Source organism: Pagrus pagrus, assembly GCF_965226575.1.
Source record: "Pagrus pagrus genome assembly, chromosome: 18".
Classification (NCBI taxonomy): domain Eukaryota; kingdom Metazoa; phylum Chordata; class Actinopteri; order Spariformes; family Sparidae; genus Pagrus; species Pagrus pagrus.
Genome location: NC_140202.1, coordinates 18,903,720 through 18,975,808, shown reverse-complemented (window position 1 = coordinate 18,975,808; position 72,089 = coordinate 18,903,720). Strand labels below are relative to the sequence as shown.

The 72,089-nt window shown below is 42.5% G+C and overlaps 2 protein-coding genes across 5 annotated transcripts; both read left to right on the top strand.

The window, feature by feature from the left end:
• Positions 1-453: 453 nt before the first annotated feature.
• Positions 454-21,741, top strand: ddhd1a (DDHD domain containing 1a). The gene is made up of 13 exons (XM_084380863.1): positions 454-1,731; positions 3,702-3,878; positions 13,256-13,384; positions 14,902-15,049; positions 17,856-17,965; positions 18,284-18,390; positions 18,477-18,739; positions 19,664-19,739; positions 19,897-20,046; positions 20,312-20,376; positions 20,478-20,650; positions 21,132-21,329; positions 21,415-21,741. The coding sequence occupies exons 1-13, from the start codon at positions 936-938 to the stop codon at positions 21,600-21,602; spliced, it is 2,580 nt and encodes an 859-aa protein (XP_084236989.1). The 5' UTR covers positions 454-935; the 3' UTR covers positions 21,603-21,741.
• A 7,557-nt stretch (positions 21,742-29,298) lies between these two features.
• On the top strand, positions 29,299-71,665 carry fermt2 (FERM domain containing kindlin 2). Of its 4 annotated transcripts, XM_084382246.1 has the most exons (17): positions 29,299-29,494; positions 31,487-31,644; positions 45,694-45,927; positions 53,242-53,370; positions 55,919-55,951; positions 57,609-57,834; positions 58,000-58,102; positions 58,796-58,903; positions 61,582-61,716; positions 62,307-62,356; positions 62,963-63,087; positions 63,230-63,336; positions 63,429-63,647; positions 66,358-66,378; positions 67,950-68,074; positions 68,341-68,482; positions 69,042-71,665. In XM_084382246.1, the coding sequence occupies exons 2-17, from the start codon at positions 31,488-31,490 to the stop codon at positions 69,213-69,215; spliced, it is 2,088 nt and encodes a 695-aa protein (XP_084238372.1). In that variant the 5' UTR covers positions 29,299-29,494; position 31,487; the 3' UTR covers positions 69,216-71,665. The 4 variants fall into 4 exon arrangements, with proteins under 4 accessions (XP_084238372.1, XP_084238374.1, XP_084238373.1 ...); XM_084382248.1 differs by lacking the exon at positions 55,919-55,951; XM_084382247.1 differs by lacking the exon at positions 66,358-66,378.
• Positions 71,666-72,089: the final 424 nt, after the last annotated feature.

Below are 72,089 nucleotides of genomic sequence, written 5' to 3'. Positions count from 1 at the left end.
CACTGCAGAGTTAGACATAAATCAACAATATTTCTACTGGAAATAGTCTATATAGGAGTTTGCAGTTTGTGTTTGTTTGCCTTTTGTGGCTCAGAAAGTTTGCAGTGATGCTTGCATTGGGATGTTCCTGTCATGTGGTCCTCTCCTGTGACTAGAAAGTTTGCAGCACTTAAGGTAAAATCACTGTAATACCTCTAAAAGAAGCAGGCCAGCTGGGATGTTGGACTACAATGAGTAGGCCTTTGCTGCCCTCTAGTGTCAGATCAGGTCATTGCACGCTGTGAGGGGCAGGTGACCATTAATCGGAGTCTGTCTCCATCTAGCGCGCAACCAGAAGCTCGCATTATTCGAGCGAGGGGGGGATAGAAAAACAAAACATGTCGTCATGCACCTTCTACGTGCGCGTTCGTGACTGAATCCCGTGATCTGTGCGTCAGCTGTCAAGCCGCACAACACGCATGCACGCCGCGGCGCTTGTCTGTCGCTGTTGCAAGGTTTGTTTGGACAACGAATGAATCGGAAAATGCCACAGAGACCCGGAACACGCGAAGTGCTGCGGCTGTAGCGTTTCTCCCACCGAGCTGGACCGAAGCGACTCGCTGACAGGAAAGTTTGCTCTGACTGGGGTTTATATCAGTCAGAGGTGGAGGAGGAAGGTGAACAGGTTTTCCGGTTGCAACGTTGCAGGCTTGCTAATAAGCTAGCAGCGGACCTATGCAACCAACCGGCATCGTTAGCTTAGCTCGCTAGCAAAGCTGATGTAGCGACAGATGCCTAGCACCGTACGGAAGGAAATGCGGCGCGAGCTCGGCTTTAATTTACTTTAATTTGTCATTTTTTTTAAGCACTCGTTAGTGTTTAAAATATGTTGAGACAGTCCCTCGGGTGAGGTGACAGGCGAAGGAGGTGGCGAGGTTTGGGTCGCTCGGATAGTTATGAGCAGTTTCCATTTTACGACCAAGACCTCCACACTGAGCTCGTCGTTGGACGGTAAAGGTTCGCCGGTCAGCGTCGACGCGGCCAACAACAACAAGGAGTGGGCGCTGGGAAGCGATGTTTTCCCGTGCTGTCACGAGATGAGCCCCATGGACGAGACGATGGAGGCTGGGATGTCCTCGGTCCAGCCGGGACTGGACGGACACCTGCCGCTTCTCCACGCCGCCAGACACCACGGCGCACAGGGCGGGCTGCTGTTCGACCTGAGCTCCCCGCCAGCCTACCTCGACAGCGGCTCCCTGGAGTACAGCGACACCGACGGGAACAACGCGGGTCCGTTGTTCGAGAGGAGGAAGAGGTCGCGGTCCAACAGCTCCAGGCACCGCTTCAGCGAGGTGGTCACGGAGCTCGGTCCGGAGGAGGTGCGGTGGTTTTACAAAGAGGACAAGAAGACCTGGAAGCCCTTTCTCGGGCATGACTCGCTTAAAATCGAGCGTATGTTTCGGAAGTACTGTGAGCTGAACCCCGGGGCGGCAGGCTCCCAGGGCAGCGGTGAGGAGGAGGAGGGCGGCGGCAATAACGGCGTGGAGAGCAGAGGGCTGAACGGCGCGGTGCCGGTGGAGACGAGGACCAGCAGTGTGCACGGAGGCCGGGGCTCCCTGGACACATCCACCGTGTCCTCTGATGAGAGGGACCCTGACAGCATTGAAATCAACGTCGAGCCTGTTTGTGTGCGGGGAGGGCTCTATGAAGTGGATGTTAAAGAAAGGGAATGCAATCCTGTTTACTGGAAGCGTGAGTATCACAACACATCAGGTGATCAATGTCTGTAAAGCCATATTATTGCTTTGCATCAGTCACAAGTGATGTTGCTCCACTCACTGGCTGCAGCACTGAGTGCATGTCCATATGCAATAAGTCCCTCTACCTCATATATACTTTATATTTCTGCAGCATAAATGGCTGACAGCATGCAGATTAATGACCCACAGCCACTCACAAGGCAAACAAAACTAGCAGCTCATTAATCATTCACTCATCTTTTCTTGCTGACTCCTGCATTGTTTTTGCAGTTTTTCCTCACGTGCTAAGTAATTACTTACTCTTCTCTGGACATCTCAACAACCCCAGGAAGTCAGTCAGTCAGTCAGTATTGGCCTGAGCTGATGCGTGCTAACTAATTCATGGATACTTCCAGGAAAGGGCAGTGGACAAATGAAGGCGGTCACTATAGACGCCTCAGAAAACCTGACCTCGATGAAAGGGTTCATGGGTAGCTGGTTCTTTTTGAAGGTTAACGCCAAGTGACATTTCGAGAAACAGTTCTTATCCCGAACGTTCATGCTGTGGATGAAAAAGTCCTTTGTAGTCAGCTCAGGCCCTCGCTGTGCCTTCACAGCTCGGCCTATACGTAGTGTTATGTTAACACTGAAGACCCTGATGCACTACATGGGAGATGGAAACTAATACAAGAAGAGATTGTTTGCAAAAGTGTAGAGAGAGAGAGGCCAGTACATGTAATGGGAGATGTGGAGAGGAGAGATGTTTATATACTGTAATCCAGGGAGTAAAACATCTGTTGAAATACAAAAAAAGGAAGGATTTGTTCGGTGTGTTGGCATGTATTTGTAGTAGTTGTAGGTTTAAACATGTGCACACAGCAAACAAAGTGAAAAGGTCACTTTTCTCCCATGACAAGACTTATCTTCTCCGAACAGACCTTAACAAATGAGTGAATAGTACCTACTGTGAGCCTCTATCATGTGTCTGTCCTGCGTGTCTATCTTAGCGTTGTGGTGGGCCTCTATGGCTGTAGATAAGAAAATGCTCATGTGTCAGACAGTATTCCTACACTGCCAGTACAATCTTACTCACCACCAGAGATTCAGTTAATAATTTCACTCAAGACTGTAATCAAAACTGGCCTCGCTCCATAAGCCTCTGAGACTCGGCCCTCCTGGATTTGCCAGACTTGTTGAGTGAAATGGAAATCAGTGTTAAGTAGGCCAAAACTCATTCTGAAAAGCTAAGTGATGCACTACTAGAAAGTGACTATTGTTTCACTCATGTGGGGGATACAATGTGCAACCCATGCCTTCAGCCATGCTGACAGGCTCAGGCAATTAAAAATAAAACAGGAAACAAATACAGGACTGTACATCAGCGAGATAGACATCTTTTACAAGTCCACGGACGTGAGGATATTCACGATCATCTCAATTCACTGTTATCCCTATGATAAAAATTCACCACGCTGAACTCATTGAGAGTATTTTTTTTAAATCATGATCCACAACAACAACCTTTTATCATCCCATCCTTAATAGTGCGTATCCTCAAGCCCTACTTAATATGAGAACATTCGCAAAACTGATGTTTAAAAGTGTATTAATCCACATTTCTTATATCCATGTTTACTAGCTTGCAGTCGTGCTCTTCCCTGCTGCTGCTGTTGGCACTTTGCTTCATAGCTTGGCATCTTACTACCATCTTTAGATTAGTGGAATAGTGTGAAACCATTGGCAGGAGTATGCACCATTTCATCCAGACACTTGTGTATGTGCGTCATAAACAAGCGCACACTTATAGAATAAACAGCTGCGTAACAATTTTAGGGGTCAAAAACTCCACAGGGATCCTTTAACAGGCAAAGAGCAAATCAAAGTGTAAAATGAGTGGAAGAAGCCTTGCTCCAAAATGTCTGTCCCCACACCGAAGTCACTCTTTTTGTATGTACATCCATGTTATCTTTCACTGTGTCACAGAACAAGACCACATTCCAGTCATGAGAGGCCAGTGGTTTATCGACGGTACCTGGCTCCCGTTGGAGGAAGAGGAGAGCGACCTCATCGAGCAGGAGCACCTGAGCCATTTCCGCGGGCAACAAATGCAGGACACCTTCGAGACGGATTTGGTGGTCAAGACCGTCGATAGCAAAGATGGTGAGAGAACGGGAGTAAGGGTAATGTTTTAGTATTACTTTAGGGATTACTCGGCATCTAGAAAAAGCTTCAAACTGTATCACCACTGAAGTATTTGTTCTGGTAACTAAAATCTGAAAAAATAAACATGGTTACTAACTTATTATAACTAGATTTGAAGGTGAATATTTTCATAGAGTGTGGGAGTTTAAATAGAGGGCTAAAACATTATTGCTCACTCCACGAAAACAATTGAAGACTTCTTTACTGCTGCATTCTCCAACCCTGCAGCATTTTTTTTTTTATCCGAGGCAGGCAGCATCTTGTAAAAGAACACCTTTTATAGTGCTGTGTGAGGGAAGTGAGGAACTGAAATGCTCCCATAGGTGTTATTAGCAATAAATTCCATTTAAAAGTAAAGTCGTTGCCTTCAGGATAAAGCTAGACGAAAAGCATTGTGCAGTCATAAACGGTGAATGATGTGACAGCTGTGCCCCGCTGTAGTATCGGTGCACGGTCAAGAGAAATGAATGACGCAGGTGCTTCCATTCACGTGAGCGCAGGTTTTGTCGTGTCACGCTCCCAATGTAAAGCAGGTGCAGCTCGTACATTCTGGCACGTCTCTGTCTGGCAGGGGGCTGGCACAGATGAAATGTAGTACACTTTAGCTGTGAAAGGCAATAAGAAAGAGGTCCTTTGATTCAGCAGTCTCCTTAAGGGAGCCAGATCCACAGGACCTTCACTGGTGATGAATGTGTGGGTGTGTGAATGTGGCAGATAAATAGAAAGGAGCGCAGAGGGAAAAGATGCAGTTAAAAGAGAAACTGTTTAGTCTGTGTTATACACACACAGACACAGAAACATGCATCAAAACATCACCGAGCCAATCTGGAACATTATGCAAAAATGTAAATCTTCCACATAAATCAATGAAGCACAGTGATTTATCGAATAATTTTAATTCCTCTAACCCTGACTAGTTGTATTTGAATAATGCCCGCATAATGACTGTTAGTCACTGTTAACTTGCTATTAACAGCAGTCTTGAAAGTCTTAAAAATGCTTGATTCTCATTGTTTTCAAGGTTTGGAATATACTTGAGTACTAATCCTTGATCCTTTGCGTCGTCCCGTTTATTATACGCTCATTGCTACTGGAACACTACCTGAACTGACTCACAGAAGTTTTGAGACAAAACTGTAGGCGAGCAATAGTGTACATGTACACACCGGCACTAAATGGCCTGTACATGGAAGAGGGTATATAAACAGCCACAGAGGACAGAGGGATCATGGTTAGATTATCTGCAAGCCAGGTGTGTGAATTATAGCACAAGGGCAAATTGGTTGGAGGTCCCTCCGTTGCACGACATATATATCATATGACCTTAACTTCTCCTGTGCGTGAGCTGCAACGTTGAATAGCGCCTTAGAATTCTATTATATAGTGCAAAATATGTGAATGGACTGCATTTGTAGAGCGCTTTTCCAGTCTTATCGACCACTCCAAGCGCTTTATAACACAAGACAGCATTCTCACATTCAGACAAACATTCATACACTGCTAGCAAAAGCTACCAATGCGCACTCACATACTGATAGAAAGCCCAAGGACACTCAGACATGTAGTCTGCAGAAGCCAGGCACTGAACCACTGACCTTCTGCTTAGTGACCACTCTACCTACTGAGCCACAGCCTCCCCATACAGATATGTACATACGCTTACAACATATGTGATTAAAATCCAATGCTGGTGATATTTGTACATGTTCCTTTAATGCATGGAACTTAGAAATATAATCGAGCATCTGCTTGATACCCTCCTGCTGTCTTTGCTGGCAGATTGTTTTCCACTCCTATATTTAGCAGAGCGTTAAAGCAAAGCGAGTGATAGATCACGTTAATTCCCGCTGTTTCAGTCTTTATTACAGGGAGCCTTTACAGTAGAGTGTTTCATCTTGGAAGCAATAATCCTAAGCACTAGGAGCTGTAAGTCGGCTACCTTGAACTGCATTACAATAGATAAATGGATCATGAAGCCAGTGAGCTGCGTGCGCTGTGACATTACTGCAGTACACACATTTCTCCTGCTATCTCCCCCTCCCTTTCTCTTCTTTCTCCTTGGGCCTGAGTAGCTCGCTGAAACTAAAGGTTAGGAAAGCACGAGACATATGGTAGAGACATACTATCGTGCTATCTATGCAGGCAGAGCATCCAGTGATAGCATCGCAGTGTGGGCAGGACAAAATGTACATAATGTCCTGTTCTGTCATGATCCATATGTGCTTTTCTACTTATTATTCAGGAATCCTAAAGGCAAAATCAGAAGTAAACATTGCTCACGGGTGTGTTCTGCTAAAGAAAGATTTTAAAGAAGATCAGTTTTAGTGCTTTAGTCATACATGAACAGTGGTACATTCACATTATCAGAAGAAATGAGGGCGATTTGATGGCTTTTGTGAAATAACAAATTCACAAATCAGTCAGAAATAGCTTGCCTGATCAACATTTAAAGTGTGTATAGATTTTTTTACAATCTTCTTACTCTCCCTCACAAATTCATCATCCCTAACAAATTGTTTTGTGTTACTGTTTGTAACTATTAAGAGTGACTGCTGATGTTTGATTGTGAACTTGTGGTATCAGAGAGGTGTTCGCAGCTCTTACATCAGTTATTGAGGCTAAAATGGCCTCAGGGGCATCGCAGTCTATCGATTTTATAAACTGTCTTAATCTTCTACTTTCGATAGGCCAACTTTGATCAGGAGATATTTTTTTCTAATCAGCATGGTGACACTGTTGGATGTTGAAGCTATACTGAGGAAAATGTCATGTGCAGTTTTCAGAGGACGAAAGAAATATTTAATTAGAGGATTAGAGGATCCCGTCTACTCACTTTAAGCTTCCCCGATTTGTTTGCGTATGTGTACAGTGCAGTAAGCCTGTGGTGAAGACTATAGGGTGTGTGGCTTCACTGGGTGTGTCCCAGTCTGCCAGCCATCACAGACGTCAAGGAAAAATAAAGCCAGCAGGCTGGGCACTGTGTCATCTGTCAGCATAACACTTTTGGTATTTCTGAGGTAGACACACTGGTTTGTGTACGCTACATATTCAGCTGCATATGTATTTACCCAGCACCTGAGGCTTGGAAGACACTGCTTAGAAGAACCGGAAATTGCTCATCTAATAATAAGCTCTCATGTTTTATCTATTTATGTCTTTGTGTGATGTTAGATTTGGTCGTGGCTTGTGTTTAAAACAGCATATGTGTTTGAAATCATCAGGTGTGTCGAGTCTTTCACCTTTAATCGGCATGAGCTTGTCTAAACCTGCTGCTTATTGTAAAGAATTCCCTGGATTTGTTTGGTCTGATCTGGAAATTAAAGGTGATGGTACAAACAAGTGACCACAAGTCATGCAGTGTGATCTAAACCCCCGAGGATGGTCATAAACTGCAAACTATCACACAGATCAATTGATCCTCAGTACATCCTTATAAGGATTCTGTAAAGTAGACATTGCAGTCATTAGGGAACACCTATTTCTGAATGGATCTATATGCGCTGTAATGTCCAGATGGACTTCACTAATAGCTTTTACAGCAAACAAACTTCCTGTGCACTCAGCAGGTTTCTCCTCCTCCTCCTCCTCTGCTAAGGGAGACACTGCTGACATTCGCAAGTCTGATGTCTGTGTTATCACGGAAGGAATGATTAAGTCAGAGCTGAGCTGAGACTTGTGGACTTCGCCGATTTGATTAACAAATGCAGAGGAGGTCTTTTTACCTGTCTGATCAAGACGTCCATTTACAACTGATTGACTGATTTGATCGACAAAAAGCTGCTGCAAGGAGCTCATTTTTTCAAGTGGATAATAAAATTTGATGTGGTAGCCATCAAACCTCATAACACAGTCAAGTTATTATTGTCAATGTGAAAAACCTCTTGTCAGTGTAGGATTTAAACATCGTTTAGTCCTGGTAATTGAAACAAGATTAAATCTGCGTTAATATTAAATATAATTCACAGCCGCAATTGTATCACTTTTAAATGAGGACTCCAGTTACTTGAACAGGAAAGCACAATTACAACAGGTCCATCAACTGCATCTTTATTCCTTTTATTAAGCTACAATAAATAACTATAATGTGCATATTGTTTTCCCTACAGAAATATTGTTTTGAACCACACTGCATATTCTATTTTTACAGCTCCAAGTAAGAGTAATAAAATCTTCTTTGTTACACTATTTATTGACAGTAAGTGACAATGAAGTAATGCTACTGAACATACTTCCAGGAACTTTTACACTTTTGTGGTGTTTGTTTTTTGTGTTTCACTTCTTTGCAAAAGGTCTGAATATGTTCACTAATTTCTGGTCATAGAGTGGTGTTGCGTTGTTTCGTTTTGTTTTTTTAAAGTTTGGCCCTATATGTATATGGTTTGGTGTGTAAATGATTTATACTTACCAAAAGTTTGGAATCGGTCCTTAGCTGATAGCTGCAACACGCCTGCAATGGCCACCTCTGACTGTCAAAGTTACATCCACTAAAAGTGCTAGTTTTTGCCACTGACAGGCTGAGGTTGTGATTGTAAGTATCTGACAACAATATGGAAACGGGTCCTGCAGAAACAGACCTGTTTGTTGGATGATGAGATCCTTTTTGTCACCAGAAACACAAAACAAAGACAGAGAGAAAAAATCAGTTAAATTCTTAGCCAATACTTCTTGCTTGCAGTTCCTCTAGGTAAACTCCAAACTTCCCTCTCCAACCCTGACTCACATTGTGTGACTTCTCCTGAAGCGAGACGTGTGTTTCTGGTAAAAAAAAAAAATTATCTCTGTAATTATCAAGAAAAGTACATCTCAGCAGAAATTGATTCGTAATGTTGTCAGGCACTTAAAATAACAACCTCAGCCAGTCAGTGGGAAAAGACGCACTTTTAGTGGACGTAACTTTGACTGTCAGTTGCCCCAAAGGATTGCATTGTAGCCGTGTCACGGCTGCCATCTAGGCAATCTGCTGGACCCATTCCAAAGCTTTTTGTACGTATGAATTATTTGCACCCAAAAACATGTACATATAGGGCCGAGGTTTAGAAATACAGAAATGACCCATGTAAATACAGTAATAGTTATTATTTTCTTCTTATTTCAGTCATGTATTATGTGGGAAAAAGCTTCTGCCTACTATATTGAAGTATTTAACAAGCAGAATGTTTTCCCCTTATTCTGTCTTTTAGAGTAGCAGTGTGTTACACACATACACTTATAAGAAATGGTTAACTTTGTGACATGTTTAGTCTTTACAGTGACGACAATAGATTTCTGTAATGAGTGTAAAACAAATGCTACCTCGGTCATCTTAGGCGTATGTCAAGCAGCGCTGCATTTTGAGTTGTAGGCCTACATGTACACTGGCCTATTACTTAAGCATTACTTAGCCTCCAGGTCCTGTCAGTAACCAGTACTGGCTCTGTGTCCAGGGCCTTGAAGTGGTAACCTGATAGCAGCGCTGCTTGATAGATGGGCCTGTTGAAAAGTGATGACAGCGGTAGCCTGTGTGACTGACACCAGAGTAATGGCCATTACTCACTCTCTCTTGGTTGTTAGTTCTCTCCCACCTGCCCCCTTTCTACCTCCCTTTTCTGTTCAAATGGAGTGGATATCAGACGAGTGCTAGAACCACATGTCACAAGCGCAAACGCTGCCAAGGTACTGTAAAATACCACGTTCTTGTTTTTTTTATTTCTGCTGTCCTAGATGCTGCTAGCTTGTATCCTCTCTCCTAGTAGACCCTAGGTCCTCCATGGAACTAGATTTTCCTTTCTGTTGTGGTTCGGACTTGTCCAGTCTCAATATTTAGAACTAGACCTAGGCTCAGTTAGAAATGGTTGTATTAAAATGGATTTGGCTGCTCTCCCAGTTCTCCATTGCAGCCTTAACTGGGCCTAGTTGCTAGAACTCCTTCCTTTGTGCTGTGACCCAGAGTTTGGTACTTCTGCTGTTGCTGCTTTTTGAGGAAGTCTTTGCATCTGTCTCTCATCTCCTTGGTGGAATAGTGAGTAGACACTACTGGGGCAGGACCCCTTATAGCAGTGGATGTGAAATAAATAAGCTGGTCCTCAAAAAGCCACCCTTCTCTTCCCCCTTTTTATCTCTCCAGCCCCGTCTCTCACTTTCTCTCTCGTTGCTTTCTCTCTCTCATCCCTTCTGGCAGTATGACCGTCATTAATGAACCACCAGCTCTCGCTCTAAGGGCAATGAACAAAGCTCTCTGTTGAGAGCCAAGCACAAGTGATGAGCTGAACAGAGGAGCTATTGTGGGTCTTTACTATAGCCCCCTAACATGGTGCGGAGAGCCGCCCTCTTAGAGGTCCATCACTGTCCTAGTTTTGGGTGTATTGACCCTTGTTAAAAAGCCTGAACAGATAAGTGTACACTCCCAGTAAATCCAAGCCTATGTAGATCTGAAGAGAGACCTGTGATTTTACTACCTGGGTTGTGACTAAGTAGTACACTTTTTAACTTACGTTACTTCAACATCCCACTTTTGTCCGATTCCTCCTTACAAGAGGTGGGAAACCCCTAATACAGGGTTAGTTCATAGCTGATAAGGTCCTTATAAAAATAAAGCAAAATAGTGTTGCAGCATTCTCCAAAACAACTGAAGCGGATCAGGATTTGTTTTAAAACGTAAAAATATAAAATGGCTCCATACCAGCGTAATTCATGTCTCCAGAAGCCCAAAGATCCAACATTGATTTGTCTTTTCAAATCAGTTTGGGATCTCAGTGTTTACAGGAACTTGAATAATGCCAGTGGAGCTGTATGAAGCCATTTTGTGGTTTGTTTGTTTTTTGGGGGTTTTTTTTGGTTGGTTTTTTACTTTTTAAAACAAGTCTACTTCAGTTGTTCAGGCGACTGCTGAAACTCCAGAAATGTTCTGTGGACTATGAAACTTCCCTTGACTTTTCATCGACCACAGAATGAGTAGATAATGACGGAATATCAACTTCTCCTTTTAAGACCGTCAATGAAAACCTTTTATTATTATTATTAATTTATTGAGTTTGACTAACTGACCTTTTATGTCTTTTAAGCTTTTAAACATGTTTACGATGCATTATTAACACTTAAATAGTCTTATTAAAGCATAAACATGTTGAATAAGCATCTTAAAGGACTTATTCTTAGTCTTATTACCTAACAACTAATGCTTATTACAATGACCTCAATATAAAGCCTTACTGGGAAAGTAACTGATATATTCATCATGCTATAGCTCAGAAAAGGTCCTTCAGAGTCCTAGACCAGCATCACTGCACACTGTACATGTGATTAGTCCATTTATTTTTATGTCTTGCACCTCTCCTTTTTAACTCTCTGCTTCAGTCATCTTCCCCAAACTCTCCCACACACAATTTCCTTGTTTCTCTTCCTCTTTTTCTATAGTTTGCCCAGTTCCCGGTCACATTCTTTGCCCCTTATCCCTTACTTTTTAGCCCTCTCCTCCATGTTGTGTCCCTCAGTAATTCGCCCAAGCAGTGTTAGAGAACTGCCTCAGTAAACCCTTCAACCTCTCTTGGTTGACTGCCAGCTCCTCTGTACACTTTGATCCCCTTCCTTTCACAAGGCATTGCCTTTCATTGTAAAACAGGAAGCGTCCTTGCACAACCCCTAAGCACCACTTCATCTGGCTGGCTACATGTTCACTTCTAATCTGAATCCCAACAAACTAATATTTTATATTGATAAAGCCAGCTGAATTGAGAAATTTGACAGAGTTTCTGTTCTTTCTGGACTCCTGTTTTACAGTTGCTACAAATAAAGCTCAACAGTCTGAAGTGGCTCCATCCACCCTTGTATGATAACAGTGTGCAGGTCTCACTGCAGTTGCCACTGTCCTCTGAGTCCATGAGGTAGATGAGGAAAGGAGGCCACTTTAAACTGTTCAAGATGAAGCCAAACTAGATGATTAGTGATATTCTGTGTGGTGGTAGAGGTTAAGCATATGTTTGCTGTTGAGTGGTTTTATTTGAGAATCTTTAAAGATCAATTGAAACATGCAACAGAGGAAACTGTGTTTGCAACTATATCTCTCACCTCAAGCTCCTCAGGAGCTTTATTCTTTTATCTGACTAGGAAAAAAACAACATCCTAGACTTTGTTATTCCTCATTAAACTTGTGCCCTTTACTCCAACACTTATGTTCCTTGTGACAAACCCTCCTTCCGGTCCATGTCCATGTCCTGTAGAGATAGCCATTCCTTTTTGTCCTCAACCAAACTGGTCTCAGCTAAGGTATAACAGCTGCTTGGCCTTGTATTACCCATGGTCATGCTTGTCCAATGAAGAAATTAGCCAGCCAGGCGGCCACAGAGGCCCATCTTAACTCCACCATGTGACACACAAACACACATGCTATATATCTTGTTTTATTAACTTACATGGCAAGTGGAGAGAGGAAACCTTTTGACATTCAGTAAGTCTTTGGATCCCAACTGCTTCTTAAAACACCATAGTCAAATGTAACATCTTCTAGCATTTAATTTTGCATTGTTTGTGGAACTATGCTGTTACGAGTGCCAAGCAAACAAAATGGTCATCTGGAACATTTTTATTTTTCCAGGTACTTTACCCTGACCTTAAAGGGGTTTAATCTCCAGATTGGTTCAGAGCAGTACAAAGAGCCATGGCTGTGCTCTGGACCTATGCCAAAGTCTTCTACCAATCTCATCCAGATGAACTTGACTGCACCGTACATTTAAAGGACATGCTGCAGAGACATAAATAACTCTCAAGTCAACCAGTTTCATTTACTGCTTCAAGCTTCTGGAGAAAACGTTGTCTCCTCTCTAGTCATACCTCTGCTCTTACTCGCCCTCGTCACTGCGTCACACTTTGAAACAACAACATGGAGAAAAACTGAACTGAAAATTTAGAAGTCAGCAGTGTAACATGGCTTCACCATGATCATGTGCAAGCAGGACAGACGAGCAAGAGCTGAAATATGCAATCGTGGTGTGCGATAGTTTGATGTGTTTTTCTTTCCAACTGCAGATCAATGCTCCAGAGTGCATTTGATTGAGCTTTGTGTATACCGGTAGATCGATCCTAGACTAAGGCTTTTCTGTACTGCATTTAAGATGATCACAATTTGGGATAATTCTTACAATGTTTTCAATCTCTCTCTATCTCTTACTATCTTACTCTCTCTCTCTGTACTTGCCTTGAAATGTGTAATCACAACCCTTTGTGTCGGTGAACCTTTTCCTCCCTGATTTTTTTCTCCCTACTCTTCGCAAAATCTGCCACACCACCTGCCCTCCTCACGTTGCTCTGTCTATTCATTCACTCACTCACTCACTCACTCCTCTGTCACTGCCCTCCTACAGCCATCCACAGTCTGAAGCTGAGTCGGACCCATGTGGATTGGCACAGCGTGGATGAAGTATACCTCTACAGCGATGCCACCACTTCCAAAATTGCACGCACAGTAACCCAGAAACTGGGCTTCTCCAAAGGTTTGTAATGTACACACTGTCATTATCCGTCTAATAAGGGCAAACAGGGGCGTGATCATACTGTGCATGTGTATTTGTACTGGTATCAGTACTGAATCAATATGAAACCCACTGTTAGAACAACTGGCCTTAATCGTTACTGTACTGACCAATTGGATGGTGAAACATAATGGACGTAAAGTATGTCCGTCGTGTTTATCTTCTAAGCTAGCCGCACCAACGGATAAATGGGGTCTATTCTTGGCTAAGTCCCGTCCTCCGTTCAGGTTTCGAGGAAATCCATTCAGTAGTTGTGTATTCATGTTGACAAACCAACTAACCAGCAAACGGACATGGGTGAAAACATAGCCTCCTTGGCAGAGGTAAAAATAAATCATGTATTGAAGATCAAGGTTTTGATCCATCAAGATGTATAGATAATCTTTTCATAATCACACCGTGGCCCTCTGAAACAACTCGTAAGGTTAATTTGCTAACAGCTGCTAATTAGTAGTAGAGCTGAAGCTGATGGGAATGTAATTAGTTTAGCAGGTATTGTGTCATAAACCAAGATATTGGACAAAGTTAAATTTTGACCTGATGACGCTGCTAGGTAAACAGAGGATCTCCAAAGTTTGTACAAATCATCCTGTGGTGATTATGAGTGTCTATACCAAAAACTCGTAGCAATCCATGCACTAGTTGCTGAGATAATCCAGGCTGGATCAGAATGTTGGACAGACGACAACAGACCAACATTGCCATCCATAGACCTAGCATGGCTAAAAAACCTACACTGCTTCCCTGCACATCACTAATGATACTGCTGCATTCAGTGTGCTGTCATTTGCTATTATTAAACAGTTTAAACATGGCTGGGTACAGTTCAGTCTGCTAACTGGATTAGCCCAGAAAATCATGCAGTGTCCATCTGCCATTCTCAGTGGCTAGCTTTAATGAAATGGCCCAAGTGTAACTGAAGAGTTTGACCCCATATCCAGTGTTTGATCTGGATGGATGACTCCCATCTGATTTCCCAGCACTACAGTACATTTTCATCTTCTGCTTGCAGATTATAAGAGGAGGTGTTGGCTCTGATTGTCTCAATCTCCCCTGACACACAGATGCTCAGTGATGGGAAATCTCCTTAGTGTTATCCAGACAGCGGCTGAGTCCATTGGCTCCTCTCACCTTGCCGCACAGTGCATGACTGGACCAGACTACAGAATCTAAATTAGGACACACACTCAACCCTCAAGGCACATTACAGCATCAGAGACTCAGGCTACAGTCACAGCAGGACTTCATGTCTCACCTACTGACCTCTTTGGACTCAGAACAGCGCGTTACTGAAACAACATCTCTGAGATATTTATAGCCTTGTAGTGGAAATGTGCTCATTTTAAAATACAGCACCGAAAATACTTAAACACTTGGTTCTTATTACTTATTATTAATTTTCTTACGTTACAAAAATCACAAACAAACAGCTAGCTACAATACGCAATACCCCAATCCTGTCTTCTGTCCCCTTCTAGCCTCCAGCAGTGGAACACGGCTCCATCGGGGCTATGTTGAGGAGGCCTCACCTGAGGACCGACCTCCACAGACTACACACGTTGTCTTTGTGGTTCATGGGATTGGACAGAAGATGGACCAGGGACGCATCATTAAAAACACTGGAATGTGAGTTTTTAAAATGATTTTTTTGTTTGAGGATTTGCTTGTATACATAAAATGTTGTCTTCCCATTCCATTAGAATCCGTAAAGGTGATAAGGCAGGTTTAAATGTATTCACATTCACAGATGATGTGATGTTTGAATTGCCAAAAAGTTTATTTGTTCCCTTTCTCTTCCGTCTGTCTCACACTTCTCATTCTGCTGTTCCTGTGGCTATTATAGACATCGCACTTCTTCCTACTTTGTGCTTTTTACTTCTGTCTGTAAGGACACAGACACAAAAGCATGATAATATCTTGTTCCTTTAAATGGTTATGAAGTGCTGTAGCATTTTTTTGTGTGTGTTTACTGACAATGGGTTTCAGATAAGAACTTGTCTGGCTGGTTCTTGTAATTCAAAATATCTAGTGTGTTGTATAAGTGTATAACTTGTTATGAGGTGTTCTCACCTCCTCCCTCAATCTTTCTCACTCTTTGTCTTCTCCTGCTGTTTTTCCACTTTATACTTTGTAGTGTAAAGTTGCCTGCAGTATGCTGGCCAAGAGAGCACAATGCTCCGAAACTCAGAAAAACACAAGGGAACAAGGAAACATATTTGCCTGATGCATTGCATTCATTGAGGCTTTACAGCAAAATGAAATACAGAGCTAAATATGCAACACAACATGAGGCAAAATATTTGTAGGAAACCAAAAAGCACTGCATCCTAATATTGTGTAAAAAATCCAGATTAAATGCAAGCTATCCTACCGTAAAAACCTAATCCACATTTTCAAGCCTGCACTTTCATGTGTGCCAAATATAACTTCTCAATGTGTATGAGCACAACAACACAACACAAACAAAAGTCAATTTCCTCCCACTTCATTAATGTGCTGGCACAACTTTCAGAGATGGATATCTCACAGTTTTGGCACATAAAACCAAAGCTGTCAGTTTGGCGTGTTACCTGATCCTTTAACCAGCCCATCGACTTCCTTTTGCTTCTTGAAGGCTTCATGTTATCATAAGAAACTCAATCATTAGCAAATATTTGTGTGATTTGTGGCAACAATGGGGAAGCTGCAAAGAGAAACCTGATGAAGCAAGTTATCACCAGCTGCAGCTCATAAGTGCTGATAAACACAAAAGACTGTTTCTTGAACCATGGTTTGGTTTGTCCATTTTAAGCTACTGTAGAAACATTGGTGCAACCATGCCCCAAGGAACAGGGCTGGGTTTTGAGCATATTTGATATACTGGTCAAACCGTGTAATTACAATGAGATGCACATTAGTCCAGAAAGATTTTTTTTCTCATAAGCTTATGATGTTAACAGGACTGTAAAATGCTGGATTATCATTGTGAGCATCACTACCCTTGTGAAATGACTCGTTCCACTATCAATATTTGAGCCATTTGGTCTGATAACATTGTGAAATTCTAGGAGAGCTGAACCATTAAATTGGATTTAATAGTTTATTCCCTTTCCAGTTAGTAGAGGGCTAAAAGGGAAGTTTAGGACCGCACAATGCGTACGATCAGAGTAATTTCAGAGTTTTTGGCTTCATGTGCCACTGAGCAGCTTTCATATGTATGAATGGGGCTTCACCTCCGACACTGTATCCAGATCCATTGTTGCAACATGGTGAACTCATTCTAAGCTAACCAAAGCAGGTAATTACACACTAATGAAATCATAACTCTGAATATTATATTTCATTTCTGCGATCCGACCCTCATATATCCCCCAAAATCCTATACCATGAACACTTAAGCCAGAAACAGTCCTTTTCATCTTTCTGTCTTCATGTGATGGTCTGTGCAAAGATATATGTGACCCTGAATGGCACCACTGCTCTGGCCCCTGGTCGATGAGCATTACAGGCAGTAGTACAGAGCGTGCAGACCAGAGCCATGTGTGTCTCTGTGTCACAAAGTCATCGTCTGGCAACAGCCCGCAGCTTAGGCCGGCTAAGCAGGTAAAGTAGACCAAGTCAAGCTGCAGAGAACTTTAAGCCTCACTACCAGCTCCCTGTGGATTACAGCGTACATGCTTTCCTCAAATGAGAGGAACGATCAAGCTGACACTTCTAGCAAGTTCCTTGTTTTGTTTTTATTTAGATCCTGAATTGATTTCAGCTCAGAGGGAATTGTGTTGGGTTTAGGACATTATTGTGCTCTAAATAAAGCTAAAGCTTGAAGTCAAAGCTCACAGCCCAATTAATGCCAGACTAAAAGCTAGGGAATCCGTGTGCATGCAGCACTGAAAGCTCTGAAACGTAGCGTTCAACCCTCTGAGCATTTAAGTTCCCCTGCAGACGCACCAGCCTGCAGGTAGTCCAGTCAAAACCTGCATTAGCTGCCCCATTACAGGCCAGTTACCTAAAAGCCTCTCTCAGCTTCCATTTACCCATGTCAACGCCCTACCTCAACCTCCCTCTCTTTGTGTAGTTAGTGTTTTTCCTGCGAGCTAATGCTGCCCCATATAGGACAAGTAACATTGCAGCCATTGTGTGTGTGCTGCATGAGGGAAGCTGCTGCATCAGTGAGCAGTAGAATGGGCGTCATTCTTCGCTTCCCGACAGTCATTAAAGTGTGTGAGAGAAGTGCAAACACAGCCTCCCAAGTCAGTCTGTAGGAAGGCCGGATACACGTAGAGGAAGTTACTCATGCACTCAGTAATTGTCATTATAATACACTGCTGTTCAGACAATGTGATGGTGACATTGTTTCTAAATCAAGCACTTGGTACTCCCTCTCTAATGTTTGGGCACATTAACTAATATATAACCAGAACTAAACACCGTGGGCTTTATCGTGTCTTTTCAGGCTGAGGGAGGGTGTGAGGAAGATGGAGGAGAAGCACTTTTCGGAGCACAACGATGAGCATGTGGAGTTCCTGCCTGTCGAGTGGCGCTCCAAACTTGCACTGGATGGAGGTAAGTATCTTCTTAGTATCTTAGTCTGTATCTGAACAGTGATTACAGTTAAGACCGGTTACCTGCTGCTCTCCACACTCTTATAGTTTCGTAAGGCAGTTTTGTAATGGTTTGTTACACACAACCGTTTGGAAAGTTGCCTTTGGTGCCCGGACGAACCGTGTCTGTCATGTCACAGACTAACTTAAACCAATCAAATCTCTTTTATTGCATTAGTTTGCATCAGGTTTTATGGGTGTAACTCATAAAGTGGACACTGATTGTGTTTGATTACAGGCTTCGTCATTAAACTGTGATATCGGTGCTTTGTTTCTGTAGATACGGTAGACTCAATAACACCGGACAAAGTGAGAGGACTTAGAGATCTTCTCAACAGCAGTGCCATGGACATCATGTACTACAACAGCCCCCTTTACCGCGATGAGGTGAGTGTTGAATGCTCCCAGACACCTGAAGAATTCTCTGTGACACCATTTCTCCTTAAAAACATATACACTGCCTGTCTCTCCAGATTACCAAGGGCCTAACCCAAGAGCTAAACAGACTGTACACACTTTTCTGCTCCCGGAACCCTGAGTTTGAGGAGAAGGGAGGCAAAGTGTCCATCGTGTCCCACTCCCTCGGCTGCGTCATCACTTACGACATCATGACGGGATGGGATCCCGTGCGCTTCTGTCTGCAGGAGCATCACGCTGTGGAGGAGGAGCTGGACCTGCGCTGGATGTCCTATGAGGAGAGGCACCTTTTAGAGCAGCTGCGGGTCACGAGGACGAGGTAGAGCTTGCTAATATAGATCTTCAATGACTTCTAACTTGGCCTCAGGGACTGCCGTAAGAATCCTGCAGAGATTTTTATGAGGAAAGAGGTCGAGATCTGAGGGAGGCATGAGACAGACTCTTGATTAAAACACATGGTCATTTGAGGCAGTAGTGAGTTTGGTTAGTATTCTGCTACTAACAAATGAACTGCCTACATGTTTAATTTTGACTTCATTATGACAAATTTCTAATTTACCATCAGCTCTCTTTAATGTGAGCAAACATTACAAGCTGTCTATACCTTTTGGAGCCACTCTCTTCTTCTATTTCAATATCGACACCTAGCAATTATCTCCCTTTTTAGCACACATAATAAAGTGTGTGCTGCTCTTCTCATGTTACATTTTCAGGTGGCAAAGTTGTGATTCCTGTTTGTTTTGTGAGCAGAAGGGTACTGAAAGGACAAGGCTTTTAATATATCTCTTCTGCACCACCCATTGCCCTGTGTGTGCATTATCATTTAGTGTGTGCACCATTACCTTAGATCAACAACCATTTTTCCAGCGGCCTCTCATTTGTGAGTGGTACTAAGATTGTTTTATGGTTGCTTAAGGACATGCACTCAGAGAACATTAGGATAGGAGAATCAGAAGAAAAAGGTATGATAGTGCACTGTGGGACATCAAAAACCGATTTTATATGAGCTGATTTTTGAAGCTGAAGTTTTTTGCTAGTTTATTAACGGGATGTTTGCAGTTTCTAATGTCTTAAATTCAGTTTTTAGGCCTTAAATGTAATTAAATAGGCTCAAATATGAATTTCTGACGTCTTAATTGCCACACAGATGTTATCTAATTTCCTTTATCTAACTTCTGTCTAGTTTCCTTTATGTCTGATACCTGTCGACGCCTTGATTAAATTATATCCTTTTCTTCTTCAGGTTAAGAGAACTGGAAAATCAGCTCCTCACACTGGAGGCCTCTAAACCCTCAGCACCCCCAGCCCTCAAATTTAAGGTAGGATCCATTATGTGGATGTGTACATGTTGCAAGTCTTTGTGGTGGTAGACTGTGGTTTACCTTTTAACAGCAGCACTAGGACAGAAGCGCTGTTGTGCACTCGGTATCTTTAGTTTTTTGGATGTTTATATAATCTTTACACCTTTTCTCACAGGTGGAAAACTTCTTCTGCATGGGCTCTCCACTGGCGGTGTTCTTGGCCCTGAGAGGGATCCGCCCCGGCACCAGCTGCCACCAGGACCACATCCTTCCCACCGCCATCTGCAGCAGGCTCTTCAATGTCTTCCACCCCACAGACCCTGTGGTCAGTCCCCCTTGATTGCTCCAGCTGTTACAGATGCTGTCTCTCACTCAGGGTTATGACAGCAAGTCATCTTTTCCATTTGTCGTTTCTTTTTAGCCCACACACATTTAGGGTGTGATTTATAAACAGGAGTTTGCTGTTTTTACTGGACTTGCCATTTTCCACTGTGCTCTGCTAACAGGAACCAGATTTGTAACTCACACTGTTTACATTAAAAATGTGCAGAAGTTCAGTCATTTATCTGTAGTTTTATTTCTTTGTTCAGGCCTACAGACTGGAACCCCTCATCCTCAAACATTACAGCAATATTGCCCCTGTTCAGATACACTGGTAAGAACATGAATCTTACCTCTTATGACATTTAATGTTATCCCTTGTTTGTACACACAGATTGTATGTATGTTCTGAATATTTGTTTTTTTATCTATCAGGTGTAGTGCCACTAACCCCACATCCTACGATGAGGTCCGACCGACCTTCCTGAACCCAGTCAAAGACCCAACATCTGACACTGAGAGCATCCCCAGCCCCAGCACGTCTCCTGTCCTCCCCCGCAGACACTATGGAGAGTCCATAACCAGTTTGGGCAAAGCCAGCATACTTGGTAAGACATTACCATCACTTCTCAACTTGTTGTCCACACTTGGCTCTGATGGTGTACATAATTAGAACAGTCCGTTATGAAGAAGAGTCTCATTCCCAGCTAGTCACTAGTAAAAACTAAGGCAATAAAATACATTAAAAGCTGAGACACCCTAATTTAAACTCAGGCTAATGCAGAGCTGAGCATTATCAATTTTACTCTGCAGATAGCCTCATTTCATAGGTGAAATCGATTGTTTCCAGTGAGGTCCATCATCTGTAGTAATGTGAGAGGCTCACTTTGACAACAGCACTATGTCAACAGTGCCATCATGTGGACAGATGGAAATATTAGCTCATACACTTTGCCTAGACTGTTAAATACATTTAATTAGAGAGTTGAAAAAAGAAACAAAAGCAAGTATTTCATTCTTGTCCTGAACCACATCCCATCCAACATATCTCTTTTTTTCTCTCTCTCTCACTATCCACACTCAACGTAGGAGCGGCGAGCATAGGGAAGGGCATTGGAGGCATCCTCTTCTCACGTTTCTCTCGCTCCAACAGCCAGCCCTCAGTGTCTTTAGGTCTTGACGGAGGGTCAAACACTGAGGAAGAGGAGCAGAAGCGAACAGAAAGCCAGTCAGCATACGGCCTCTCCACCATGGCTCGACCCACCTCACCCACTGCTGACACTTCACGTTAGTTCACCTGACCTATCCGACACTAAACAATGTCAAGTCTCACATGTGAGGGTATTATAATGTCTCTTTTTGTGTCTTACAGTGGAACTGGAGCGGCGCATCGACTTTGAGCTCCGAGAGGGTCTGGTGGAGAGTCGCTATTGGTCAGCAGTGACCTCACACACAGGCTACTGGGTCTCACATGACATCGCACTCTTCCTGTTGACCTTCATATACAAGCAGAAGACGCCAACGTCTGACCTGGCAGAAGATACTCCAGACCCGGACTGAGGCAGCACATTTGTTACAACACATTCACACTTGAATGGTGTCTTATATCCTTGAAGAGGTCATCTTCTTGGTGAGACACAAAAAGAAACATTTATTTTTCATGCACAAAAACTTCTCAAATACACTAATCATCTCTTTACCTAAAGCTCCCTGTGATCCAGCTCTTTTAACACTTGGGAGTAATTACTGACCAACTGACCGAATTCCAAGACGTGCATTTTGGTCTCTTTTTGTGTAGTTTGTACACAATTGCACACCCTAAGGGTGACAGTGTTGGACAAGGAACCCCTAAGGAGGTGCACCCTTTTCCAGTATGACCACGAGCTACATATAAACACAGAATATGATACTAATGAGTTGGATGCATGGATTTTGTTGCACCCAGAGGAAGAGAACTTTAACTTCATCTCCAAGTCTTGAACCTTAAACAGCCTGTTGATAAAGTGTCCAAACGTTCTCCTGGTAATCACTGCTTACATCCAGCCTCTCTCCATCAGACTCATTCTGGAGCCTTGTGACACACTTGCCTGACCCTCCGTCACTGAGGCCTCGAGTTCTGTTTTTTTTTTTTTTTTTTACAAGGAGAGAGAAATATAATTGTCACAAAACAGAAGTTTATCTTTAAAATAGAGTACTACATCTAAAAAGAAACTTAATGCTAACAAGCAAATGCAATGCCTTTCAAAATTAGCCAAATATTATTGTTCATGCAGAATATTTCTGTTTAGTTTTTCTTAAAAAACGTAGGGCATTATCCCTTTAATAATGTTTTGGAAGTACAAAGACAGACATAACAAACATGCTATTTTCAGTTTGTTTTTCTTCCACTATTATTTATTTTTTTATGTTCGCCTCTTTTTAACATTGTTTGACTCTTGACATAGATATGCACCAAAAGAAAACGTGAACTAAACTCCACTTTTATATTTTACACAGTCAACTAAAACAGTCCATTTTTTGTTAAAGGACCGGGGACAAAATGTCTCTTACAGCTGATCATTGCATCATCAGTGTCCATGTTACGTTAACACACAGGTTTACAGCCACATGTATCATGACATGCATATAAATGTTCTTTAACAAGGGCAAGACATGTCTAGTTATGCATCCAGTTTATGTCTAAAAATCTCTTGGTGATGTCATTTAAAAGACAAGAGGCCTCACTCACAAACCATACTTCTATATTAAGGACATGTTATGGAGAGAGTTTTCTGTGCTATATCTTTATATTGATATCTAGATGAAATCAGTGGTGTATTTTTTCTTAAAAAAAGAAATATTTTTCCTAGAGATTTTCAGGCTCTTGTGGACAGACAACCCAGATCTCATCTTTGGGAAAATGGGATCCAAACTTGCGGCCAAATAACATTTATGTGTCTCTCGCTTATTAGCTACTCGGCTTTACTAATGCTAAGGCTAACTCCTATGATAAAGAAATTGCCCTCGGGTAAAGGTGAAAGTAGCTGCTCTTTTATTTATGATACGTTGCACACAAAAATTTAATTGAATCTTGCCTTTTTCGTGACCAATTCACTTCGCCCCTTTTGAGCAATGCATATGTCAGCTTGTGTTTTTATCTGTGTTGGAAAAAAAGGTTTTCTTTAGTCTTAAATTTGTGTTTTTTTCACACTAGATGTGTCCTTGCCTAATTGATAAACTTACTCCCAAAAAGAGAAACAAATGTGGACAACTGGAGGCAGCAAATCATACACTTTGTTCACGGATAATAACTTTTGCTGCTTGTCATGACTTACGCCTTCGCTTTGTCAGAGCAGTTCATAAAAACAAAATTACTCCAGTAATGATGGATCGTATGCCTGTCAAATGTGGTCCTTTTTAAAAAAAGAAAAAGAAAAAACACGCCCAGCAGAAGTTAGAAAACGTACTCAATTTGCATGGACTTAATCGTAAATTGAATGAACAAGAAGACATTGCAGAGAGTGCCAACACACATCTAAGAAACTGCTTTGTGGTCTTTATTGAGAAGAAACCACATGTGATTGTTTGTGGATTTCAAATCATTTGTAAGACATTTGCAATGGATGAAGAAATGGAATCAGATTTTTCTGGGGTTAGTTACATGTGACAGACTCGATTCTTGTCAGTGTCAAATTTTCTCTGTGTCCTGCTTGTTACAATGCTGTAGTTATCAACAAGCTTATTTTTATTTTTGCTATGGTGCAAGCTGCTGGTTTACTGTTCCACACAATCAAGGGCTGTTGACTGGTCCACCACTGATTGGAATCCATTTATTGGGTTTTAACGTTCTTATGCAAAGGCATACTTTCTGAAACCAGATAGGTGACCGGGAAGTAAGCAGGGACAAATAAGGGAGAGGGATATGAAAGTGTTCATCAGCTATGGATTGCACAGAAAATTTTAAGAAAAAAGCCCGTTGTTGATTTTATTTGTTGTGCTGAGCATGTTTTGCATTAGATGCAGAAAGCAGTTTTAACACGTTACTTGGAAGGCAGGCATGACATTTACTTTATAGACCTTAGACATGTAATGCAAAATACAAGGACATTTCCATGTTGCCTCTCCATCTTGAAGTCACACAGTGCGGGTTCAGACACAGCAAATATTGTAGGAGTGTGGACAGACCATCTTGTTAAAAACAATGTTCCTGCCAGTCTCTGTGATTTGGCTGTATGTGAAATTTTTCCATTCTCTTGATTCAAGCACAGATTTTCAACTGTACTCACTTTGCCTGTTACAAAAGAAACAAAATGTCAAGATACATTGTACTTTTGACTATATGAGCATTTAACGCACAGCATTTTGAATGATGACGATATTTTTTTCTTGTTAAAGGCACCATAAGCATCAGGGAAATGTCTGCTGTTACATGTTTCGTAACACTGTTGTTGACACCACTTTGAAGCCATTATTAACCCTCAAAGACCGAGACAGCTGCTGGCGGCTAAAAATATCTATTGTTCTGAAACGTTTAATTACTTTTGAACTGCTAATTCTATCCATATGCTTTAAAAACTCAAGTAAAGCAGAGTTTTTTGTCTTGTTTGGGCATTCAGGGGCTCCGTAGTAAAATAATTTTACACCACCATTATCTATTGCATTGATTCGTCAAGAAAACCCATGTAGTTTCTTCTTCTGGGACAACAGGCAATGGTTGTAGCTGAGCTACTTTTGTTGTTCATTTTCAATGGATAATATATTTCTCTGAAACAAGTCACCTTTGCTTCAGTGTCCTCTGTTATGATTTAATGACCTTTCTATTTACTCTCTGAACTTTTTTGGACTATATGGTCAATAAATTAAAAACAATAATAAATAATTGGCTGTAACTTGCTTACGAAAGGTCGTATGTAAACAAAAAATAATACGGAAGTCTAAAACATCCAAGAAAACCCTTTGAAATAAACAAAATAAAGAGAAAACAACATTTTATGAGTCCACAGTAAACACAACACCTCATTTTGTGGACACTTTTTTTTTTTTTTTTAATTCTGGTAATTTCATCCAATCTTTGACAAAGCAAATGCAAAAAATTGGGATTTTAAATTTGCCCGACTGACACTTAAGATTTTCCTGAGTCACGTATTGTATGGCCTTTGATGCTGACTGCTAGAATAGGTAGGAAAAACAATAAATACAGTAGAGTCAGGCAGCCCCAAAACTTGTTCTAGGTCTTTGAGGGTTAAGTAAAAGAATGAATCGCTGTCATGTATGCGTCTTTGAAATGTTCCAATGTTAATGCTGAGGGGCCTGCAGCCATATGTTATCAGTCACTGGGTGAGAGAGAGAAATACGTATTGAATGAAATGTGTTCAATTTGTGTCAAGGTACCACTGTTGCTGTAACTTTGAATGGAAGTCTGGAAAAGTGTTTTTTGTCTGTCCTTAGAGCTGTGCAATAACCCATGCCTGTAATGGATTCTAACTGCCATCCAAAGCACTGTATTTATTTCCTTTTATTAAAGCGTTTCTTTTTTGGATACAATGGCTACTACTTCTTCTTAATCTGTCACATCCCACAGATAGTAGCAGGGGAAAAAAATACAGAATCTGTTTTTTGCTGTCGCGTAGGAGGAGAGGTGCTTGACATTTCCAGAGGAAGATGGTCCCATTGCTCATTTCCAGGCTGATTTCTTTGGAGGACAATAGAGCTATTTGTTCGTCTGAAACTCAGATCAGATTCTTTCCGAGGCACCCCCCCGATGTGAATAACAAAGCTGACTTATAGATCGTGAATGGGCCACATTGTGATCCTCAAGCGGTCATGTCTTCCACATGAGTTACTCGCGCTTTAATGCTGTTAAGCAACATCTGCAGAGGCAAGGCTCACAGATGGGAGCAATTAGAGCAGAGGTGATTGTCAAAAATAATGCACCAGGGTCCTGCTGTTCTGCAGTTTGTCCAGAAGAGGTCAGTCATCCATAGGTAATGCTGGAACAAAGACCCCTATTGACCATGTTGTCCAGTGCCCTTTCTCTTTTCCTGTTTCCATTTATTGCCCTTACCCCAATTGAGCTATTTTGACAGTTATTGATGTTTTTATCTATAATTGTGTGACTTGATCAATTATGTTCAAATTGGCAGAAAATACATGAAAAGTGCTACTTGCGTGCCCACTTAAATATCACACCAACTGCAATCAAAAATGCTGAAAAACTTACTTTTAGTTTCTCTAAAGATGACTCATGCAGACAGTGTAAACCTCTTGAAGCTGTCCCCTTGCATCATGCAACCTTATGCCTCCTCCTTCACCTCCTCCCTCCCTCATCATCCACATCATCATCATCAGCCGAGCCAGCCAAGCCTCCCTATCTGAATCCCCTGCTCTGCATCTGACTCAAATGTTTACTCTGCAATTAAAACAAAGCCTATAAAAGGCAACGGGTCGGGTGCCAGACATCGACGAGGGGGTCGGAGCTGCGGGGAGAGTTTATAAATTGCTTTGATGCCGAGTGCAGTGTGAGGGCCCAGATTCCTGAGCTGGAGGATTGGAGCTGAGCGAGTTCACCGGAGGGACCGAGCCAGAAACGCTGATGATTCATAGGTCTTCGCTGCAGACCACTTGGAGAGTGTGTGTTGGGGTGTGTATTGTGCTTCGGAAAGAAAGGAGACAGCAGCACATCTCTCGCTCCATTTTTTCCCCCCTCAGCCTGTCATTTGTGCAATCATTTGATTGAATGCAGGTATAAAATATCATCATTCATCTGCAGCTGTGAAGACGTGAGCAACAACCTGCAAAAGATATTATCCGAAGGGATGAAGGGAGCCAGGATCTGCACACACTGATGACAAGCTATTACATTTTTTTACAGTGAGCCCCGCGTGTGCTGTCATCCCAGATACAGATGACGACATCCCATTACAATTTTTAATTGTGGTGCACGGCGAAAAAAAACTTTAAAGCTGCCATATTGTACAATTAAGCAGTTGTAGGTGCTATATAAATACTGTGAAAGCATCAACACGTTCAATCTACAGAGAAATGCACACATTCAGAAACTGTGCCTTTAAAAGAGTCGTCAGGACTTCCATTAGGTTGTGATGTCACAAATGTACAGTCACCGCCCTCGGCAATGCCCCAAGTATTTCCACAGTTGCAAAAACCAGACAGATATTATCCGAAAACATGGTGGGCGGTGCCTGCTTGGGCTTGTGAGGACTGACCAATCAGAGCAAACTGGGCTTTTCAGAAGGGGAGGGGCCTTAAAGACACAGGCACTAAAACATAGTGTTCATACAGAGGTAGAGGTGGTTTAACTATTACTTTAGTTCATCAGTTGGGTGGCTTTTGAATCTCCCCCAGGGGATTAATACAGTTGTATCCATATAATATTGCATCATAATGTATTTGTTGATTCTATTTTGTGTTAACCTAAATCTGCAAAGTAACTGATACGTAAGTAAAGAGTTAAAAGTAAGATATTTGCCTCTGAATTGTAGTGGAAATGAAATATAAACTAGCAAAAGATGGAAAGTACCAGTAGGACAAAGTACAAGTACCTCAAAATTGTAGTAAATGTACTTAGTTACTTTCCACTACTGAACATTAGTACAACGTGGGAACACTTGTACTTTCCTTTCCTTCTCCACTCTGTAAGATGATGTGTTTTATTGTCACGATATTACACATCAGAGATTAACACTGCACTTTTACTTTCAAGGTTCTTATTACGCTCCAGAAGAATATAAAATAATATTTTATATGATATAACATGATGAAATATAATGGCTTTTTCTACTTTAAAACCCCAAAGTGTTCTGAACTAGTTGCCTCCACTTGGAACAGCTACAGCCTTATAGTAAAACCCTCCTTAAATATATGTGATGTGTCAGGACTGAAAGCAGATATGTGTGTACATTGGCTAAATTCTACTCTTCACAGTCTTCCACTGGGGCTTTTTAGGGTAAAGGCTTTAGTCCACACTGAAGGAAAAATGGATGAACACTTAAAGCAAGGTATTGAGACTGTAAAAGTGACAAAAACAAAAATGTCTTGTTATTCTGTGCTCTTGCTCCTGGGGCTTACGACCCAAAGGTCCCTGGATGCTGCTGCTGTAAGGCTCAGCAGCACTATATTGCCATAAAAGGCAGCTTGAGATCTTAACTGCACGTCCATTATCCCGTTGGATTTTGGACTGGAGGGTTGCAGTTTGACCAAATCTGTAATAAAACTCATACACCATCGCAGAGATGCCTTATTCCGTTCACGTTTAGAGTTATCTTTATCTATGTTAGTAGTAGTTAGTAAGGCAAAGGAGATATTGAATACATGACAGTTTTTCTTGCCATAAGTGAGCTACAGAAGTGGAAAATTGGAAGAGATGGCTCTTAAAGGATAAATTCAGCCAAAAATGAAAATTCAGTCATTATCTACTCAGCCTCATGCTGATGGAAAGTCAGTTGTCATTTCTGGGGCTCAGTAGATGGGGACTTGTTTTAAAACATAAAAAAACAAACCCCTAAAAAATAATAAAATGGCTCCATATAGGTTGTCCGGCATAATCCAAGTCTTCTGAAGCCCCAAACAGATCCCAAACTGAGTTGAAAGACAAGCTGTCGGTGAAGATTTTGACTTTTAAAGGTAGGAAATAACGTCTTCTCCAATCAAATCTGGAGCCATTTTATGTTTGTTTTTTGTTACGTTTTGAAACAAGTCCCCATCTACTTCAGTTGTTTTAGGAGAATACCACAACGCTGTTTTGCCGTGACGCTCCGGGAATATTTCGTGGACACGGACAGTGGATAACGACTGCGATTTCATGTTTGGGTGAACTTATCCTTTAAAGAAAAAAAGAGATATTTTAATGTTTTAATGTTAGACACATGTATTGATACTGTGGATTTATGCAGATCAAACCCCACCCCAAGGAAAATAAAAACCACATAATTATCTCTGCTGTCTTTTGTGAGTCACATGAGTGGAATTACTTGCCAACTAATGATTTTTTTTTTTAAATAAGCATGACTTTTATATCTACAAAAAAAGGTCAGAAAAGGGAGAATGAACCCACAATTCACATATTAGGGGTGCTTGTGTGTGTGGAGTGTGTGTGTGCCTGTGAGTTGACAGGGGTGGATGGGAGGGGAGGGGAGTGGGGGGGTGACCAGCTAAGCTCCCAGTCTGAAAGGAAAAGTGGGACTGGAGCACGGTGACGTTATCTGAGGGGAGGGAGGACCGAGAGGGACGGCTGGACTCCATTAAGCCCGAAGCCTGCAGGGAAACTGTTTGGGATACTTCACTTCTTCAGCGCGGTCTTCGGGGGATTTCTTTCTGGGTTTTTTCTCTTCATTATCTAAAAAAAAAAAAAAAAGACTCTCTACATGATTTAAAGAAGGAGGGGGGGACTTGTTTTGTACCGTGTAGTCGACTTTTTTTTTTTTTTTTTACTGTTTTTTCCCCCCGTCTTTGTGAAGGTGAGTTAAAATGTTCGCCCTCTGCTCGCTTTAGCCGCTACGAAATGCTGTGAAAACCCGTCTTTTTCTCGCTGTTTCTTCTCTTCCGACACATTTAAGCTAGCTTCACCCGACAGCTCTCGGTAATTTGAGCCACTTCGTCCGCTTTCAGACACACTTTTCTCCGCCTTGAACCGACCCGACTGAGCGAAGTGTGCATGCAGCCGCTGGTGCTGTTGAACGGGGCTGTGCTTACATAATGAAACCCTCTCTGTCTATTTGTAAGAGTGGCTTTACCGTTATTTTAACAAGTGAAGCGCAGATATTAGAAGGAAAAAAAAAAGCTGCCAGACGACCCTTGTTGAACTTGTAGTCCCGGGCCTGGAGCCTTTGTTCCGCCGTGTTTATTGATCAGTCGGCGGGGTTTGATCGCCAGGCCACTCTCCCCTCCAGGATCAGCCTCCCATCAGGCTGACAGTCTGTAATGTCACTTTTTGGCAGGCGCGTCTTGTTCCCCCCCAGCAAAGATCACTGTGATGCACCAGACTGTCTTCAGATTGTGTCAAATGATCATTGATCACAGTGCTGTCACAACACTGTGCTAATAATGCTGTAAGAAGTAGCTTTTTAGTTTAGGATCTTTTACTAGAGTACAGGGAGACATTACCAAAAATGGGAAAAAATGCTCCATTCTTAGCACATGTTTTGTATTCAGGATCAGATTTTTGAGCAAGAAATTACTTCAACGACTGGCAGTCGTTGAAGTAATTTCTTGCTCAAAAATCTGTCTTCAGCCTATTATGTCATATTAAGCTGAATATCTTTGGGTCTTGGACTGACTGGGCATTTAAAGACAACACCTTGGGTGGGCTTTATCCACTATTTTCAGATTCTTTACACACCAAACAATCAATCAATGTATAAGATTAATAATCTTATAGAATATACACACATTTTTTTGCAGTGATCTCACAAATGTGGTTATCAAACACGTGTGTGTGTGTGTGTATGTGTGTATGTTACAGTTTAACAGTAAACTTTATTGTCCGAAATGACGTCAGGTGAACTGAAACAATAAACTTTACTGGGAAATTTAGTGATTGTAAATTACTCCAAGCATCTTTTTCTGCGTTATGTTAAAAAACTCCATATTGGCGCACATCAGACAACATATACACCGATACCGATATGTCTGTGATGGGCCAATATCAGCCGACCAGTATATCTGTCGGCCTCTTATAATGATCGAAAGTAAAAGTATGAATGAAGGATGGACCTTGTGGGCAATATCAATACAATCCTCCATTGTTGTATATGTAATTTTTGGAAATCTGTTTCTAGATGAAGTAATCAGATGGAAAAGTATGAAGGACTTGCTGCTTTTCTTTGTCATTTGTGATTGTAAATGAAGAGTCTTGGGGTCTTAGACTGTTGGGTGGACAACAAAATGATCAATCCATCAATCAGGGAAATAACAGCTAGTTGCAGCCCTTTAAATCCGTACCCTGATGACATCACTATGACACCATCATGCTCACTCTTTCCGACTTTGGAAAGATCCTCCAGAGCAACAGAAGATATTATGCAACTGTTGTTACAGGCTGAGTATTAATGACATGACACATGATAAATCACTGGATAAGGATAGCATGGCTAACACTGTATAGCACAATGTTATGGTAACATATCTGATGGTGGATACATCTTCTATTGTCAGATTGTCCACGCTTAGATCCTCTCATACCATTGGTTTGTTTAAAGCAGCGTGAATGTAAACTCTTCAAAGTAACCAGCTAACCAAGTAAATCTACTAAGTTAATTTACACCACATGTAAGTAGACATGCTCAGAAATATCAGCCAACAGTGCAGTTCTTTCTGAAGACCTTCCATGTGTGGTCTGTGCACCACATTTATTCCTTTCCAAGAGGGTCAAAGGGTTTCTTTTCACTCCAGTGTGACAGAAATTTGGCTGGACATTTGTTCCCCCTCCTGACTCTGGGTCTGTTTGGCAGGATGGCGCTGGACGGGATCCGGATGCCCGATGGCTGCTACGCCGACGGGACGTGGGAACTGAAGATGCATGTCACCGACCTCCACAGGGACGTGTCGCTGAGAGTCACCGGGGAAATCCACATCGGCGGAGTCATGCTCAAGCTCGTGGAGAAACTAGGTATGCGTGCACATAGCCATCACGCAGGGGTCAGAGCGGTTCATCTGGGCTTTTCAAAGCAGCTTATCTGAAGTGTATTAAACAGGCTTGAGCGAACTCTTGATTGACTAATTTTGACACGTTAGAAATGATAATCTACTGTGAGTCTGCAGATATCAAATGCATTCCTTTTTGTATCAAAGTGGATGTGGTTGGTGGTATTTCCGTGGTTAATGTCTGTGTGTGTCGATGGCTGACTCGTTTTATTTGTTCACATTTGTTGGGCAATAAACACCTCAAAATAGTTGCTATTCTGAGAAGTGAGATTCCACTAGGTAAACATCACCCTTGTATGCTAACATACAAACTACTTCTGACTTCTGACCAAAGTAAAGAACATTATCCAACTTTGTGAAGGCGGGGGACTCAAAAATATACTTTCTGCCAGAAACACTGAGAGAGAATATATGAAATCAGAGGTTTGGGACAAGCTACATCATTGTCTTTAGAGATAACAGTGAACCTGCTGTGTGTAATACATTTTCTAATTCTGCAGAAGTATCGAAATATATCTTTCTTTGACCTTTTGTGCCATGACACCAGCTCAAAGTCCTCTTTCAGATTTGTGGACTTTCAAGGGTTAATTATCCTCTTTGTTACCCTGCAGTGTATATGGGTCAGTAACCCAAGGTATAAAGAAACCATACACAGCTTCCCTCCCCCCTGTGTATCATGCACTGTTCTGTAGCTGCAGTTACGCACTTGACAAGTTTGGGCGCAACTAAGCATAAGAGTCCTCTGTTCCAGCCACTTGAACACTGCCCTGTTTCATGGAGGCTGGAGAAAGTTCAGCGGCGGTGGCAGTGCGACTTGGGAGTGACAGTGTGTTGTGTGTCGATGGTGCTTGAATGCTCGGCATTCCTGCAGCGCTCCAAGGTTTTATTCCCTGCCCACGGTCCCGTTTTTAGCTCTCCTGTTAGAGCTCCACATAATTGAGGTCTTTGTTCTCTGTGGTCGTCTGTGCTGCGCAGCATCCACGCTAGGCGAGTGCAGTGTTGCTGCCGCGTGTGGGACAACATGAATTCGTTGGTCCTCCCACCCCGGCTCCACTCAAGGCTCAGCCTTATCCATTGTTTGAGCTGTGTGGACGCTTTTTTTGTTAAAGGTCTGGTTGAAGGGTATGACTTTGCTTGTGACAGCTTCTCTTTGGTATAGTGTGGGGAAAGTCTTTCAGTGATGGCTTAATGTGTCGTAAAAGTTGAATACATGAGGTGTAACGGAGTAATAACTTTGCAAAGGACTTTTATTGATATATAAATCAAAATTGACCACATGTGTTTGTACTGTATTGCAGTTTTATCAAGCTGCATTGCGGTCAGGCAGACATTGTTATCATGTGATGTGAGCTGACCCCTTTTCTTGTCTTTTCATCATCATTAATTTCTGTTTTCTTTCTTAAGGATGTAGCTATCCTTGAGATGACTTTTTTATCTGCTCAGGATTCCGGTGGTTTGAGGTCTTCTTGTTGACAATAGTTTTGATTAGTAGAACATGGTTGACTGTATGTTATTGTTGCGCCAGAGTAAAATAACAGGACATGGGTGTGCGTGGTTGTTGTGCCACTATCTTATCAAAAACATTCTCTAATTCCAGCCTTTGTTGCTATTATCATCCAAATTTAAATCCCCTCAGCATGTTCATACTACTAGTACTTTTACTGCAGTTAAATTGGCATACTGAAGCGTGTGTGAGTGTGGGGACGTTTCATTTGACTGCAGTGTCCCTCCTAGCCTGAGTCAACAGGTTGTTTTGCATTGTAATCATTAACCTGTGCGCAACGTTGGTTTTCCACATGGGCACACACAGCAGGAGACTGTACACTGTTCATGACGCAGAATGTTGTGCTGTCCATGGCCCAGAAAATGAACGTTTTCCAAATGATCATTTGGAGCAGTTTGGACCAAGCTCTTGATTGAAATGTGTAAGAAATAAGAGCTAAAACATGGTATCTCCTTGTAAAACGCAACACCACTGAAAATATTAACATGTTAGTGTACAATCTGAGATTATCTGTGCAAGTTAATGAGTTACACCAGAGAAAGCTGTAACCAAAATGTTACTGTGAGAAAAATCTTTTGTCAGTAACCTGCTTCCATACTTCCCCAGCTCTCACTGGTGACAGGGCTGCCCATTCCTCGCTGAACACCTCTTGAGTGCTGTCACATACCTTCTGTTGGATTTGCTGATTGCTTGGATGTGCTGGTTATACATAGATACTGTACATGTGCAGATGTACATGCGCGTATACACGGTGCTGTGAGAAGGCACACGTAGATACGACAGAGTTTTGGCAGGCCGGTGCGTCAGTGTCACATTGAAAGGACATCCTGGTGCAATGACAAATCTCTGTCCTTCCTCTCTCTCTCTCTCTCTCTCTCTCTTTCTGTCTCTTCAAAATGAAGGACCTCTTGTGATTCACTGACTGCTTTCCACAAGGCTGACAGTGTTCTGGTTTTTTTTCTATCATTACATTTGTTGCTGTATGTAGTAGCTTTCAGAAGCAGACGTGCTGAGGTCTGCAGTACGATGGGCCACTGTTCTCATTAGTAGTATTTGTGCATGTGTTTTCACATGTGAGCAGTTTGGTGCGCTGCTCTCAGTGGGTGTGTCTCCTCAACATGTATCCCGCTTCCATCTTTCAGCTCTTCCTGTGAGCCGCATGTCTCTCGTCCACATCGCAGGCTCAAGTGGCCTTCGATAATGGATTAAATAGACAAATGCCAGGAAGGCACTTAGCTATTGATCACAGTAGCGAGTGCTGCGCCGTTTCCCCTGCAGCCCTGCAGGAGAGCAGTATTTAAGGCCAGCTGATTGACAACCCCCTGGTCCCACACTCCTGTAATCCTTTCATCCTTCTATTGCTTACCATCATTCTCTGACTTTGTTGATGTTTTCAAAAGTGCCGCCTTCCTCTCTAAAAGCTAATATTGTGCCATTTAGAAGGGAAAATAAATATTGCACAAACAACACTAGCTCATGCAAGTTTTATTGGATTAAAAGGGATTGTTTTGAAGGTACATCGCTTTTAGGTCTGGCAGACTATTGCTTACAGTAAGTGCTAAAGCTGTCAATGTTTCTCCCAAATGCATTGCTATTTTGCACACGCTAATGGTGGTGGTGGAAATGCCAACCTTTTCAGTGATAATGGTGTACCCTTTGGTGCCCCTAGAGTAATAGCATAGTGGAATGTAGTTGATCTGTGATCTATAGGGTTTTATACCTCATGTATCAAATTTACCCATCTTAATCATGTAAGATCTTAATTGACAATCCAGTAAACCTGTCAATATTTAACAGACAGATAATTGAATGAAGTCTGGGTTGCAAAGCTGGGGGCTACGCTAATAACTCAGAGCTTGTTGTTAAGCAGCTGCTGATTAGCTTAGCATCCTTAAGAGCCCGCTGGGAATGATGTTGTTCAATTCTCGACAAAAGAAACAGCCAAGTGTTGTATGGCAAACACTGATTATAAAGGTTTTTGAAATTAACTCTGCGTCCTTTCAGACGGTCCAAGAATGTCCCGTCAGTCACAAAATCTTTGTTAATATTGGACACCATGTTTTTACCTCAACTATGGTAGGCGCAGAAGAAGGAAGGATTTATCACCAATTTCACCAATGGAAGAAGAATGGGCAACATCTTGTGGTAGTGACAATAAAAACCTTCTTATCCCATATTTACTGTGTATTTATAAAGAATTACACATTATTTAATCTTGTGCAGTGTCAAATTGGACATCTTGAATGTTGTTTTCATTAAAGACCACGAGCAAAAGTTCCTTGCTTTAAGTGTTTTACAGAGTAAATGGAAATCAAAGTCAGGATTTTTTTTTTTTTTTTTTCCTGATCCAAAGAAGTGATCCAAATCCCTGACTCAGATCAGTGATACAATGTGAACCTAGAGTTGTGTTACGTTGCACTCCTACCTTCAGGTCAAGACTCTGAAGACGGTCAAGCCCATAGATAATAACACATTTTAGTTAAGGGTGCAAATTGCTGAAGAAGCAAGTCTTGGAACGAGTAGCATTAGCTAGAAAGAGTAAATGATTGGTGAGAATGTTGCCACACTCACACTGCTGGAGGTATCCTGGTTATATTGGCTCTGCTTACCCTCTCAAGAGACAGCTGAGGATAGAGGGTCTGGACGAAGCAGAAAAAGGGAGGGAAAGAGAGGAGGGGAGGGAGGTGTGTGGGGTCCATCTCTCCGTCTCCACCTTCTCGCTGTGACGTTAGCCACGCTGCTAGAATTCCATAAAAGTCTTCGACGAAGCAGGAAATGACTTCCAGGGTTTGGCATGTTGCTCCCTGGTCGCTGCCGTCATTGCTGGATTCTCTGCTTTCTGCCTCATCCTCCACCCCCCCTTCTCTGTCAACCCCCCCACCCCTTTTTTCCTCTCTCCCTCTTTCTCACCCTTCTGTCTCACTCCCCCGTCATCGAAATACATTTTGTGGAAAATATTTTTATTATTTTGTCTCACTTTTTCAAAGTTTTGGCAGCCATGTCCTAATATTCGACACCGGCGTCTACTCCTCCAGCCACGTAGCATGGCTTAATAATCAATAGAAGTACAGTACATATTGTTTGCTTTCTCCTGGTTTCTGATCCACGTTCATGTACACTGACTCTTAAATGTTCCATAAATAGAACTTAAGCAAACTAATTGGTCTAGTGTGACTCTCATAGTTCATGTGGTTGTTTCCAGCGAGGGGCCTGCAGATTTTTGGCTGCCGTACCACCAGCCAGCCGCAGAGAACTTTCCCTGCATGTCAGAGAAAATGTGTGTTTTGTATTTGCGATGACCTACATATTCGCATTGCAAGTGAATAAGCGAACATCATCCCACAATCACATCGGTTTTGCTCGAGCAAATCGTGTAGGAAACGCCAGTTATTGTTAATATTAACAAGAATTGACTTAAATGTTTCCCCTGAGCGACTTTGTTTTCAAGATAATGCTCCAGTCTGTCAGCTGTTTGAGTTCTGTGTCCTTTTTGCGATGCCAAGATGCTGTGTGTTGGAGGTTGTGGTGACCAGAGGGAGATGGCTTTGGTTTGACAATGGAGCGCAGGTTTCATTAGGAAACAGACGCGATATAACACAGGATGCCAAACTTCCTCTTGGCTTTTTTTTAATGCGCCTTCTCCCTTGTGCCTTCCTTGCATTCCCGCCTTCCTGCCCTCTCAGTGTCCTCCCACTGAAGGGAAAGATGGGTCTTAGGTCCCTGCAGAGAATGTGATGAAGAGCTGAGATACCATGGTCATATCTGTCCTGATGACGTGAGAGTTGTGCTCACATCTTTACATTGACTATCTCACACCAGGACAGTGGAAGATTCCTTTGATGGGTGGCTAGAACCACTTCCCCTCTCCTCCTGTCATCTTGCCATGACACACAGTTCAGATATATTGCCTTGCGTAATGAGACTCATTGATTGCGACTCTGGAGCCGTCCAACGCGTCAGGCATTACGAAGTGAGAAACGGCCTGGCAGCCTGTGTGATCATCCTGCTCTCTAATCTCTCTGACAGGAAGTAGTTAGCCTAAGTAGCGGTCCTGCCCAGGCCAGAGCTTTCCTGTTTCACGAGCAAGATGCTGCAGTGATTGTGCTGCTCTGTACTCGGTGCTCACACACAGACCCCTGGCCTATATATTTGCATATATACGCATTGTTTCCCTCATATTAGAGGTAATTTTAGCAGCCCACACAAATAGATCTGCCCCAAAATGAAATATGGAAGTTATTTCCTCTTGAAATGATAGTCAGAATGTTGTGTATTCCCATATGGATTAGAAAAATGACCTATGATCAGTTCTTGACAGATGCTTTAGTACTATGAAAGATAATTAAATTACATTATGTCAAGGAAAGAAACCAGCTGTGGTAGTGTCTCTGTGCTATGCTAACGAGTTAATTATTTGCACATTGTGCGAGGAAAAGCTAAGCTGTGTGCTAAACTTGACTTTGACAGCTGTGAGTTTCGATGTGCTCCTCCCTTGATGAAGGGTCATGTCGGAGCAGCTTCAGCTGCTTCAAGCTCCAAATGTCTCTTGATGCATTTTCTTCTGGAAGTTCTGGTCAGTTTACAAATATGTAGATTTGAAAAACAGTATAATCAATTTGCCAGTTTATCTCGTTATCACTCGCCGTCCACTTTCAAAGGACTGCCCTGCTTGTTAAGGATGATTTAATTAGTTACGTTTGGCATCTCAAACATGCAGTGGAACAAACTTTCATGGCTCCTCTGGGAACTTGAAGCTTGTTGCTTTTTGTCCCTCTTACCTTCCTGTAGTGGCAGGCAGTGTGGTGGGTCCAATGGAAGGAAATATTGGAGCAGCACATTGTTGTTGTAACACCTGTGTGTCAGTGGAGTAAACTGATATGTTTTCGTCTCGGTTCTCAGCCCACATTTCATTCATTTAAACACGTCCCCGCCTCTCAGTCTGTCTCTGTACTCCCACTTTTACAGAGTAAAGGGGCAAGAGAGGTGTTGGTTACATAACCAAGGGAACATAGATTGTGTAATAATAATTTCATTACAGCCCAGTCACTCTTAGAGTTTAAAAAATGAGACGCATGCAAGATAATTTAAAGCTTCTTTCCACTGTTTAATTTTCTCATTTGCTTTACAGCAGATGTGTCTAATAATATGTCCATAAAAACAATTATCAGAATGGTCTTCAAATTGCTTATTAACAGTTAAACACTAAATATACAATTAATAATAAAAAGAAACAAAGAAAGCAGGACATATTCATAATTAAAAAGCTGTAACCAGAAAAATCTTTGTTGTTGAAAGAGATTAATGAATCACTCGGTTAATTGTCCAAATGTTAAACCTGAAGTTTTCCTCAGGGTTTTTTATAGAAATGCGACCAGAAGCTGTGGAGCAACTGACTTCCTGTTGACCTCACAGAGGCATCAGTGGGGCGATTCATCACAGTCCTGAGGGGACGTCTGGAAGGATGCATACATGGCTAGAAGGACAGATGAATATTGTCTGTCTGCTCCATTGATCTTAGTGCCAGAGTCTCCTTGTAATATCATTATTTCACCGGGTCCCTGAACACTTAATTGTATAAAGCTGTGTCAGGGCGGAGCGGGAGTACCCCCAGTGTTTTGCTGTGTTTTTGAAAATGACACAAATGGATACAAACTATATGTCTCTAAGGAGGTTTCCTCTAATAGCCCTCCTGGCCTCTCCTAATGCATCAAAGCCAGCAGCACTGTTCCACTCTCCTCTTACTGTAACGAGCTAAATTTCCTGTTAAGATTTCAGCCTCTGTGCTGTCCATTCTCAGATGGTAAGCCAGAGCATTACTTCTGTTATTTATGCTATAGCAAAGTCCTTTAAGTCTTGCCACTCGGCAGCCATCTTGGCAACAATCTGGGCAGTTATTTCGGGATAACAAGACCAGGCCCTTATCTAAATGAATGAGGAGAGAGCCATTACTTCTCTTTGAATGGTCACCAGAACATAAAAAAACTGCATGTATAGAGTTGCCTTATACTTCTACTATGCATTATTTCTTAACTTGTTTTAATGTATTTTAAACGATTTTAATGTAATTTTTATGCCCCTGTAAAGCACTTTGAGTTGCCTTGTGTCTGAATTGTGCTATACAAATAAACTTGCGTTGCCTTGCACAGTTTCACGCCACCAACTTCTTCTACAGAGTGCCCCAATGTGACGCCATCAGATATGATATTTGTCATACAACAGCCGTCTCTGACGTTGCAGGCTTGTCTATTCAAAATGCGCTTGATCCAATGTGGTTTTCCCCGCTCCTATGACATCTCTAGCTATGGATAGATGAGCATGTTTTGGATGTGCGTGTATCAAGGTTTCCTTTCTTCAGAAATTACTGTTTTATTTTACATCTGGAAAATCTGTTGAAGTCCGACATATTTAGATCTCTGCGGTCAAAATGCCCGATGAAAATAATTTCCTCTGAGCTCAGTGTGAATTATAGTGAAGGTGGAGTAAGAGATTCTGGAGAAAGATAGTTGATTGTTAAGTCTCATTCCCAGATGCACGCCATCAGCAGTCTCCATGAATTGTTTTTAAGCTGGAATAGAAGCCTTGGAATAGGCTTGTGTGTCTGTATGTGAAGCAGTAGTGGCAGTACAACACTACTGAATTGGATCAATATCTGCCACGACGTCCCATGACACCTTTCAGGCGAGCCATGACCTTAAAACGTTTCTGTATCACTGACACGGTGCATAACCTCGATGAACCTCTTTGTGTCTTATTTCCGCAGCCTAAAAAGCTTTAATGGCAGCATTAAGTGTCCCTTTGTCTAAATGCTTTGTCAGGTAACGCTTAAATGATTGAAAGGGTCCAGACTCTGCAGAATCTGGTTCTAAAGGCGCTGTGTGTTGCATATTTAATGCCTCTGATAAATGGCGTGTTATTGACTATTGGCAGGAAGCTGATCTGTTCTATAATAACTGACAGAAATAAGCTCGGCTAACCTCCTTCAACTCAAGCTGTCAGTGGAAAGCACTTGAGTTTTAATGGTATTGGTTAGTGAATACTCAAGGACACAGCTGGAATAGATTTGAATATTAGTCGATGATTTTATTCGAGTCAGGCGAAATGATGTGTTCGCAGTGTTTCTCAGTCTTTGTTGTGTGCAGGGTGGAACAGATGCATTGCTAGTATGACTTCAGAATTTTCTTTATCTGTTGATCATTCGTCACGAGTCCAGAAACGAGTTTGTCTGCTGTCACCTCTGACATATAGCGATGCTGATGACTTGATGCTGCGTGCATTGTCTTTAGAATCAGCCAAGGTATTGTTGAATTCACTGTATCGCTTCAATCTTCCGCTCTAATCTCGCGTGACTCTCTATCTCATGTCTGCCGTGCAGATATTGTCATCACCTGTCTCTATCGAACTTGTTGCGTACATGTTGGCCATCTGATGTTGATACTATCTAGCGTGAGTACACATGCAAGTGAGCGCCTAAAGGCCATTTACAGTAGATCTAATTTAAGGACAGTGCAGCAGAACAGTTGCTTCCTGCATCTTTGCTTGTCAATACCGACCTTCACCCTGCTTCAGACGTGGAATATATTTAGAAAGAGAAGAGCTTTCATGTTGTAGAGGGGGATAAACTGTGTGTGTGTGTGTGTGTGTGTGTGACAGAGAGACTAAGACTGACAAACCTACAGCTCTTTGTTGTGTATGAAAACAAGTCGTCGCCTCGTACCATTGCCCCCGCGGCGTCAGCCAGGAGTCACCAAGGAAACGGCATGACCAGCCTCACCCAGCTGTAAGGTTTTTATCAGCTGATGTTTGAAAATGACAAAGCCTCACGCTGCATGTTGATCCGTGGTTATCACTGATAGGGAACAGCTTGGCCCCGACAGCTCATGAAAAAACATTTTCAGAGAAACTGAACTGTGCAGACGCAATGGAAAAAACCCGATTTTTAAGTGTGTCTGCACATAAACCACCTCCATCAGTAATGCTCGAGATGAGCCTGGATCTTGCTTCAGGCGTCAGCTGACTGTCATTGCTTTTTTAAAGGATTTTATTTTCTCTTGGAGCCCAAAAGCCCAGTGTCACATGTAGAGCTGCAGTGGTTTGTTTATGAATCGATTAGTTAATCGACAGCTGTTTTTAAGTCATGCTAAAATGCAGCTTACTAAAAGAGCTAACGTTAAGCCGTTCCAGCAAGGCATTTAGATATTTGTGGGATTCACTGCTCCTCTTGGTCTCATTTTGTAGTAAATTTAATATCTTTGGATTTTGGACTTATCACAGGCAATTTGATGATTTCACCTTGGCCTTTTGGAAACTGTGTGGGACAATTTTCACTGTTTTCTGGCATTTTATAGACCAAATGATAAATCAAGAAAATTGCAGCAGATGAATCAATAATGAAAATAGTTGCTCGTTACAGCCCTGGTGACATTTGGGCAGGACCACAGGGTGTGCATTTTAGTTGATCAGAAAATCAACTCTTGATTTGGCTTGTATTGTCCATAATTTGACTTCCACTTATCATCTCTGTTCTGTTTCTAATGAAATGTGTTGAAAAGAGCTGCCAAAAGTCACATAATGTTTTTCAACAACAGATAGAAACCAAAAAAAATGCTTACAGAACAGTAAACCTATAAATTTGACACAAGAGTGTCACTTCAGCTACTGAATAAAAATAGAATAACTGCCTACAAAAACAGAACGAAGAGATTTCAGACGTCTACTTGTCGCAAACACACATGGTTTGCAACAAGTAGACGTCTGAAATCTCTACAGTCTGTTTTTGTAGGCAGTTATTCTATTTTTCAAGCAGGAGATAGAACTGGAGACACTATTTATGTTTAGTATTTTTGGCCAGTAGGATTTAATTTTGAATTTCCGCTTCCTGCTAGCGCTTGCTCTGACTCGCTCTGTCTCTCATTATTGTGCGTCTCCTCCTTCGTCCTCTGCTCATCCTTCTCATCTCTCCTTTCATGCCCTTTCTCTCATTCCTTCTTTCTCATCCTCTCGTCCCGTCATGTCCCTTCCCCCTCGCAGACAGGCCTCCATAAACATTGCTGCCTCCCAATGTAAACACCATGGACACTCTGAGTAGGAGGGGAGGGATGGAGAGAGCAAAGAGGAGTGATGGGAAGGAGAGACAATTCAGTTTCCTGTGTATCTAAATGAAAGCCTTGAAAACTTGGTGCATTTGTGCCCACTTTGCAACATTTTAGGTAAAATTTCACTGTGTGCTTCTTGCTTCTTTTGCTTGATGGTGTTGTAGAGCACATCATATGAATCCATGACTTTCTAAAGCTGTATTTCTCGCTGTGGTATCTGGTGCACAACGCAGAGGAAGTGGTCTTGGTCAGGACTCGGGAGCTGCCACGGTGAATGAAAATAACTCAGTTTGACAGAATTTATGGATTAATTTAGCTTGTTAAAGCCCACATGCGCACAAACACACACAGCTAATGTAGTTAATGGATGGATAAGAACACCCTACATTCGACAAACCTGTGCACACACACGCACACACACACTATCACCGTATCATCTTTCACATCCTGCAGAGGTCATAAAACATGGCTTTGCCATTCTGTTTCCCCTCCCCTTGTCTTTCAAGCCCTGTTTGTGTGCACACACACACACGTACACACACATATCACTCTGCTGAGGAGCTGTGGGCCCACATTTAATGCACCCAATTACTTAGCCCCCCGCTCCTCTGGCTGCTGCATTACGTCAGGCTTGGCAGGCTGTATTTTTAGCTTGGAGATGCCATTGGCCCTCCCTCTCCGTGGATTGAATTACCACCTTGTTGCTGAAAGAACCCAATGGCCGCCTACCCGAGCTGCCCCTCGTCCAATCACAACACATCGAACCACTGCGTGATGACACAAGCAAGCAGCAGGAAAGACTACGTCCGTTAAGGTCTTGGCGTTGGGAGGCGACAAGGAAACAGCGTAGCAGGGGCCATTGAGAGAGTGTTAAGAGGAAAAATGACCAGCCAAAACGTGAATTCATGCCTCGCCACAGACTGTACAGTGGTCATGCATGCTGAGTACGAGGACGTTTCTATAGAACGTGGTCTGTGGTGAAGACCTGAGCGCCAAATGTTAACGCTAGCTGTTCTGCAGTGCTCCCAGACACCAGAAATTACAAGGTTGTATAAGGGGAAAAACTGTGAGCAGAGTTATGAAAATACATTCAGGTCTATTTTCAATTTTCCTCTCCCTGCTCCCTCTCATTATTTCAGCCTTTAATAGCTGTAGTGCACTTAAGGGAGCATTTTCTCTGATGGTAGCAATGAAGTTGTGCTCTGCACAGCTGAGACATCAGAAAGGAGCGATGACAGCCAGACCCCATGCTGCTAGAGGAACTCGCACAGGGTCTCCGAAAGAAAGCCTGGAATGTTTTCACTCGAGTACCAAGTGTTTCCCCCCGGAGTAAACAGTATAAAACCCAACAGCTTGACAAACAGCCCCCCTCCCAAAATCAATTCACACAGTCCTAGGCCTCCACAATGACATCTGCATTGATATGCTGGTGGTCACTCTTTCTTCTGAAACGTCCCTCGCCATCTTAATCACCAGTGTAATCTCTTCCTCATTCCAGTTTGCTTTCCTCACATCACAGCAGTCTCTTTTCCCGGCTCTAAGCAGCCAATCTGTTGTTTCACCTTCTCACCCGCTAATCCCAATCATTCAGCTTTCAGACAGGCTCAGCAGGAGAGTGTCAACAATGCATAAGGGTGCCCCTATGTAAAGTTAAGGTCATGGGGAAACAAAGGCAGATCGTGGAAATAGGAGGCCACTCAAGGTTTAGGTTACCATGGCACCCAGCTGTTTGACATATGGAGGAGGTAGAGCAACATTCAAGATAGTTCCTCTTCTTTGAAAAGCCATATTCCGTTCAGAACGAGCAGAAACAGTGTGCATTAGTCAGTGTTGGATTTTGTTGATCGCCATGTTGATTTACGTTCTTCTCGTTCCATGTATCAGAAGGTAATTGTAGTCCATTATGGCTCCAGTTTGTCCATTAGTAGCTGTGTCCTTCTGCGTGTAATAAGTAAATGCAATGTTCTGATGTCACATTTAGATGATGTGCTGCCAGCCTTGAACACAAAGAAGATGCATTTCTGAATTAGGGTCAAAATACTGCTCTGCCTGTTTTTTAGGGATGTTCAGCGTTCCTTCTAGAGCTGCAACGATAAGTCAATTTATCGATTTGGTTTTGAACTATTATTTTTGAGATAGATACGGGGGTGAAGTACCTACTGTATACTATTGTTGTGATCTAACTGTCTGGTTTTTAATTTTTGCCATATTTATGGTCATGATGCTGCTGTAGATGACAACATGTGACTCTTATCTGTCTGTGCGCCTTCAAACACTCTTGCTGCCACAGCCATATGTAAGCTGAAACGGTTCAGATCGACTGCTTTGATTAAAGGATGACTGTGCAAAGTGACGTCTGCTTCTGGACACAGTGAGAGGAGAGAGAGAGACCTGGAGCGAGACAGAGGATAGGCTGGAGAAGCAATGATGGGGTGTGTGGGCGGAGGAAATGAGACACCGCTTTGGGAAGTGCCTTCCTGGACTAATGCCGGAGTAATGACATCACTACTGAGGGGGAACATCTGAAAACTACAGGCCTATTCATTCCCTCTAAACTATCGTAGACCTCTAAGGCCTTTAAAGTAACACATGTACAGTATAGAGCACATAATAAGAAGATTGAGATTTTTAATCCTCTAAAAAATGAAGAAAAGTCCTTGAGCTAGCTGGCCTGCTATTCATTCTGACCTGCTTAACATACTTAGCTATTTTGTGAATATAACCCATTATGGTGATAGACGGATAAGAAATTGATGCACTGTCTTTGAGTGCATTTCACCTTTTGCTTTGAAGGGATTTGCAGCTCAAACACAATTTAGCCCATCACAATGCTGCTCATATAGAAACCAGAGCAAGGTGATCTGCGCAAACAGCTGCTTTGAGTTCCTCTTAAATCCCTGCGGTTTTCACCTTCTCCCTTGAAGTCAGACACACACACCATGAGACCACAGGTCCGTCCCCATTGTGCTGAGCCCCTGCGGAGCGAAAGCCTGGGAGCTATGAGGGGTTTTGGGTGGCTTGTGTCTGCTTTTAGAAGGATCACGGTGCGCCTTCGGAACAAAGAGGGAGGCATGAACCTGATATCCCCACAATGTCACACAAACAGCCACGTCTTTCACACACTCAGTCGTCTCCTCCTTCTCACTTTGACTTCACCGCCCCCGTGCAAACCTTTTCTGTGCCCCCCTCTCACCCCAAATGTGACCCTCTGCCCTGGAGGGGACATATTTGGTGAGCCCAGGTCAGTACAGTGTGATGGATACAGACTGAGAGCTCTAGTTACACTTTCCTTTTGCCAGCAATATCTTTGCCTTGCTGTCCACCAATGTATCTATTCAGTCTTTTTCTATGTTTTCTTTTGTATCTTTGCTGTAAATACTAAAACTAATCCTCTCTCCTCTTCTCTTCCCCTCCATAGATGTGAAAAAGGACTGGTCAGACCATGCCTTGTGGTGGGAGAAGAAGAAGACATGGCTGCTGAAAACCCACTGGACGTTGGACAAGTACGGCATCCAAGCCGACGCCAGGCTGCTCTTCACGCCACAGCACAAGCTTCTGCGCCTCCAGCTGCCCAACATGAAGCACATGAAGGTCAAGGTCAACTTCTCGGACCGCGTCTTCAAGGCCGTGTCCGACATCTGCAAAACTTTCAGTAAGTGGAACGACTGACTCGTGTGCGTGGCAGCGGGTGGAGCAGCGTCACAGTTGTAGCTGAGATGTGGAAAACAGTCGCGAAGCAAATGCGAGATGAGGTGTGACTGATTGCCAAAGAGTCATGGGAGTGAGCGTAGAATAGTGGTGTAGTAGAACAGAAGGTGCCCACCCTGTAAGAGTATTTTTGGAAATGTTAATCATGTCCTTCCTCTCACTTTGTTTTTATTCCTGGCAATTTGTTGTGTTTATTAAACACACTGAGCTCTGCACACTGGAGTCACGTCTCCTGACTCTGGAGTCGTGTCCTTGGAACCTGGGCTCCATTGGTCTCACAGTAATGTTTAGTAAACAGAGATTATCAATCCGTCTCAGGCTTATGACACAGGCACACACCAAAGCAAAAATTAATGTGCATGTAAATAAAAATCATACTCTTGCTCACTGTCTTGCTTAACTACCATTTTCTTGACTAAAATCGTGTCCAGACCTAACTGTCCCCCGTGGATTTAGTCGTATACATGGGTCACTCACAATCACTATTGATATCTTCCATCACTGGCACCACCCTGTCCTGTCATAGACGTGTCAAAGGTCACACACTGGACCCAAGGGACCTCTGACCTGCTAACGCCCACTTTTCCTCGGTGCTTGCCCCTGCCTCAGTCACTGTCTCCAGTAGGGTTTATATATAATTAAAACCTTCCATCAAGGCAGGGTCATAGCACACCTGTTGTGTCTTTGTCACTGGACTGTGTCCAGCCTGCAGGATCCGGGGCTCCAGTAGCCGCACTCCTGTTTTTATTGGCTGCTACAGGTAGCACTCGAGTTTGTTTTTAATTTGGAAGGAATGGAGCTTTCAGAAGGAGACTGGGTCGGCAGAGCAGTTCTATGAAATTGATAAGAACAAGTTTTACTTAATGTAAATATACAAAGGAGCTGTTTTTGACAGCAGAGGCAGGGAAATGGAGGAGTAGAAGGCCTGTAGTCCTTCTCTTCTCACAGCCAGGCCTTGTTAGGAATGTGTCTGCTGCTTCTGTAATAAATCTATTTCAGCTTCTCAGAAATTCAGGACAAATTGCTTTTGGCTGACATTGCGCGTGCCAAGATGTTGCAAGACGCTGTACGGTGGCTGTAAAGGGTCCCTTCAGAGTGACACGCCTGTATTTATGTATCACTCTGCATTATTGTTTGCAAAAAGCAGAACTTATGATAAGGACAAGTTACAAGTTTCTTTACTGTAACTGTGGGTATGACAGCTGACTTAGCTGACTTACAGCTGGTCTGGCCTGGAAGCATTTCATTTTTTGTTATCTGGGCAACTTTGAGTTTTACAATTTCCTGTGCATATTTTCTGCTGACTCTCTGTCAGCTGCTCGGCATTGGGAATAAGAGGGACAGGATAAGACGAGGCCCGTCCAACTGGCCTTCGCTCGAGACAGCAGAAAGGGAGGGACAGAACCTGGAAGATAGAAACAGATAGAGAAAGTCAGCTGAGTTTTTGCGGCCGGCTTCCCTTTCTTTTTCTCATACCAATTTATTTTTTAGGGTATTTCTGCTCTTGTGTTTGGTAAATAGGTCACACAGAGGTGATTTCCTGTTCCAAAACAAGTTCTGAATTCAGGCGTCTGGTGTAGTATTTGCCTTTTTTTTTTATCCCCACCCCCTCAATGGTTTATTTATCTCATCTCTACAGTTTAAGGATTATATTATACTCTAAACATTTGGTCTATTATTTGTAGTATAAACATACAGTATGTTTAACCTCAAACCTGCTATTTAGTCTTCTTTTCAGTCTCTTTAGCACAACTCAAAGTCCGACAGTGAGCGTCCCATACTGTGGAAAAGCATAGAAAATCAACATAACACTCCAAGTTAGAAGTATAAAACCAATTATCCCCGCTGTACTTCTTCTCCCATGTCCATGGCAGCTGTGTCCTGACACAGACACAGTCCATCTGTGCAGGCTGGGAACTGAGACTACTCAGCAAAAGGTTGATGTACTGTAATACTTGAAAATCACTCAGTTCCACTCCTGTTTTGACCTCTGCTTCCATTTGGCAGCTCTTACATCCTGTGCTGCATTGCTCACTTGATGGTGAAGTTAAGGCATTGGGGATTTTCCACTTTTAGTCGCAAGATAACATATTGTGAATTTTGTCAACAAGTCTGAGAATTTGTTTTGAAGTTTGAAGTGTTTATTGTGTTGTAATGCCAGCTGAAACTGGAGATGGAGATGCTGCAGGGGCTGCGTTAAATTATTTTTGTCCTTAATGATAAAGCTACCAATTGTTTTTTCAATACATGTTAGAAAATGAAAGTAAATGCCTGTCACAACTTTCTGAAACACACACACATCTTTAAATAGCTTGTTTTGTGCAACGAACATTTGAAAACCCAAATATATTCAGTTTTCAATTATATTACCAAAGAAAAGCAGAAAATCTTAACATTTGAGAAGCTGGAACCAGCAGATATTTGGCATTTCTGCTATATAAATGACTTAAATTAATAAACAAATAATCAAAAGTGTTTCTGGAGTCAACTGATCAATGTATAGACACATTATTTCAGCTTTAAAATACTGTATGAAAAGCAAAAAAATCAGGTCTGTAGTTGAGAAAAAAATGAAGCGACTGGTCACAGTCAGACATAAGCTTGTCCCGTCTAGACAACCTGGATTCACTTCCAACACATTAAACACACACATACACCTCCTCCCTCTGACAGGAGGCTGTTTTACTCTTCCTGTGAGCCAGCGCACAAAATGTACTTTTCACAACTGACTAACACATGACTGTGGACCTCAGAGCCTGAGGTGGTACAAAAAAATGAGGCTGCTTCTCTCAGCAAAGCACCACTTCAGGCTAACAAGAGTCAGGCTGCTCCACTTAACTGCTGTGGGTTTTTTAGTCAGCACTCCTTTACTACCCTGTGTGGGGAAAACTGAGACACAATAGAGGCAGTGACAATGCTTTAACTTGTTGCATTTGTCTGCACTGCTCTGAAACGTTACAACTGGAAAAATGGACACCCAGACAGGAAAGGATGCAGACAACATAAGACAAAAAGAGCACAGGAGAATGAGCTTAAAGGCAGACCGTGGAGAGGGCGTGTTGCAAGCGCCTTATCCTGCAGAAACCTTTTTAGACATGTGGGACTGTTTCTTCATCATTTTGGTCCGGCAGATTTATGGCCCATCAACCTGTGGTCTGCTTGACTGGCCCGAGTGTGCTGGTCACTGTTGTCATAACACAGGAAGAGTGCGGCTTGGCTTCACCTTCAGCTCTAAAATTGAAGTGCATTATAACCTCTTTTGGGTGGCCTTTTAGCACCTTTTTAGCCTCCTGTCTGATCGATGAGGAGAACCTCTGACTCTATTATTAAGCTGCTGGAGTTGGTACCATCCAAGAAACCAGAGCAAGCTAGATTTTGTAAGTATCCAACCGAAAGAAAATCCAACGCCCTCCCTTCAGGCATTTCTCCAAAGCCACTGCTACAAAACAAATGAATGTGCACTGACTTACTACACTGACTGACCTTATAGCTCTCGTTCACCAGCTATTTGTGAGCCGTGACTTCGTTCCACAAGCAGTTTCAGGTTTTTTAAGTCTAATAAATACATAAATATAGCAAAATAGCCGTTGATTGACCTCAATCTTCCTGGCCTGGCAGTTACAGCCTACTGTGGCACAGCACATCACTGTCATCACTCACTGTATCCAACTACCCAATGTCTCATTCAATTGTAAGAAAACACCTAACTATCTTAATGAATGTAAACAACCAACATGGCTAATGTTATTACTCACCAGTGTCAAGCTAGCATCTTGCTAGTGGGACATTTTAGTTGCACTTTCTCTGTCATTCTTGTGCGACTAGCTCACTGTTAGTTTCAGCAATACTTCCCCTTAGCCTTGTGGAAGACTGGTCATTAGCAATGAGTGCACGTGCACAGTACACATGGGCTCTATCTATGCAGATAAACGGGCAACTAGACGTTCAATCTTTCCTGATTGCTGTCTGGATGTTAAGAGATTTTCTACAAATAACAGAAATGCCTCTAAAATAACACTAGCATTAAAATTGGAGCCAGAAGAAGAAGAAGGAAAAAAAACATCAGTAGAGTTCTGTTTTAGTGCCTTATGTGTTTGTACTGGATCATAGCCTCGTTCAACTCACCCTAAATGTCTAAAATCACATTTCTTTCCATCAGGTAGAGTCCTTAAACATAAAATATCAGCACCATCACCATTCTTATTAGACTGCGACTGTATGAGTCATTTTTTGTATGAGTCATTTTTTTAACTGTTGTTTGCCTTGGAACAAACCTATGATTTATTTGCTCTTGAGTATTGATCAGTCAGCCTTGCAGACTAATGAGGACCCCCCTCACAACACTGAGGAGTACTCAGGGGGGAAAGAAAGGGAAATCACTCCTCTTTAATTTCTTTTGTCCATGTAGGGTCTTAAACTGTTTGCACGGTAAACTTTAGTGCTGTAAAATTAGACTGTGACGGTGTTTGTGATTCTTCTGCGGCTGGCCTTACTCACTGCTGTGAATCATGTGTTCCAAGGAGCAAGGAGTAGATCTTGGAAGCCCAGCTGGCTCTCGATCAACCCCTCTCCTCTGGCTCCAGGCCCGGTTACTGCCACATGTCTGCAGGAAGGAAGATTGGGGTCTTATTGTCTAAGGTGTCATTTCTAATAATGGAATTCAACAAGCTTTTGTAAGCGCTCTGACCATCACTCAGCCGTCTTCCTCCTCCTGACACCAGCCACAAGTATGTGGTGAGTGTGGGAGTAGTCTTTCCCACCAGATCACGATTCTTGAATTATCACTACAAACATTCAACACTCAGCTGTCAGCAGAAATTGAGTGTAACACGCCTCTCACTGAAAAATACGAGTAGAGGTGAGTGTTTTTTGTATTTACTCCCTCGCCTGATTTGGTCATCTTTATCTCTGTGTTTTTGATGATATTCATACTTTAGCAGACTTGAAATCTCCATCATATCAACTACGCCTCCGCTCCCGTCATGGGAAAAGCGAACGTCTGTCAATTTATTTACCCCACCCACTCTTTTCCCACTTCTTTTGTTTCCCAGGTGCCTCAAACATTACTTTTACAGGCACATTTGTACTTTTGTTCCCTCCTCTGATGATGGATCCTAAACCTGTCACGGAAAGTAGTGTTTTACCACACTGAGTCATGGTTTTATGAAGATTTTGTGGCCAAAACAATTGCCTTTGAGCAGAGACGATAAAATATATTATTGTGGATCGTGATAAAAACACGTAAGCTAGCTAGATAGGTTGATCACGGTGAATTTGCACTACCGGGATAATCGTGAATATCTAGCACGTCAACATACATTCCTGAATGGATTTCTAGATTATTTTGCATTGCCACAAAGGTGGAGCCGAAATCTTTTCAGTCATTTAAAAATCCTAAGCCTGTCACCATGGTATCCCCCACAAAAAAAGTTAAATCGGATTTGTTAAAATGTATCCAACCTCTCACCTCCAGTCAAGTGAATTAAGCAACTTTTATTGCCATTTTTAAGCAGAATTTTACTACTATCAGGATAATATCGTGAACTGCAATTATTTTGTCCAGTATCCCATATCCACTTTTGAGTCACACTTTTGATATATAGAGATTAAGGACTAGTGAAAGACTATAATAAAAAGACTGCACAGATATTAAAATGGTTACAAATGTGTTAATATGTGTGCAGTCACTTTTTCTCTACCAGCACTGTGTGCAAGTTGATTAAAAATAAAATAAATCTGATTTCACTTTGATATCAAAATAGGTATAGAGTATCTTTTTTTTTTTTTTTACTATATTGTATTGAAGTTACAAAATCTTGTTTTGTGTCCACCTTAATAGAAGTTATGATATGTAAGTTTCATGGAAATAATTCATCATCAGACATTTTCCTGCGTGTTGCTCATAGGTAGGCTCCTTGCTGACAATGAGATCATAAGCCTGAACGCTGAAAAGTGACATCGTAGTAAAATGCCACATGCCTCTGCAGTGCCTCAACAAGAGACGCAGTCCTGCCCACGTATGCACACAGTCTGATACACACTTGGCTGTGTGTATTTGGCTCCCTCGCTCAGCTCAGTGGGGCTAAAGCTCGGCAGCACGCCTGCAGCTCACATGGCTGTATAAGGGCACAGGGATTGTGCTTCACCGCTGCAGCAGAGCGGGAACAGAGGAGGAGGGAGGCAGCGAGAGGAGAGGGAGAGAGAGGGTGAGCTCCCATCTGGTAGTTCTTAAAACTCCTGGAATGCTTTTGCTTTAGTTACACAAACTAAACAAGATTTCTCACTAAGCCAAGACGTTCTCTCTCCCTTTCTGCTTGTGCTTTCCTCAACACCCTCTGCAACCTGTCCAATCAGTCTGCAACACCTTTCCAATCCTTCATCTCTGGATTTATCTCAGTGGACGTGAGAAAGTGAATATTTTGGCAACACGCCTGCACAGAACAAAGTGAGAATAACAGTGAAGGCGCCCAAAAAATAAGCTTGTTTAATTAATATATATGGAATTCTGAGAAAACCAAATCCAGCTGAGGATCCAGATGTGCTCGCTTCTAGACTAGCACCATCTATTCTAGTCCTGACACATTCTGGCCATCTCGCTACTACATCAGAACCATCCCGTCTTAAAACATCATTGCAGTGCTGAGTGATGGTTCCCTGGTCTCCAACCCAGAGGGGAAAGAAGCTGCTCTGTTTTAGTCATTATGTCTTACTGTCCTGCTCACACACAGTCAGGATGTGGTTGTTTGTTTAATTCACAGCATCTCTGTATCTTCGAGAATGACTTTTTGGTGCTTTTGTGAAAGCTACGCCGTCTTATTACTCGCCAACAGCAACTGAGTACTGTTTTTATGCGTGTGTGAGAGAGGAAAAGTTGGAGGAAAGCGGGTAAGAAGGAGATGGAGGTTGTGTCTGCCCTGTCTCAGTTGGGGATTACAGTTAAAGCGAGATTTGTTGGGGCCATGAGAAAAGGGATTTGCAATTTTCCACCCCTCGTGTGCACAGCTGTCTACAATTCTTACCCATCTCTTCTGTCCCTTGGCTTTCTCTTACACTTTGAATTTTTTTTTTGTGGATTTAAGTTGCCTTCATTTTACTGTATTCGCCTACATTGTCTGCATGCTTTGCAATAAGTCATGTGGTTTATTTGAAGCCTGTAGTTGAAACAACACAAATGACTTGTTTTAAAGTGACTTGTTGTGAGGCAAGCTTATGTTTATGTGGCATGAAATGAACTTTCTTGCTCTCTCTCCCCCTCCAGATATCCGCCACCCAGAGGAGCTATCTCTACTGCGTAAGCCCCGTGATCCCAAGAAGAAGAAGAAAAAGCTGGAGGAGACGGAGGAGGATGATCTGGAGCTGGAGGGTCCGCTGTTAACCCCTGGATCAGGTGAGCTGATGGATAGTATCTCCTACGTGGAAGCACTTCTTACACTTTGCTTAAAGGAATCAGTTGAATGGTAAAAGGGAAGGAATAATTGAAGTTTTGCACTTCACATGTTAAGATGATGTGTTGAAAGCTCCTGCAAACTTCAGTTTTTAAGGTTCAAGATCAACTTTGAAGTAATTATGGAGCATTGGGTTTTATTTTTGTTTTTCATTGTGAAAAGTAATCATCACGTTTTCCCTCAAGCAGCAGGTTGAATAGCAGGTTTCCCTGGCCGCTGTGGAGCATCCTCCATTCTTTTTTGTGTCCTAATTGCGCCCGTGGTTCTCAAACCGCTAAGATAACTCCAGATTGCTGCACTCTGCTTCTAGTGACCAAATATGAATGTGTGAGTTTGAGGCCTGCATGGGATCCGCAGCCCCGGCTCCCGATTCCTTGGCAGGGAGGACCAAGAATGGTTGAGATTCCACACATAGTTGGTCACGCTGCCATTTTAAACCCAAACCAGGCTACACGACTGCACTTCTCCTGGCCCTCCTTCTCCTCCCTCCTTCTGCCAGTGATGGGAGAGTTACAACCATGTGAGCAGGGAGGAGCAGAACAAAACAGGCTGTGCTGCTGTCACAGAGTTAGCATTAAGCAAAATGGCTAATTCTATGAGACAGGGTGAATGGGACGCTTTGTGCGGTTACGAGTCTCTTCTTCTCCGGCCTCTGGTCTGTCCGCTGGTGTCTTACACTCAGCTCAGCATGCACTTACGTATATGCTCTCATGTGAGTGAGAGTTGCTGACCTTGAAGCTAGTTTCAGATTTTGTGTGTACGGTATTTCCCATGGATGGAAAAAACAAAAAGCAGCAACGTTCCATTTTTATGGACAGCACATGATGATCACACCCAAAGTTGCATCATGAAATTTCAAGGCTTCATCACGAAACATTTTGTTTTCTCTGGAGGACTGTGGTCACACACACTAGGTGGTGCAGAGAAACAGAGTTTCAACAGGAATGTGCAGAATCTGTTTACTGTCACAGCTCTCCCTGTGTGTGAGCATGCACACACACACACGCACTTCCTGTGTCCTCCCGATTAGATCGCATGCTTCAGTCAGAGAGTATATCTCATTGCCAAGTTGTAAGGCGTTATTATGTCCCTTGTAGAGAAGGACTGACCGCTTGGCTCAAGCCTCCTGATAGGAATCACAAGGCTTCGCAGAGAGGCAGCGATGCAGTCAGAGCCACAGCACTGTACAGCCAACTCCTTCTGTACACTCCACAGCACCGTAGAGATGAAATAAAGGAGGACTCACTTCTGCTCATCATGCTCTCACTGATCAGAGAAAATTCTTTTAGATACTTTAATCATATTTAGAGCTGTAGCGATGAATCCGTTAATCAATTTCAAGCAAGAAATGACAAGAATTTATGGAATCCAGCCTCGCAAATGTGATTTCGTCTGATTTTCTGAGTCTTCTTTGATAGAAAACTGAGTATCCTGGGTTTTGGATTGTTTGGACAAAAGAAGACATTTGATCACTTTAAATTTTGGGAACTCGTGATTGGCACTTATTACTTTTCTGAGACTTGTTTGATTAATTGATCAATTGGAAATGAAAATAATCATCATTGAACAAAATTTTCCCCACTTACCTTTGATTAAAAAGGGCCTTTTGCCTTACAGCTGAACCATGTTTATAATAACTTGTTTGTAGTTGACACTGCTGGTAAAACAAATTGATAATAAGAAATAAATTCCTTATGTTGTAGCTTAGATACTTATAGTGCAGAGTACTGTACATATACTGTACCTCAAACCTGAGAACAGACATGGGTGGATGGTTACTACGTGACCAGTTATTTATACTTTAGGACTGGCAATCTTTTTCCAAAACCTCAACCTCTACCCTTCAGTGTACCATTTACTTTAGGAAACTCCATGTCCCCTGTCTGTCTTTCATGTCAAGTGCCCACAGAATTGGTCATTTCTCTCAGAAAAACCATGTTACTAATCCTCAGCTGTTGTCACAACTCGGACTGATGTTGGCCATGATGCCAGCCCATTGAGTCCCTCTGGGTCTACCACAGCTTGACGTGACTGTTGTATCTAATTATCTCCGCTGTCAGTGTGGAGAATGACATACCTCAGAGAGCCAGCGATTTCTATTTGTGCTGCAGTTTATACATGAAGGGCTGGGTCACGTTGACCGACGCCTCGCCTGTGTTTTCAATCAGTCATGCTGCGTTGGATTGCTATGAATGGGTGGATGGAAACGACAGAACCTCACTAGTCATTCCAGGGTGCTCTCCCTCTGCGAAAGAGGGTAAACTGAGTCATCACCCACTTTGAGGCGAGCAGTTGGCAGTGCCCGTGGAAATGCCACGGATCTCCCTATTCTTGTATTTCTCTACTTTTGTCTTTTTTCTATTTCCTCCTGTCCTCGTAGAGTTCTCAGTATCTTAAATCTGTCCACTTGATGTTTTGTTCCCATTTCGCTTCTTCCCTTCCACCTCTTTCCTGTCTTTCCTTCTCTTACTCTTTCTCTTTTCATCCTAGCCTCTGAGATAATATACATCGGACCTGTCAAAGGTAAGCTTTCCTCTTCCTCTGTCCTTTACTCTTCAGCACTGCTTCCTCGCCCTCGCCTTCCCCTTCCTCCCTTCCCTCCACCGCTCCACCGCCCCTCCCTCAGCTGGAGCTGGAGTGTTGAGGTCACATGACATGTGTAACCTTTGGGACTAGCAGCCGAGTCACCTGACTGCCCCTACACAGAGGAAGTCATCTGATTCGGGTTGTCACATGATAGACGCTTTGCCTCTCATTAGAAATTAGCTCACTTCAGGCCTGCTCACTGCGCCTGCTGACTGTTTTGCAGGATAGCTGATCACTTTTTGTGAAAGTGGTGTTTACTGAGATGGTCATAAATTATTTTGCTATAGCTTCCTTATTATAGGATAACTCCTGTCGGTCCATATAATCCTGTATACACACCACAACCAATACCCCACACGACGAGCTTTATATGAAAATCAAATCCACAAGAGACACTTTCATTTATTGACAACCCTCTCTTGGTTTACTTCTAGTCTTAACAGCCCATGGTGGTCCAGCTCCATCCATCTTAACCCTCAATGGATCCCCAGTGTGGGAGCATTAGGGAGTCAAGTCATGCTAACATTCTTTGTGCCTTTTCGTCTGTATGAGATAGTCCGTAAACAGGATGGAAGGGAGGCCTTGTTGTGTTTTTAATGGGCTGCCAGCTTTCAACGTACACATCTCTCTGGATATTTGGGATTCCTCAAGAGACTCTATGGTAGATGGGAGTACTCTCCCTGACCTGATGAACTCAGCATTAGGGAAAAAAACCTTGAAGGAACCACTGAATAACACCCTCCCCCCACAAGGGATGGGTGGCCATAGCCCCTGTTCTCATGACCTCAGCTCGCAAACACAAACACACACGTGCACACTCACAAACACAAACCAAGCCCACTTCCTGATTTCAAAAGGGATTTAGTGGTTTAGCCGGTGTTGCTTCTTGACCTAGGCCCTACAGAGGGAGAGGGGGACTGGAGGGGTATGGGGCCAAAAATGCTCCCACAAGGCCAACCAACAGGAAATGCAAACAGCTTGTTTCAGCCAAAATTCAAAGGAATTTCAAAGCAAAAATAGACGGATACTTTAACATTTGAATCCCTTTTTCAATAAAGACGTGTAATAAAATTCTGTCGCAGATTTTTTTTTTCCAACCCAACATGTTTTTGTCATAGTCCATGTATCCTCCTCCCATATGTTTCCGTTCCCTCTCTCCTCTCTGTGGCGCATTGTGCAGTAGTTTGCTGTGTGCAGTGCATTCCTGCAGGTTTTTTGACTGTGAGTAAGTGGGTGACCCCGATCATGTTCTGCAACATCTGCATGCTGATCCACATCAATCCCGCCATCAGCAGGAGGACATTGTTGAAGCCACTCATCTGCAAAGTGTGGGCTGATAGTCACGTGGTGATGTTGACCGCTAGCTGGCCTGGCTAGGCTGCAAGTGTGTGTGTGTGTGCTGTTTGAAAACTGTACACCCCTTTTTTCCATTTAATGATGCTGTTTTTGTAGATGTGTAGTATTTGTGAATGTTCACTGAGACTGATGATTCAGTGTGAAACAACAGTTACATTCACATCCAAGTTATGTATGTAATAATCTTCTTTACATTAATATGATTTGAAGGGACTAACTGGTGGCTGTTTGTTTTCAGGGAGCATCTACTCCAGCCCAGGCTTGTACAGTAAGACTATGACACCCACCTATGACTCCAGAGACGGCAGCCCGCTGTCGCCCACCTCTGCCTGGTTTGGGGACAGCCCCCTCTCTGAGGGCAATCCCAGCATCCTTGCTGTCAGCCAGCCAATCTCCTCACCAGACATCCTGGTCAAACTCTACAAGCCCCAGTCCCTTCTGGATAAAGCCAAAATCAACCAGGGGTGAGATGAACTTTGCTTAGTGGTTTGGTGGTTTGGTAAAACTGCTCATAGTCAGAAGTGCTGTGGTGGGATTGGAGTATATTTAGGGCTGTGCAGCTGATCAAAATACTTGCAGAAGGCTGCAGAGAGATCGTCTCTGAAGATATATTAATTTTCTGTGTACAGGTGGTTGGACTCCTCCAGGTCTCTGATGGAGCAGGATGTAAAGGAGAATGAGGTGCTGCTGCTGAGGTTCAAATACCACAGTTTCTTTGACCTCAACCCTAAGGTACGTCCTACAGACAAACAATACAATTTCGCCTTGAAAATTGAATCCCCAAGGGCATTTGTTAAGGTCATAATCTGCCAGTAAACGACTGAACCTTTTTATACTTAGCAGAGTTTTGTAATAGGGTCCCCAGTGAGGACAGCCATCTTAGATGCTTATACAGGCATGTTCGTTAGTGTGATTCTGGTCAAACACTAGAGCATTTTTTTAATAATTTTATGGATGTTAGCCCATAAAGGTTACGATATATGACAGCATACTTAGACTTAAAGGGGAACTCCATCGCTTTTACACATCAAAGTCTGTTTACACGTCTTTGGTAGTACTTCCAACAATGTGAAAAATTTGTCTAAAACCTTTTGTGGCTCAAGAGTGAGCTGTGCAAAGCCTGATAAATTGCCTTTTTTAAAATTATCAATTAAAACATGAAAAATGATGGTTATGAGAAGTCAGAAGAAGTGATCTTACTCATCTCTGCTTGAGGTTAGGTGCTCAAAGCCAACAGTGTTTTAGAAATACAGTGCTAAGCCAGTGCAGTACTCTTCAAAGTAGCCTATTTGGAAGTCGATGGATAACAGTCATGATGCCACATATGACTTCTTATTAGTGTTTCTTCCAAATATAGTTGTGTGTATCAGAGAGCTTGAGACTGTGTTTACTCACTGCTTGTTTGTTTGCTTGTTCTCTCCACAGTATGATGCCATCCGAGTGAACCAGCTCTATGAACAGTCCAAGTGGGCCATCCTGCTGGAGGAAATTGAGTGCACGGAGGAGGAAATGATGATGTTTGCTGCCCTGCAGGTAAAGAGTGTGTGTGTCTCTGTGTGTGTGTGTGTGTGTGTGTGTTTGTGTGTTTGTGTTTGTGTATGCCTGATCTCAGTTTTCCTGTTACAGCGTTGTTTTGTCAGGGTCTGAAATCTGAAGACCTGCAGTCCTCTTTTCATCCGTCAATGGGCACATTGCCTTTTCAACCACAAGCTAATGAATTGGATGGGCTTCCGGCCCAGAGCTGAGTTAAATGGCTGCCAGTTCTGCTGCTGCATGCATATTAAAACTTGGATATTGTACAGTGCAGAAGGAGTTAATGGGGGCATTATCACACATTATTCCCACTGGGCTTCTCAATATGCCTGAATCTCAATCAATTACCTTTTATTTCTGACTCATAGTTAACAGAAAAAGGGGAGTCATTAGGCTTCTGAACAAAAAATCTTCTTATGAATAATGAAAGCAATTAGACATTAATGTACCTCACTTTTAATCTACGTGAGGGAAGTGTCACTTTGAATGCCTGGAAACCGGACCAAGTGAGTCATCAGACGAAGAAATGAAACATTATGGTCTAGTTTTCCTAAATGATCATGTTGATGTATTCTTACATCATTAAATTATCCTATGTTTGTGTTCTGGGCCGAGGCTATTTGCTTTATATAATGCTGCAAACCTTGAGGCAGCTTGCTGCAGCCACTCACTCAGAGCTGGACTATAGAGTCACAGGTAGAAGCAAACACACAAGTTTCTCTTTTGAGACGAGTTTAAAGAGGAGGAGAAATGGGAAGCAGTGGAAGTGATATACAGATGTGACGCCCTTTAGCCCCCTCAGGTAGCCCCCTGTACCCTGGGGGTGGTGCACTTGCTATTTCTGACCCTCATAAACTGCGAGTGCCAAGACCTGCGGACGCCACCCTGTCCTCACCCCCGGGGTAATTATAGAGCATCTAGGGCCACAGCACCCAGTGCCTCGGCCCAGACCACCCGGCCCCCCAGTGAGACCCTGTCTCATAGACCTGCACACATTCTTCTAAAAGCCCTCTTACACTCTGAGGTGTTAGGTGTGTTTCATCAGACCAGTTATAATTACACTTAACTGGTTTCTTGTTACTCTTCCTGAGAGAGATGCTAATCCGAGTTGGGTGTTTAGACTGGCGGCTAGTCTGTCACTACCTGTCTGTTAGCGGTTTGGTAGCTGCTACTATGTTTCAGCTGGGTACTATGAGCTCAGGGGTTTTTAGCTAATGTTTCACTGGTGATACACAGGGTCTAAATAAAGAGCATGATTGTCCACAACCAGTATGTTGCTATGATGCTATCATCTGGATGTTTTATGTTGCCAGCACATATAAATGAGGTAATCAGGAGTCAAGAAAAGTGACCGACCCTTAGGGGCATAGGTTGGACTTTGAACCTCAGCCACTCATAAACCCGAACCGGAAACAACCCCCTCCCCCCAGTTTTTAAAAGACTGTCAGAGTGGAATAGGCGGAGGAATGGAGCGTCATGTCGAGCCCTTTGTCCCACATTCTGTAACCTTAGCTGGTTAAAGCCTCACATATGTCCCTCAAACTCTGCCTCTGTATCTCTCACTCTCTCGACAGCTGTTCATTCATATATTGGTGGGGGGTTGTTGATGGGTTGACATTATAAATACCATTTGTCAACAAGTTGTATTTAGTGGCTGTGAGTCACGCTGAGAGGGAAACATGGTCAGGTTTTCAGGAGAGATGTGCGCGATTAGTCTGTAAAATGTTACTACCCTCGCTAGCCAGTACCAGAGATATTAATCTTATGTTATAATGTACACATTAAATTAGATGATGACATGATTAATCTTAAGAAGTAGGTTGTGTTCATGTATGACTGTTTTCTGAGTGCCTAAACTGAGTTTGAACGCTGGTTAAATGTCAGGGACGCAAGTCGTTAGGAACATCCTGAGTTTTCAATAATGGCCCCATCCTGTTGAATCAGTGTTTGAGGTTTCAAAAGAATGTCCTTTATTCTAGTTTCACATGTGTTCACAGGAAAAACATTTTCAGAGCCTGTTACAGTTTAAAGACGTGCTGAGAGAGCATGTTGTCCAAAACCGTATGGCTCCATTCTCTCAGTGAGTCATCATCAATCACTTCATCCTCTCCTCGTCCTGAAAGTAGTCACCTCATCTTCATCTCCTTCAAAGATAAAAATCATTGTTTCATCGCTGGTAAACTCAATGGTGCATACTGGCAGCACTTGCTAACATAAATGCCAACACATGTTTAAGTATTTATGTGGCAATTATCACAGACCAATTCGCTTTTATAAGACAAAGTTTGAGGGTTTATGTGTCGGTAGCACACATAGCAGGAAACTTTATAGATATCAGTAAAACTGTTGATGAAGGTGTTGGGAAAGCTAACAATTTCTAGCAAAGCGACATCCATCACTACCGTCCTGTTCTTCTGTTACGTCGTTATCTTGGAATGGCTGTTGAAGGCTTCAGCGAATCTGGTGCATAGAAACATTCTGCAACTTGAAGATTGTAGGCTGTAACTGTGCTGTGAGAAGACTTTGAAATCTCTGTCACAGAATCATAAACGTTTCTCCAACTAGCCTCTGCTCTCCCAAACCTCTGCTAAAGTGCATACTGTACTGTAAATGAAGCACTCAAAACATATTTAAAAAATGGGACTAACTAACTGGGACTATTTCTTTCTTTTTCTCAGTACCACATCAACAAGCTGTCAATCATGTCTTCAGACAACCACATGAATAACAGTGAGAAGGAGGTGGATGAGGTAGATGCAGCCCTGTCGGACCTGGAGATCACTTTGGAGGGAGGGAAGACGTCCAACACACTGGTATGACAAAGCTTCACATTCACTGCCTGGTTGTGGGTTACATGCATTGTCTTTCTTTAAACATCATTATGTGAATTTACTTCCCAAATTGTCGCGGCTTGGCAGTGCGTTTGACCCTCTGTTTCTCTATTGTATTATGATGACGGCTCCTGTCATCGTGGATAATTAAACAGCAGCAGAAACATACAGACACCGTACAGTGAGGAGGGGAAATGATGATGAATTTCCCTGAGAGTGCAAAGTTACACACTGCTGTTTATGAGGCCTGCATCTGACAAAAGACTGGGGGTGTGAGATATTTGACACTTACACAAATAAACCCAACACTGGCTGAACACGTTGAAAATGTGCGTCCATTATTATAGCAGCCCCGGTCAGCTTTAAGAACTTGTGAAGTTTGTACAGCTTATCAGAGGAAACTGAGCTTTGAGATATTGCATAAGAAGTGTTTTCTTTAGCATATTCTACTGAGCAGTGACATTGAAAGGGTACAAAGTTGAGCCTGAGGTCATTGTTATTTTTTTTTTACCACTTTGACATTAAAGTTTCCAGGTTTATACTAACAGTGTTTTTTTGTTCTTTCCTGCTAGGGTGACATCACGTCTATTCCTGAGCTAGCGGACTACGTCAAAGTCTTCAAGTACGTCCACATCCACAGCCACCTCGTCCAGACCGCATGCACTTGCACTGTTATCAAAAGCAACTGTGCATGAGTGCGTGCAAAGATTGCATTTGTCCAAAAGATGCTGACTCTGTCAAAGAAGCAGGAAATAAAAGTTTCGGGCTAAATGAGCAAGCTGTTGTCTGGTTTGCATCAGTATAATAGGCAGCATTGTTTGCCAAAGGACATTTGCAGGCTGAGCTTTCAGTTTAGCTTTTCAAAGTGATTACACTTGGACCACGCATATTTTTAGCCATATTCATTTTTGGCTTTAAGCCTCTGCTGACAGGCAGGTGGCCCCTGGGGTGGTTGTCTCATAAAATGCATAAACCACAGGGGGTGATATCAAGAGGCATTTCCTCTTTAATGGTTTCCATTAATGTTCACGTCCAATGCTGGCTCCTTTCCTGTTCACCTCGCTGACATTGCATTTGAGATGCTCTCCCTCTTTTTCTCCTCCCTCCTTTGTGCTCCTGTATGATCTCCCCTCCCCCACTCTCCCTCTTGACCACTAATAAAGAAAAGGGGGTGTTTTTTCCATCTGAAGTCTAACATGTCTTCCTCTGTCTGTTATATGTTTTCCAGACCCAAGAAACTGACACTGAAGGGCTATAAGCAATACTGGTGCACATTCAAGGACATCACAATTTCCTGTTACAAGAGCAAAGAGGAAGCACATGGGACACCTGCTCACCAAATGAATCTTAGAGGTGCAAACACACAAGAGATGTCATTTCATATCCATGCAGGAATTTTAATGGTACATTTTTCATTTCATGGTGGTGTTTCCAAAGAATGGGTGTGACCTTTTGGCCTCTTCTTCCCACTCTGCATTTTGGCTTCCATGCATAGGTTGTGAGGTAACTCCAGATGTTAACATCTCGGGTCAGAAATTCAACATCAAGTTGCTAATCCCTGTGGCTGATGGCATGAATGAGATCTGGCTCCGGTGTGACACAGTAAGACTCAAGTTTTAGTGCACCATTTACGATCATTTCTTGTCCGTTTGGCCGTTTTCTAAACATCAGTGTTTGATTTTCCTCTTCTCCAGGAGAAACAATACGCCCATTGGATGGCTGCGTGTCGCCTGGCCTCCAAAGGCAAGACCATGGCCGACAGCTCTTACAACCTGGAAGTCCAGAACATTCTGTCCTTCCTCAAGATGCAACACATGAACCCCGACCCTCAGTTCATTGAGCCAATCACCACAGATATCAACCCAGAGTGCCTGGTGTCCCCTCGTTATCTGAAGAAGTACAAGAACAAGCAGGTAAGCCCTGCACACTGTGTTCCTGTCACTGCGTATTGTGTGAGCTTGTGTACTTGTTTGATGAGTCGGTTGTGGAGTTTAGACGGAGCAGCGTCTGATGCTTCCCAGATGGGCTCCTCCTGGCATCGGGCTTGTCTTGCACTGGAATGCAGCCTCCCTCTACTCCCCCTCTTTTACTCTCCTCCTCTTCCCTCCATTCCTTCTCCCCACCCCCAACCCTCTGTCCGAGGGGAAACCAGGACAGCAGACATCCAAACCACTCAACAAGAGTACAGTAGAGTTGCTCATGTCGGACTGTAATGGATACTTCCTCTGCTCTAGCCTTTGTGCTCGGAGACAAAAGAGCGGAGATCTCATTCAGTGAACATGTAGGTGATAAGTTAATCCGGCGAGAATCAGAATATATTTGTCCAAACACAACATTAAGGAGCGACCGCAGCAAACATTTTAACAACCAGGTGTAAGGATTACACACTGAGAATGAATGAACTTTCTTGCAAGCGTTAGGTAAGGTCCACAATGTGCCCAGCGGATTTGCATGTAAGCAACAGGCTGGTGTGTGTACAAAGGAACAGCTGAGCACACGGCTGCCATAGCCGTGTTAGCTGGGGATGGGTGAGGGAGGGAGGGAGGGAGGGAGGGAGGGAGGAGGAGGGTGTTACCTCCTCATAGCTTACTCACTCAGTCTGGATTTGTTTAAGTTGTAGTAGAAAAGTGGAATGTTGCTAGGAGAGTTAAAGAGATATTTGGAGGGTGTTGGTGGTACAGTAAGTGATGATTCAGTAACAGTCTGGGCCATCGCCTGAAATATACTGGACAGCTAAAGAGAGGGAGCGGTGGACAGAAAGATTGATTCAGGTCCTGTAAATGGTTGTTAACATGACTGGTTGAGTCTGTGTGCTGTAGGCAAGTTCTTCTAGTGGGCCACAATACAAACCAGGCTTGTTCTTTGTCTCTTTGATACTTCTTTAACACATTCATATGGGACTGCTGTAATCTCTGGACGTCACTGTTCAGAAAATGCGGTCTCACACACTGCGCTGCCAAAAATTCAGAATGAACCCAAAATGACAGAAGTGCTCAAGGAAGTTTCAGTTCTCCTTTTCTTTATGTGTCACTTTCTACCTTCTTAGACCACTCAGGAAATCCCTCTATTAGAGGTTTGAGTATCTATTCTTAGATGAGTCATGATTCTCTCTTAAAAGATAATATCTCGATGAAGGAGAGTTGATCTTAGAAATGTAAAACCCAAATCTTGACATTATGATACCTCGTAGCAAAAGCCCGGCCTCTACGTTCCTCATGGTCAGTGTTTAACCCATGTCGTTGTGTCACTGTGTTGGTCTGACAGAGAGAGAAGTACTGGTCCACTTCTTGGTTAGCTTCTGCTACACAAGCATTCGGATCCTCGTCTACTGTTATTTGCCTTAGAGGATTTATTTCATTGGTTTTCCTGTAAATCTGAAACATGATTCTGAGGATATTCTACAGTTAAAGACCTAACCAGCCCAGCGGTTATATCAAGATGAAACATCAATCATTTTGCGTGCCATCAAAACCTTATTCGTTCGTTATTGAATGCGAACCTGATCATTGTTGTTTTATCTTGGTTAAAATCATGAGCTGCTCAGATGTCACAGTCCACTGTCCACTGACCCATTTTCTTTAGAATATGGACAGAAAACTCATGTATAATGTATCAGTTTTTCTCAGAAAGACAAATGGAAAAAAAAACCTGCATGACATAATACATTGCCTGGAATAGAAGCTAGCATGAACAGGGGGCAGGACTTAGACTTTTTTAAGGACAAGGGTGTGTGTCTGTCTGGGGCAGTGTTCTTTCTCACTCCCACTCCCACTCAGATAGGGGGTATCCCCAGGCGCAACATGAAATAGTAGTGGCATTATGTACAGTATGTGTATGTGCCCGCACACTCACACACATGTGTACTCGCGTGTTGAGGGCGTGGGGCACCAGGAAATGAGCCGTGCCTGAGAATGCTGCGCGGGAAAACTGTCTGGGAAAAGCCCGTTCGCTCTCAGTCAGCCGCGACCCCTCCCCACCTCTCTTAAACTGGACTTCCTGTTGCAAGACTGGTCCGGAGAGACTTCCGTGCCGCAGCTCCCAGCGGATACACACACAGGAATTTTTAGATTAGTTGGACCAATGTGGTCTCTGGTCAAATCCATACATTTACACTGGAGAAAGCAAACATTAGAGGCATGATAATAAGCACAGTGACATGGCACTCCTTCATCCCAGTGCTGCTTAGTACATACCACCATCTTGTGGATGAAAGAGGAATTACAGAGAAGCTGTGTGATTATTTTAATGGCCCCATTGTGAAAGCTCGTTAAGAATAAACAACAGACACGATCTAGACCTGAAATGTACAGCTCCCACTTCCTGAATGTGGAACCACACAAACGTTGCTTAAACTTCCTCTTTTCTCTTATAATTGACAGTCTGACTGCTGTTGTGCTCTCTCTCCCTCCTGTGGCCGAATACTGCATGACTCCAACGTCCCCTTTCCCCACTTTGTTTCTGTTTTTACAATTATGACCTCCTACTTTGTTTTTGGATCTTTCCCCTCGACAATGATCTTACTTGCCTGTTCTCTTTGTCCAATCTTTCCTTCTTTTCTCTCCTCCTGTTTGCGCCTCCTTCATTCCTCTGTGTCCCTCTTCCATTCCCTCCTCCCATCTTCAGCCAGGCCATATCAGGGACTTGGTAAGTTGAGTCATGTGTCCACTGGGTGCCTTTTTAAGTCTTAGATACCTCTGTGTGTGCATGAGTGTATAAACTCTGAACACTTTTTGTGTCCGGGTCGCCTCACCTAACCATCAGTAGTGCAGCTGTCATGTCATAGTGGCTGTTAGTCACAGTAGAATAGAGCCTTCGTGTTAGTTTGTTTGTTATTTGTCATTTGTTTAATGTTTTTATGGAGCCATAAGACATGCAAAGGACATAAATCTATCGATACTCGAGATGCATCGATTGCAATTCAAATTCCAATTTTTTAAAGGTCTGTCCAGCTGATTCTGATCCATCTAAGAACTATACTACTATAAAAGCATACACAACCTTTTTTTTAATGGAAAATTCAATTTTATGCTCCAAAAAAAACACAGGCTATTAAATAACTAATAAAAATGGGCCGCCCATCAGGTAGCAGATGGCATGTGTGTTAGTGTATTACACTGACCGGCCGGTCGTAATCGTAGCCGGTATTGCAGAAAACTGCCCGATTCCAGTCCCTGGCAGGTGGATCGGTGCACCTCTAATCAATACAACCATTGCCCGTTTGTGCCATTACATTGGTGGTATGGACAAGCAGCGCTTGATATTCAGTCAAATAAATGGACCTTGCAGGCGTTTTGCATGTTTTAGCCCATTTAACCCAAGTTCCATATTCTACACATTGATGCCAACCATTTTTCACACAACTCAAAAGTTTTTAGATCGAGGGAAGCTTTAATGCCTTTTACTTTTCTGTCTGTACAATATGATAGACTATAAACCTTGAATGCTAGTAATCCATCACAGAAAAGATCTTTTTTGTTGTTGTTTGTTGTTTTATTTTTATGTGGATGTGCTTATGAGCAGCTGCAACAAGTCCTAAATTGCTTCTGCACAACAACGAAATGATCATCGTCAAATTCCCGACACCCACATTTCATTCGTTTTTTCCTTCTACATTTTAATTTTCCGACACGGCTCGAGAATGCAACGCAAATCAGTAGCTGACTGAAGCATGTGGGAGGTTTGCGAAATGAAGTTCACTGTGATGGATTACTTATGTCTGCTGATTTTTATACTGCACTCACAAACCAGTGTTGAGTTGGAGTCAAGAAAAGCACATTCATAACCCTTAAACTCCTAGACAGGAGGTCACTCTAGGTGATACACGGCTCCCCTAGTTGAATAATAAAATTTTTGCCTGCAGCCCTGAAAAGGATTTAGGGTCAGTAGGGGAATACACACATGCACGCACACTCGCACAGATTGGAAGCTTTTTGGGCTCATTAACTGTAGTCTGGCTCCTCAGGGAGCTCATAGGTTCATATTTGTTTGTCTGTGCTGTGTGAAGTAGACTGTTACTGTCACAGCTGTCTGGTTATTGGCTTACAGTTTGTGTGCTGATGGCTTTATGGAAGCAGCAACGGCTTGTTTACACAGTGGGTTTGTGTGTGTGTGGATTTGGGTGCATCAGGTGGTTGCAGCGTGGCGATGGGATGCATTTGTTTACAGTTTGGAGTGTAAAGTTGTGTGTGTAATGAGCGCGATTGTGTATTTGTCAGATTTCAGCCCGGATCCTTGAAGCCCACCAGAACGTGGCCCAGATGAGTCTCATCGAGGCCAAGATGCGCTTCATCCAGGCGTGGCAGTCCCTGCCTGAGTTTGGAATCACTCATTTCCTTGCCAAGTAAGTTTGGTCATAACCTGTTAAATGTCTTTATATTTTCTGATAAAACGTGTAAAAACTAGGAAAACAACCACTACGAGAGCTCATTCGGGAGTAGCAATTTAAGTATGATCAAAAGCCAAAGAAAAGAAGTGGGTCTTGAGCTGTTCTTTCAACATCTCATTAGAGGGGGCAGATCTGATGTGGTGGGGCAGTTTGTTCCTCAGACTGAGCCTCGCAACTACACAATTTGATTTCACAGCGGTTTCTCATCTTCTTCTCTGCAGGTTCCAGGGTGGAAAGCGGGAGGAGCTGATCGGCATCACCTACAACCGTCTGATCCGGATGGATGCCAGCACCGGAGATGCTATCAAGACCTGGCGCTTCAGCAACATGAAACAGTGGAACGTCAACTGGGAGATCAAGATGGTAGGGAACCCACTGAGTAGCCTTAAATATTGTTTATACTTTACTAGTTATTTGTAGCCTATTATCACTCAGAGTGTTGGAAGTGTTGAAATCAATTTTGACAATTATTGTTAGTTGCACACTGTCCAATGTGAGTCTGACAATGTTACAGAAAGTTTCAGGTTGTCAGCTGTAATTATTTTCTGGTTTTACTTGTCATCTTAGAAAGTAGATTGAATGTTTTCTGGGTTTTTGACTGTTTGTCAAACAAAGAAGGGCAGCCTAAGTTGATCGTTGCATTAAAATAAGCATCTGAAGCTGCACAGAGCTACACAGTTTGCTGTTTGAATCTGCATCATTAGCAAGCTTTCCACAACACTGGTGTATTGCTCAGCTGAGGAAAAAAAACATCCATGTCAAAATTCTCTGGATACAATCAGAAGTAATGAAGGAAACTTGGGGCATCTGTAATAACCAAATTACAGTTTTTGCTCATAAGTACAGTCTGCAGGAGGAGCAGGATTGAATTTCACTGGTTTTCACTGAATCATGACTGACATGCTCTGCTCTGTGTGCTCAGGTGACGGTGGAGTTTGCAGACGAGCCCAGTCTGTCTTTCATCTGCGCCGAGGTGGATTGTAAGGTGGTCCACGAGTTCATCGGCGGCTACATCTTCCTGTCCACACGTGCCAAGGACCAGAACGAGTCCCTAGATGAGGAGATGTTCTATAAGCTGACCAGCGGCTGGGTCTGAGCTGCCCAGAACCACCGGGGGTCAACGATTGTAGGTCAGGGGCCAGGAGGGGAGTGGCTGGGTGTGGGGTGGGCAGTGGAACCACAGTGTATGGGGTTTATTTTATTCTATTTCTCAGTGTTTTTTTTTTTTTTTTTAATTGTTTTGGAGCTGTGCTGATGAGTCCAGAACAGCACCACTATCGCCATGGCTGACAGTTTTTATTGTTATAGTTTTTTGCATTAACGCTGACAAGGTCATTTGTTACAACACTAATATTGTGGTGAATGGATGAACTTTTCGAACCCCTGTGGTTGAGCAGAAGCCTTTACGCAAACCCGAACCAGGAAGCTTCTCTGTTTTCCTACAACGACGACGACCACCTGCCTCCTCTCCTCCTGGACCGATGGCCATCAACTTACGTCCATGACAACCCTTTAAAACCAATCAGATTTAATCCCAAAGAATCTTTTTTTTCCCTCTTCACTCTCTCTCTCTCTGTCATTTTTTTTTCTCTCTTCTAGAACTGGACTAAAAGAGCTGACGAAAAACTGTCATTAAAACTTATCGTAATTGTGGTGCCACGGATATTTACAGTTATATCAAATTATTTATCCTAAAAGACAGATTTTATCAGACAGCAGTGGCCACTGATCACAGCACTACATGTCCATCCTATCCACTCAATGAAGGGTTTAATCTCTTTGAAGTCACATGTAAGCACTTCGACACTATACAGTCCTGTTTATGAATAAGCTGTTGTTAAATTTCCTTTTGCTTTCGTTGTCTTTGTTTCAGAGCTTGTCCAGAACGATAGTCTCCTCTGTGTCGACTTTCTCTTGAAGTCTCGTTGTATTAGCCGACAGGTGTGACATTGAAGAGCCTCAGTTTTGTTTTGTATTTAATAGACTGCTAATAGTGAGCGTGTCTGAAAACACACTACAGTTCAGTGCACTAGGATGAGTGTTTTGTGGGTTTGAACATCTTTTCCAATGTATGTTAAAGTCCTCTGTGCAAAAAATGTTCATCTTAAGAAGTCATTAATTGTAGTTAAGTCTATGTAGAGTTTCTTAAAGGTCCAGTGTCTAGGATTTAGTGGCATCTAGCAGTAAGGTTGCAGATTGTAATCAGCTGAATCGGCTATACATTTATGAATACGTCTGTCCGATCTGGACTATACACTAACAAAAAACTAAATTATGAATAGTATATTCTATTTCTGCCCCTAAATCCAAACAAATCCTACACAAAGGACCTTTAAAAAAAAACTTGTTTTGAAAGAAGCTTCATGACTTTTTAAGATGCCTCCCTCAATTTTAGGCAGCCCCCTTTGAAGGAAAGGTGTTTTCCTCTTCTGTCCTGAAAGTGCACATTCACCAAACTGCATTGATATTTCCCCAAACATATCTGTTAATGGCTGCTGTTCCGACCACAGTTACAAGTTGCTAAATCTCAACAGCATGTTTGGAATCGCATCCAGAGATCTGAAACCCCTGACGCCTCATTGCTAAGTGCATGTACAGTACACTACATAACAGGAGGGCTCATCACTACCATGTTCCACCTTTTTACTTTTGTTGCCATTCTGTTTCTCACACCATATAGTATTATTATTATTATTATTATTATTATAGTTTTTATCATTACACACCAGCAAAAGGTCACCAAGTTTGAAGAATGAATATGCAACGTTTTTTTTTTTTCTGTCCTCAGTATGAAGGATCAGTAAATGAAGTATTATTTTTTTTGTAACTAATGTAAAAACACAAACGTTTTATAGAATTGTACAGTTTTTTTTTTTTTTCTGCTTTTTTGGGAAACAGGGGGGAAGCCATCTGTCAACATGTGTAGTATTCAGAATTGTGCCTGCTTATGTTGTGGTCTTACTGAGTTTTCAGATGAAGATATATATGAATATATATGAAGATAACACTAGTCTCAAACTCCAGGTTTGATTTAAGATATTTGTCGAGTACATATTATAATTTTTTTTTTAAATACAGATACGTATGCCTTCTCAATGTGCTCTTTTTCTTCCATTTCTGCTTCATTTTATTGATTTTCCTTCTCTTCTACCACTTGTGGATCACAATGTCCGTTCGTGGCCCTGAGTTGTGTTTTTAGCTCAATCTTTAGACTGACAGTGATACTTAATCTGCTGCAAATTTGATTTGCTCAGCGCCTTTTTAAAAAAAATACTTCACTTATTTGTCTGGTTTTGTCACAAATGAAGTGTGCCATTTAATAATGTCCGTATGAAGGAAGCCTACATTGTTTAGACCCTGGAGTTTGAGACAAATCGGCAAAAGTGAACAGAGGTAAGAGAAAACCAAGCCTAGTCTGTGTTTGTTTTCTCTGACGTTGTTTTTGTTTGCCTCCAGTGTCGGGAGCAGCGGTGCATGTCCTGCTGCTCTGTTTTCTGACTGTAAAAAATGCATTTATTTTAAAAAATAAAGTAATTTTTATTTAAAGACAGTGTCTTCTGGTTTCCATTTGCCCTAACGCAGAATGTCTGAAGGGATACGGCTGGTGTGATTCTGTATTTTACCCGTCGTCAACAAATCCCATGTATCCCAGACCAAGACTAACAATGCCTTAGGATAGATTTAAATCTTAGAAAGCAGGTCACAAATGTTTAGGTTATTTACATATGAAGAAGTTCCTGTCAACCAGACATTAATTCCACTAAATCCTCATGACAGCGTTACTTCCCTAATCATTATAAAATACACATATACCCCAAGTTACGGAGTTTAGATATCAATCTTTTAATATGAGACTTGATCCTAGAGCAAAAAAAAAGTAGAATTCATAGCATTACTTTAGCATGCATATACACACACCTCCGGCATACATACTTCATGTGCACTGGTTATGTTTCTCCACTAGAGAGCA

Coding starts and splice junctions, on each gene's coding strand:
- ddhd1a (XM_084380863.1), top strand. CDS start 936: ATGAGCAGTTTCCATTTTACGACCAAGACCTCCACACTGAGCTCGTCG. Junction 18,740..19,663: donor CTGCGGGTCACGAGGACGAG/GTAGAGCTTGCT, acceptor TTTCTTCTTCAG/GTTAAGAGAACTGGAAAATC. Junction 20,651..21,131: donor GGGCAAAGCCAGCATACTTG/GTAAGACATTAC, acceptor CACTCAACGTAG/GAGCGGCGAGCATAGGGAAG.
- fermt2 (XM_084382246.1), top strand. CDS start 31,488: ATGGCGCTGGACGGGATCCGGATGCCCGATGGCTGCTACGCCGACGGG. Junction 61,717..62,306: donor GGAAGACGTCCAACACACTG/GTATGACAAAGC, acceptor CTTTCCTGCTAG/GGTGACATCACGTCTATTCC. Junction 68,075..68,340: donor ATCACTCATTTCCTTGCCAA/GTAAGTTTGGTC, acceptor TCTTCTCTGCAG/GTTCCAGGGTGGAAAGCGGG.